General features: G+C 37.6%; 2 protein-coding genes across 3 annotated transcripts; both read right to left on the bottom strand.

Annotated features, from left to right (window-relative positions):
- Positions 1–33225: 33225 nt before the first annotated feature.
- Positions 33226–34972, bottom strand: LOC145795003 (uncharacterized). Of its 2 annotated transcripts, XR_014335071.1 has the most exons (3): positions 33865–34972; positions 33393–33777; positions 33226–33322 (listed from the first exon to the last, which is right to left on the bottom strand). XR_014335071.1 is itself a non-coding variant. In XM_082877595.1 (2 exons), the coding sequence occupies exons 1-2, from the start codon at positions 34423–34425 to the stop codon at positions 33511–33513; spliced, it is 828 nt and encodes a 275-aa protein (XP_082733721.1). In that variant the 5' UTR covers positions 34426–34972; the 3' UTR covers positions 33228–33510. The 2 variants fall into 2 exon arrangements, 1 of the variants encoding a protein (XP_082733721.1); XM_082877595.1 differs by having other exon boundaries at positions 33228–33777.
- A 1112-nt stretch (positions 34973–36084) lies between these two features.
- LOC145795677 (uncharacterized) lies at positions 36085–38412 on the bottom strand. The gene has a single exon (XM_082880532.1). It carries the CDS (start codon positions 38410–38412, stop codon positions 36085–36087), a length of 2328 nt encoding a protein of 775 aa, XP_082736658.1.
- Positions 38413–72089: the final 33677 nt, after the last annotated feature.

Genomic DNA, 72089 nt, shown 5'->3' with positions numbered 1-72089 from the left:
GTGTTTGTAGGTGAGCCAAGAGAGTTCCAAACCCAGCCTTAGTGAAGTTTGTGTGGAACAACCAAGGTTTTGAAGAGTCAGCCCTTACGTCTCACGGATGAGACTCGTCTTCACTCTTTTGCTATCTTGTTTTATTTTGTCATGTTAGCGAGGACTTTGGATACGCGTGTATATAATTTTGATTGGCTGACCTAGACTTGAATGATCCTGTATGTTAAGAACTTTGTGTTATTGCGTATCTTGATGTGAGTTATTAACATGTGCATGTATGGACTGTTGTGACGTGCCATGTAAGCACATCTCTATGGACAAAGTTTTAAATTTTTGCTTCCGTTTGGCCCCCTTTACTCTGTTGAGTTATGTCTGATTTGGTTTGAGGTCATAGGTAATCTTAGGATTACTGGCCGGTTATGTCCTTAACAAATGGGGCAGGTTCAGGTGGTGACAGAGTGGTATGAGAGCACGAGTTAATAACTCACACACTTGTCCAAATGAGCAATAAGCGTCTAGAAAAGATCTAGGATGCATTCATGTGATAAGTATGAATCAAAAAGCATCAAGAATATGCTTAAATGTTTTAATGTAAACGATTATGTGTTATAAGTTGTGATTTGCTTGCATTACAAATTATTTGAATATGTATGCTTTTTAGTATATTCATACATGTGAATCTTTTGTATAAAGCATAATGCAAGTTTAATCAGATGGTGAGAACAAGAGGTGATGAGATAGAGGAGTCCTCTACTACCAGAATGGATAGAATAGAAAGATTGATTCAGGAAATGGCAGAAACATTGAGGCAACAACAATGGCAGCAACCACATCCTCCACCTCCACCTCCGGCACCACCCGTCCCAGATAATCAGAATGATGATTGGATAATAGCTCTCACCAAAGAGTTTAAGAAAATGAAACCACCATTGTTCCATGGAGGATTAGATCCGTTGAAAGCCGAAGCATGGGTCCTCAGCATCGAAAACCTATTTGAAGTGTTCTCTTGCTCGGAGACACAAAAAGTGCTTCTACCCACCTTTATGCTAGAAGACGAAGCAAGAAGATGGTGGATGTTAATGCGTGAAAATCATAAAGATGTTGACTGGGCGAAATTCCTAGAAGTTTTCTATGATAAGTACTTCCTTCAATGTTTCCGTGACAGGAAAGTATCGGAGTTCATGGAACTTCGGCAAGACAGTATGACCGTAGCTGAGTATGAGGCCAAATTCACTAAATTGGCTAGGTTTGCACCACATGTGATTGATACTGATTATAAGAAAGCGAGGCACTTTGAAGGTGGGCTTCGAAGCGACATTTTAGAAAGGTTGAATGTCTTGAAGCTGGAAACTTATATTGGGGTGCTAGACAGGGCCATAATATCAGAAGCTAATGTAGCTAGACAAACTAAACCAACAACTAACTGGAAAGGCAACAAAAGATAAGGCTTCTTTACGAAGAAGAAATTTTTGATGAAGCAGAATACGGGCTCCTCGGGTACTTCTAATTCTTCCCGAGATACATCCCCAATGTGTAATATTTGTAGTAAAAGGCATCGTGGGGTTTGTTACCATGTGCCACGGGCCTGTTTTAAATGTGGTAAACAAGGGCATATGGCCAGAGATTGTAATTAGAATAGTGGGATGTTAGCTGCTAGCTCAACTGCATCGATCCTGAAGCCGGGAAATACTATGAGACCTACTACCACAGGAGATACCGTGAGACAAGGAAGAGTTTTTGCGCTTGTTCCGGGTGATACACGGAATGCCAACGCAGTTGTCTCAGGTACTATTTCTATATGTAATCAGGATGCTTTTGTGTTAATTGACTCTGGATCAACACACTCTTTTGTGACATGTGCATTTGCATCTAGACTAAGTAGACCTCTAGAATTATTGCCATATCTACTATGTGTGTCTGCTCCATCTAGGGAATCTGTATTGTGTGAATCTGTATATCATTTTTGTGACATGCGAATTGGGAATGCTATTTTGTATGTGGACTTGTTGCCCTTGAACTTTAGGCATTTTGATATAATTCTGGGCATGGACTGGTTAACTAAATATTGTGCCACCATTGATTGTGTGACAAAACGGGTTGTGTTTAGACCACCAGAACAGGATGAAATTGTATTTGGGGGTAACGGGGTAGTACCTCCACCTTATTTGATATCCGTAATGAAGGCATGTAAACTGATCAGGAAAGGGTGCCAGGGTTATTTGTGTTACGTGTTGTCTGAACAATCTGTAAATGTTGAATTGAATAGCATCTCTATTGCTAGAGAATTTCCAGTGTTTCCAAATGAATTACCAGGGGAATTGGTAGACAGGGAGGTAGAGTTTACAATTGAGATTATGCCAGACACCCAGCCTATTTCTAAAAATCCCTACAGAATGGCTACTGCTAAAATGAAAGAACTGAAAGAATAGTTGCAAGACCTGCTTGACAAAGGGTTTATCCGACCTAGTACTTCACTATGGGGTGCACCGGTATTATTTGTGAAAAAGAAAGATGGAACCTTACGCCTGTGTATTGACTATCAAGAACTGAACAAGGTGACAATAAAGAATAAATACCCTTTACCTCGTATTGATGACTGGTTTGACCAGTTGCAGGAATAACATGTGTTTTGCAGAATTGATCTGAGGTCTGGGTACCACCAGTTGAAAGTAAAGGCAGAGGATGTTGAGAAAACAACGTTTAGAACGAGGTATGGTCATTTTGAATTTCTTGTTATACCATTTGGAGTGCCTAATGCTCCGGCTGCGTTCATGGACTTAATGAACCGAATTTTTAAAACCAACCTTGATGAATTTGTTGTAGTTTTTATTGATGACATTTTGATATATTCCAAGAATAGACTTGAACATGAACATCATTTGCGAACTGTCCTGCAAGTACTTAGGGAAAAGAAATTATTTGCTAAACTAAAGAAATGTGAGTTTTGGTTAGATGAAGTTATCTTTTTAGGGCATGTGATCAACAAGGAGGGAATTTCAGTGGACCCACAGAAGATAGAGGCAATTGTGAATTGGCCTACACCGACTAGTGTGACAGAAGTCCGCAGCTCCATGGGGTTAGCCGAGTATTACAGGAGGTTTGTGAAAGACATTTCGAGGATAGTTGTACCTCTTACCCAACTGACACGCAAAAGGCAACTATTTGAATGGAATGGCGAAAGAGAATCTGCCTTTCATGAACTAAAGACAAGACTGACCACTGCACCAGTATTGACATTGCCCACAGGTGTGGAAAACTTTGTAATTTATAGTGATGCATTTTATAAAGGTTTGGGTTGTGTACTAATGCAGAACGGAAGGGTAATTGCCTATGCCTCTCAGCAGTTGAGACCACACGAGAAAAACTACCCAACATATGATTTAGAATTGGCCGCAGTTGTTTTTGCTTTGAAAATCTGGCGGCATTATCTGTATGGGTCAAAGTGTGAAGTCTACACGGATCACAAAAGTTTGAAATACTTCTTTACATAGAAGGAGTTCAACATGCGTTAGAGGAGATGGCTCGAACCGATAAAAGACTATGATCTTGAGATTCAGTATCACCCTGGGAAAGCTAATACAGTTGCTGATGCCTTGAGCAGAAAATCAACGGGGAGTATGGCTTGTTTGCTTACCGAACAGAAAGAGATCTTGTAAGATTTTGAGAAGTCTGAAATTGAAGTGGTAATGTGTGAACAGAGCGGATTGATAGCCGCTATTTCAGCCGAACTGACAATCATTGATAACATTAAATAGAAACAAAAAGAGGATGAATTCCTCAAGAAAGTGATTGATGAATTTGAGACAAGTCCGAAAGCAGAGTTCAACCTTGAAGGCGAAGCATTGAGATTTCGAAACCGAATGTGTGTCCCAAATGTTCCGGAACTAAAGAAAAGGGTTTTAGATGAAGCCCACAAATTAGTGTCTGCTATGCATCCGGGTAACAATAAAATGTATCGGGATCTGAAACAAAGCTATTGGTGGCCTAAAATGAAGAAAGAGATTGCAGAATATGTGTCCAAATGTCTCCAATGTCAGCAAGTTAAAGCTGAACATCAAAAACCAGGCGGTCTACTTCAACCTCTCCCTATTCCTAAATGGAAGTGGGAGCATGTGACTATGGATTTTGTTGTTGGCCTACCTCGGACTCCTCGAGGTATGGATTCTATTTGGGTTGTAGTTAATAGATTGACTAAATCTGCACATTTTCTACCAGTTAGAACTACATTTAATGCTTACAGACTGGCTATAATATATGTTGATGAGATTGTCCGTTTACACGGAGTTCCGGTATCTATTGTGTCAGATAAAGATCCGAAATTTGTATCTAGACTGTGGAAGAGTTTGCAGGAAGCTATGGGGACAGAACTGAGATTTAGTACTGCATTCTATCTGCAGACAGATGGGCAATCAGAACGGACCATACAGACGTTAGAAGATATGCTAAGGATGTGTGCCTTGGATTTTCAGGGGAGTTGGGAAGACTATTTCCCACTTGCAGAGTTTGCATACAATAACAGCTTCCACTCCAGCATTGGTATGGCACCATACTAGCCTTTTTATGGTAGAAGGTGTAGATCACCAATTTGTTGGATAGAAGTCGGGGATAGAGCGTTACATGGGCCTGAAATTGTGCAAGACACATCTGAGAAAATCAAAACCATACAGCAAAGGCTCAAAACAGCTCAGGACCGACAAAAGAATTTTGCAGATGTCCGAAGAAGACCTCTCGAGTGTGAGGTTGGTGACCATGTGTTCATTCATGTGACTCCGATGAAAGGCCAAGTCAGGTTTGGAAAAAAGGGCAAGTTGTCACCCCATTACATTGGGTCGTTTCAAATTCTGGAGAGACTTGGTCCAGTTGCTTTGCCACCAGGATTCGAACAAATCCATCATGTGCTTCATGTGTCAATGTTGAGGGGTTATCTTCGAGACCTGTTCCATGTGATTGATTATCACCGAGTAGCTCTTGACGAAAATATGGAGTACGCCGAATGGCCGGAACGAATCATTGACCGGCAAGTGAAACAATTGAGAAGCAAGTCCAACTCAATGGTGAAAGTAGAATGGAAAGAACATTATGGGACGGATGCCATGTGGGAAAAAGAGGATGAAATACGATTACGCTATCAACATTTGTTTCCCGACGAAGGTGAAATAAGTTTGGAGGACCAAACTTCCTAAAGGGGGGAAGACTATGATAACCCTATTCCATATTATGCTAATTGGTCCTTATTATGAATGCGATTATGTGTTTGATATGATTTTGTGTGCCATTTATGTGAAAATATATGGTTTTGAATTTCTATATGTTCACCGTAGGAATATCTGTTTGATTATCTGCTTTGGAATTTAAATTGAAAGCCTTATCGGCCACAGAACCCGAAATTGACTACGCCATTGTAATTAGCACAATTTTTAGAGCCTATGGTGAAGTTAAATTGAAAATTGATTTGGATCGAATTAAATAGATTAGATTGATGAAATAGTGCTCAGTTAATTAGTATTTAAATAATTTGTTTGAGTAGGAGCATATAAATGGGCCACTTTCACTCAATTCCTCTCTTTTCTTATGTTTGATTGATATTAGCTCTAAGAGAGAGAGAGAGAGAGAGAGAGGGGGGGTTAGATAGAGAGGGAGAAAGAAGGAGAATTGTGTGTTTGGCTCAAGTTTGTGAAAATTGGAAGGTTGGACTCAAGATTCAACTAGAAATTGTAAAGATTAAAGCTCCTAGGTGAGTAATCAACCCTTGATTCATGAGTTTGAGTTGTAATTTTGTGAATTGAAGATTAAATGGTGAGTTAGATAATGAATTGAGTTGATTAAGTTGAGATTGAAGTCCATATGTGCATGCATGTAGGGAATTCCCATGCAAATTACATAATCTAGCGTGTAATATGTGAATTATGAAAGATTGTGGGTTGAATCATACATGCAAGCATGTTTCTGCTGAGTTTCATGGGAATGAACACCATTTGCATCATTTGAAATAAAAATGAAGTCAAAATTGACACGCATGTTTGATTATTAAAAATGTGGAGCTTATATGAGGTTGAAAGAATGAGCCATGATTAATTTTGAAGAATTGGACCATGATTTTGGATGATTGGCTTCATGTTGTTTACATCCATGTGCTATATAATGTATGTGCATGTTTTGGACCGAAATCATGAGCTTTGGAACTTTTGAATGCCAGATTTGAGCTCAAGAACAAGTTCTGGAAAACCCAGAATTCTTGAAGCCCGCTCGAGCGGGGGAACCGCCGCTCGAGCATAAAATACGAGCTCCCAGAATATTTTGCAGACATCATGTTCGGTCGAGCGGGGAAGTTCACGCTCGAGCGGGGAGCTATGTAGACTGACCTTCAACTCGAGCGCTCGAGTTCGCGCTTGAGCATAAAAATGATATAACCAGTACTTTTGCAGACCTCATGGGTCCGCTCGAGCGGGGAAGTCCACGCTCGAGCGGGGACCCCTGTTTCTAAAATTTTGTAAATATGTTCTATGTTTTGTTTTCCATTCTCTTTCACTTCTAAGTACTCTTAGGTATGCATTGAGCATTATGAATGAATTAAAAGAATAAGAAAGAAGCTTAAGAGGGATGTATGAATTAAGAACGGATTGAATCGTTTGTGACCCATATGTGTTATGTAATGCGTAGGGTCGAGCTCTAGGGCAAATCATCCAGCCTATCACTGTGAGTAATGTCTTAATAAAGATACTTTGAAATGCGTCATTTGTCCAATTACTTATTCCTCTATAAGCTTTATGAGTTTGTTGATTGAATTGTGGACAAATGTTTGCTATAAGTGAATGGGCCTAAGGCCGTTTGCTATGAATGAATGGCCGAGAGGCCGTATGACATGGATGATAGTCCGACTCGAATGATAGTCTAACACGAATAAATGGCCCAGAGGCCGTATGACATGGATGATAGTCCGACTCGAATGATAGTCTGACATGAATGAATAGGCCAGAGGCTGTATGACATGAATGAATGGACCAGAGGCCTTATGACATGAATGAATGGGCCAAAGGCCACTCTGACATGAATGAAAGAAAGGATGGGCTGAAGGCCGTTTGACATGAATGAAAGATAAATGGGCCAAAGGCCAGTTTGACATGTATGGATTGGGCCTGAGGCCGTCCGATGTGTTTGGAACCGCAGTCACTTGATCTATATATATACTAGATAGAAATATGAATTGGGCCCAAAGCCGTCTGATCTATGTAGCTCTTGTTTTATTTTGTCATGTTGGCGAGGACTTTGGATACGCCTGTATATGGTTTTGATTGGCTGACCTTGACTTGAATGATCCTGTATGTTAAGAACTTTATGTTATTACATATCTTGATGTGAGTTATTAAGATGTGTATGTATGGATTGTTATGACGTGCCATGTAAGCACAACTCTCTGGACAAAGTTTTAAATTTTTGCTTCCGTTTGGCCCCCTTTACTTTGATGAGTTATGTCTGATTTGGTTTGAGGCCGTAGGTAATCTCAGGATTACTGGCCGGTTATGTCCTTAACCCATGGGGTCGGGTTCGGGTCGTGATAGTATAGCTCGATACAAAATAAGTTGAGAGAGAATAGATTAAGATTGTTTGGTCATATTTAACAGAGGCAGTAGTGAAGAGATGCGATGCAGTGACAGTAGGTAAAAGTGTTAGGGGACAGGGTAGACTTAGATTGACGTTGACTAGTGTGGTAAGTAGAGATATGAATATAGTTAATTTGACCAATGAAATGATCTTTGATAGAGACGCGTGGAGAAGAAAGATTCATATAACCGATCACATTTGATGGGACTTAAGGCTTGCTTTGGTTTGGTTTCGTTTGGTTACAAAGTATTGAGAATGGGTTAAAAGAGAAAATCACCAAACATGTGTTTTCTTTTTTTCTTTTTTTAAAACATTGTGTATTAAATACTTTTTATTTTATTTTTTTACCAAAAAACAATGTGTTTCTTATTTTTTGTAAATAGAAAACCAAAACTAAGAACATTATCAAATGACACCTTGCGCATGATCTATAAAAGCAAATTGTAAAAGCAAAATCACATAGCTCTAGAAAAGAAAAAAGGATTTTGATATGGTTGAAGCAAAGAATCAGTCAAATCAAAGGAAAAATATTATATACGCGCCAAAAACAAGTGTGATAGGGCATGGAATCCTTGGTAATGAAGTCCTTCTATCTTAATACACTTTCAATCATTTGATTATAATTTGAAATTCTCGAACAATTCTATTGATACAGAAGAAAGAGAATTTGGAGATAAAAGCAAACTGTAAAAGTAAAATCATATAACTCTGGAAAAGAAAAAAGGACTTTGATGTGGTTGATGCAAAAGAATCACTCAAATCAAAGGAAAAACCATTGTACACGCCAAAAAAAAAAAAAAAAAAGTGTGATAGGGCATGGAGCCCTTGGTTATGAAAACCTTCTATCTTAATACACTTTCAATTGTTGGATCAAATTTTGAAATTCTCACACAATTCTATCGATTCAGAAGAAAGACAAATCAAAGATAAAAGAATCTCTAACTCTGAGGCAGTAGTTAGAATGAGGAGAACAATAGAGGTGACATACGTTAAGCATCAACAAAAGATAAAACATTGAGAAAGATATAATAGCTTAAAAGTTAATTATTAGAGAATCAAAAGATGGTAGAGAAAATGAAAACTGAATAATCGCAGAGTTCAAGAAAAGAATTCCACTAGTTACAAACAGTAGTGTAATCATAAATTTCAATGAATATGGCCATTTAGCAAGTCATCATTATTGTTATGTCATATTTTCAATTTTACACAAGCTATCAACATTAAAGCTCACATGATACCTTACAAATTTCATATATTTTCAGTCATATTGCCAAAATAATTCAAATTAATCAATTGCAAACAAAAACAAAATATTAGGACAGTAATACTATATGGCTTCAATACAATAGTCAATAAATCTCATAATTTTTTTTTTACCATCTTTCAGTTTTTACAATTTTTATTAAGAAAATTTTGTAAAATTTATTAGTTTGTATTGTATTTCCCTTCTACAAATCTAAATAATTTCATAAATTTGATTATTAAAAAAATTTGTAAATTACAAAATCAATTTGTAAACTACAAAATTTAGTTTTTTTGTTTCCGAAGTTAATTGGGTTCAATTTGTTAAATTCCAAAACTTCGGAATAAAACTCCACATATACTCTAAACATTTTTGAAATTCCAAAATTAAAGAAATGAATTTCAAGTCACAAGAATGATATTATATTTATATATGTATATATATATATATATATATGTCCATGCACTTTACAAATCCTAATGATGCTTCAGAAATACTACTACTGGCATATACCTGAAGTCCAATGAAACACCTAAGAATATAATGATCCAGTACAGATGGGATATAAGGGTATAAGAGTTTTGTTAGGGAAAACAGATGATTTCCTACAAGTAAATCAATCGATGGAAATAAAAATTAATGCAAAAAAATTAAATAAGCAACGACACAAGAATTTTTACGTGGTTCCCTCACGAGATCGAAATCTGATTCCACTATCAGCCAAAAGTTTTTAAACGATTACAAATGAGACACGAATGGTCTCACAAACCACCCTTAGGCGAATTCCAAATAATCACAAAATAATCAAGTCGAAAAACCTCAACAAATAGATGAACAAAAGTCTTCGAAACAGAATTGTAGAAGACCCAAAATAATAAAGCAAAAATATAACTCCACCGAAGCAGTTGAAGATACACCCAAACAAAGCATCGAAGCAACCATGAACCGAAACAGAGAAATTTCGAAGCTCGAACAAATCAAAGAAGCAATAAATAGTGCCAAATTCTGGGACAAAATCACTGCCACCAAAATTAAATACACACTGCAGCACTACTGAGGATGAATGAATAATTATAGTTGCCGCTCTTTTCAAAGATAAAATAACCCAATAATGTTGTTGTCTCTTGGGCTTTTTATCAAAGTCCTAGTTGTTACCAAACAGATTATTAAATATCCATTAGACTTCCAAAAATTAGATATAATATATAGAAAATATATTATAACCAACACCAAACCAAATTAAAATTCTTTTAATAAACCAATTGGGTCCCATACTCCAAGTCAATGAGATCACTAGTTTTTAGCTCCAGTTGATCACCTTTGCCAAAGTCTTCAATTGTTTGGTCTTCAAGAAACACAACATCACGCCTTCGAATAACTTTTTTGTCGATTGGATCCCACAATCTATAACCAAATTCATCACGTCCATAGCCGAGAAAAATGCATTGTCTTGACTTGCTATCAAGCTCGGACCTCTCATCTTTTGGAATGTGAACAAATGCTCGGTAACCAAACACTCTCAAGTACTCATAAGACACATCTTTACCGGTCTAAACTCTTTCTGGAACATCACCATTCAAAGGATAGAAAGGAGACAAATTGATCACGTCAACCGCTGTCCTCATTGCCTCACCCCAAAAGGATCTTGGCAATTTAGCATGTGAAAACAGACACCTTGTTCTTTCCACAATGGTGCGGTTCATCCTCTCGACAACACTATTTTGTTGAGGAATCTTCTTAATTGTCTTTTGGTGCCGAATACCTTGGCTACAAAAATACTCATCAAATGGCCCAAAGTATTCACCACCATTGTCTATTCGGATGCACTTCAATTTCTACCATGTTTCTCTTTCAACCATGGCCTGAAAATGCTTAAACACATCTATAACTTGATCTTTAGTTTTTAGTGTAAAAGCCCAAACTTTCCTTGAATAATCACCAATGAAAGTAATAAAATAAAGTGCATCCCTATGTGTTCTAACTTTTAAAGGACCACAAACATCCGAATGAATCAACTCCAAAACATTTTCTTTTCTAGAAGCAACATTTTTATGAAAAGAAACTCTATGTTGTTTGCCCTCCAAGCAATGCACACAAGTTTTAAGATGTGTACCTTTCAAATCAGGTAGAAGCTCTTTCTTGAACAAAACTTGCAACCCCTTTTCACTTATGTGCCCAAGCCGCTTGTGCTATAATTTGGTAGAAGTATCATCCTTAATTGCATTGATAACACCTTTACGAATTTTTCATTGCATTGAATAAAGTGTGTGAGTCTTCTTGCATATAACCACTACCAAAGAACCCTTTGTGAGCTTCCATTTTACATCACCAAATTTGTTGTTGTAGCCTTCATCATCTAGCTTCCCGGTAGAGATCAAATTGAGGCGAATGTCTAGAACATGCCTCACATCTTTAAGCAACAAATTGCAGTCCAAATTTGTTTCCAAGCAAACATCACCCATGCCAACAATCTTGGACAAACCTTCATTACCCATTCAAACACACTCATAATCTCATTTGGTGTAATTAGTGAAGAAATCAACTCGAGAAGTTACATGAAAATAAGCACCGGAATCAATCACCCAATTGCTCTCTTGGCCCAGAAAATTGACATAATCATCTTCACAAACAACCATGAGATCCCCATCGGTAGTAACTGCCGTTGTGTCTTCTTGCTTCTTATCTACACTTTTGTCACGTCTTTTCTCCTTGTTCTCGAGGTTTCGTCATTCCCGCTTCATGTGCCCTTTCTCATGGCAATAATGGCACTTAATGCCTTTCTTTGAAAAAGAACCATCTCTTGATTTGTCATGGCTTTGATCACAACCATGAGGAGCCTTACTCCTCCCCCTCGTTTTGCTTCGGCCTCTCACAACAAATGCCTCCGAATGAGAAGAACCCGCTGATTTTCTTATAGTTTCTTTATTCAACAAGCTACTAGTGACTTGGCTCATTATAATCACTCCATCGGGCGTCGAATTACTAACCTTCACAACCAAAGTCTCCCAATTTTGGAAAAAAACTAAGTAGCATCAAAGCCTGCAACTCATCATCAAAAAAAAATTTCATAGAAGCACGTTGGTTAACAATACTCTTTATTTCATTCAAATGTTTCGAAATAGGGTTGTCATCTTTATATTTTAAATTAACCAACTTTCAAAACATACAGGCTTTATTTGTGGTTGATTTTCTATCATAATGACTTTCCAATTTTTTTCCAAAACTCATGTGCCGAAGTTTGAGTAGCAACATGATGAAACTTATTGCCATCAATCCATTGACGAATAGCACCAGCGACTTTTTGATTAAGCCTCTTCCATTCATCATCTTTCATATGATCAGGTTTGCTACTATCACTCTCAATAGGCCCATACAAATCTTTACAAAATAATGTCCTTCATTTTAGTTTTCCAAGTTACCCAATTGCTTCCATTGAAGCTAGACATACAACCCACATTCTCTTCCATTGATTAACACAAATATATAAACTCAAATAAACTGTAAGCTCTAATACTAACTGTTAGGGAAAATATATGATTTCCCACAAGTAAATCAATTAATGGAATTAAAAACTAATACAAAAAAATTAAATCAACAATGACACATGAATTTTTATGTGGTTCCCTCATGACACAAATAAATGAACAAAATTCTTCAAAACAGAATTGTAGTAGATCCAAAATAATAAAGCAAAAATATAACTCCACCGAAGCAATCAAAGATACACCCAAATAGAGCATCGAAGTAGCTATGAACAGAAACAGAGAAATTTCGAAGCTCGAACAAATCAAAGCAGCAATAAATAGTGCCAAAGTCTTGGACAAAATCACTGCCACCAAAGTTAAATACACACCGCAGCACTACCGAGGATGAATGAATAATTATAGTCGCCACTCCTTTCAAAGATAAAACAATCCAAAAATATTGTTGTCTCTTGGGCTTTTTATCAAAGCCCTAGCTATTACCAGATAGATTATTAAATATCCATTGGGCTTCCAAAAGTTGGATATAATATATAGAAAATATATTATAACCAACATCAAATCAAATTAAAATTCTTTTAATAAGCCAATTGGGTCCCATACTCTAATAAGGAGGTATACCCAACAAGTTTTAGAAGGATATGTAATACCTAAGGATAAATATCGGATATAATATATTGTAGGCTATGAGATGGATTATATGTATTGTGAGATCGCTTATACTATGTTTGGTTAAGATAGGATATAGAATGGGACAAGAAGAGAATGATTATTTTTTACTTTTGGATGAAAGATGAGCTATATCCGACGATGGAGGATATACAATGCCATGAGGGTGGTATTGCATATTGTAGACACCCCATTTTTGCCCGTCCTCAAGACTTGGACGTCATCGTTTGAACACTCGATGATCATCCATGTTCATTCGTTTTGAGTTCCCGGAGGCCTCGGCCGAGCACCCTGCCTCAAGATCTCTTAACTTGTTTGTTTTGTGCTTGGTTGGACCAAACACTTGTTGGTTTTTGCTTTAGAGGGTAGAGAGTGGCTTGTCTGCCATTCCCCAAAGCCACCGGCCCTGGTTGCTTGCCACCGGCCATGGACGGTCGGTCGGCACCATTGATGGACGGTCGGTCGCACCGTTGACGGTCGGTCGCACCGTTTGATGGTCGGTCAGTTGTGGTCGGTCGATCGGTCGGCACCATTGATGGTCGGTCGGCCATCTTTGTTGGCCGATTGGCCTTCTTTTTTTTTTTGGGCTGAACCCTCGGTTTTAGCTTCTTGAGGAAGCTTGAACCTTTTGAACCTTTGTTTTAGCTTCTTGAGGAAGCTTGAACCTTTTGCTCTAGCTTCTCCAAGAAGCTTGCCCCTTTTGCTTAAGCTTCTTTGAGAAGCTTTGACCTTTTCTTGAGGCTTCTCCAAGAAGCCTTGGCTCTCTTCCTCTATAAAAATGAACCCTCCTCTCCATTTGCAAGGGTTAGAAAAAATTTGGCTGGAGCATTGCATACTCCCCTCCATGACTCTCCATTCCAAGCTCAAAACACCCTTTTTCTTGGCCATTTACACTACACCCCTAAGCCTAACACCTCCACCATCCATTCTAGCACCTTGGAACTCATTTTCAGAGGTTGAAGGCTCACTTCCTTGGTCCAGAAGTTGCTGTATTGCTGTGCTACAAGGGTAAGTCTCCATTTCCCCCATTTCTGCACTATTTTGCTCTATACCTTAGCTCCATTTGCAAGCATTTTTGAGCTTTGACATGAACTGAAAAGTATCTTATTTTGAGCCCCTCTTGAACTTTGTTTAAGGACACTTTTTTGTTTGAGGTCATCTACCTCCTTGTATGCTCCATTTTCTCTTTTAAGGCTTATTTTGCATTATATCTTGCAAGCATTTTTGGACTTCGACATAAACTAGAAAAAGTCTTGTTTTGATCTTCTAAACATGTTTTTTTAAGGGCTCTTTTCTGTCTGGAGTCATCTTCCCCCTTGCATGCTTCATTTCCTCATGCTTTGAGCCATGCATTTGAGCATTTGCGATGGCCTTAGTTTGGCCTCTTAGCCACTGAAATCCAGTGGATTTTCAGTAGCTTAGATGTGTTTTTGAGCCTCAAAATCGGAGAGGGGTGACCCTCTCACCCCTTGATTTGTTTACTAGCTTTGTTGGCCTTCCAAAGGAGCTCCATTTTGCATGATGTGAAGTCATGTTTCAGGCCTCATTTTGTGAGTTTTAAGGTCTGCCTAAGCTCTGTCAAGAGCCCATTTTGCCATATTTTATGTCTACGATGCATGTGTAGAGCAATCCCATTCAAGGCCTTTCAAAGGAACCTTTCTTTCCATGTTTCCTAGACTCATTTCAGGGCCTTTTTGGTGGGTTTTAGGGCTGTCATAACTCATTTCCAGAGGTGGTTTTGCCCTTTTGCTTGTCTATCATATAGGTGTAGAATACCCCCTTGCATGGCTTTCCAAAGGAGGCCCTCATTTTTGCATGCATTGACTGAGTTTCAATGGGTATTTGGGCATATTTTGGCATGAAATGCTTCTATTTTTGGCTGGTTTAATGAGCTTTCATATGCTTCATATAATTGTAGAACAACTCATGGTTCACTAGCTTTCTTTGCATGCTTTGCGGGCCCTTGATTTTAGCACTTTTTGGCCATGTCATAAACTGATATTGTGCTTATTTTGGACTGCCCTAGCTTTGTTTTTGGGTCTCATGATTGAATGATGTTTGTTTTGCATGGTTGTAGTTTAATACCCATGCTTAACTTTGAGATTTGAGGTCCATTGCATGCATGTGCTGAGGTGTGTTCATGTTTTGAGACCATTTTACATCACATTTCAGAGCCTATATGAATGCCATATTGCCATGTTTTGTACTCCTTAAGTGTGCTTGAGAGTTGTGCATGAATGCCTTGTTTTCGGACCATTGAATGAGCTCCATTTTCTTGCATGTTGAGCCACCATTTTAGGCCATTTCCCCACTGTTTCAGACCTGCCTATGGTCTGTTTGGGGTTGGTTTTGCCTTTGGTGCATTGCTTTGGGTACCTCTAGTGTAACGCACTTCACTAGTTTCGGTACCCGGGCCCCCTAGCTTGCATTGTGTGACATATTGGCATGTTTCGGGACCATATTGCATGTTTTTTCAGAGCTGTAATCCATGCTATTCTATGCCATATTGCATCCCTTGCCATGCTTTGGTAGAGTGGTATGTTATGCCTTAGGGTCGGTCCTTTGTATCCATGCAAGTTTGCATGTGTTTCGGTTGTCTCATTTCCATCCTAATGGCCACTGATGTGAGCATGGCTGAGGTCCACTCATGTTTGTGTAAGTCCATCGTGCATTGTGTATGCCATTTCATAGCATTGCGTATGCTAGGTTGCATGTTAGAGCATTGTGTATGCCATGCTACATCGAGCATTGTGTATGCCATTTCATAGCATTGCGTATGCTAGGTTGTATGTTAGTCGCATTGTGTATGCCATCTCATTTGCATTGTGTTTGGGATAGGAGTTAGCCCAAGCACGGGAAACGAGGGACGTTTCATACTCCGAGTGACGAAACGTGTCTCAATTCCCGGTCACCTACACTCCGGATTACCCGTGATGGAGTTTAGGCCTGGTTGTGTTTCCATGTGCATTCATTTTACATTGAGCCATGCAATTCGACTCCTTGGCCATCATGCATCGAGATGCGTGATTGGTGGCACGAGGATCGAGGTGTGCATACATATGTGAAAATACTTTGCCATGTCCCTTTCTTGCTCTCTGTTACAGCAAATCAGAAATCAGCAGCCTTCTAGAGCTTCGCACAGCATTCCAGAATTAATTGCAAATAGAGGCGAATCGGGGCATCACAATAGATTTCCGCCCAAGGCAACTCGAGCATGCATCTTTCATCATTCGGAATAGAGCTGAGGCGGTCCATGAATTTGCATACTAGTTTATTTGCTTTCCTAGTTAATTTGTTAATTAATTAGGGTTTTGTAATATTTAATTGTTCTTTTGGACTGTAATTATTTATTCGGACTGTATTATTTATTCGGACCCTCCGAGCGAGGGCACAATTGTAATAAGTGTGCGTGCGTGTGATGTATGTCTTCCAACCCCACGTCTTTCTCCCTTTTATTTACCAGCTTATGATGGTTAGATTAGGGCATGTTTCAATTAGCATACAGTATGATAGCATGTTTTCATTCATTGCATGCACCGGGCTCGGCGCATCATACTAACTGCATTTGTATTTCAATTCCGAGTTGAATACTTGTTAGCTGTAGCATTTCACATGCCATTCTTAGAATAGCCGAGCCTACTATAGTTGCATTTTGCATGTGTTGCATTAGGCATTTCTGTATAGTTAGGATCATGCAGGATTTCTAACATAGCTTTTGTTTTGGCTTGGAGTACTCGGTAAGTTTTATGCTTTAGCATCCTTGCATGCGTGTGAGTGACTGCCATGATAGCATGCTTACCATGAGGCTACGTGCTTATGTGATATAACTGCCTGAATACCTGTGGGTGAAGGTTGGATTATCTGAATTGGAATAATGCATTGACTGTGAGTTTTAAGCCCACTAGATAGTGGCAAAACCATCTTTTCTAAGCCCACCTGAGGGTGGCAAAATCTGCATTTTAAGCCTACTTGCGAGTAGCAAACCGCTTTAAAAAAAAAACATGAAATGTTTTATTCCAATTCAGGCGATCCAGTCTATACTTGTATGCTGTGCGCATCACATAGTAAATCTAGGCTAATAACTGGAATTAGAGCGCATAATGTTTTCCAAACTCGATATCATGGTTAGTAGAGGCCGATCTTTGATCATGCGAGCGGGGGTGCTCACGAAGTGACCTTCCCCAATCGTACCCAAGTTCCCAAGCCGAGGCAACTTTGGTGATGACAGACACGTGGCCTTAGGAAAACGAGTCTGGGTTTCCTAAATTCCCCAAAATAAAATATTTAGGTGGCGACTCTGTATCTGGCAAAGCAGTCCATGTTTGGCACTTCTTTCAAAAAATCTGTTTTAAAAAACGATTTGCCGGATTTGGACTCTTTGACGATTCATCGGTCTTGTATTGTACTCTGCGAGATTAGATACAAGACCGTGACAATTGAGTCCGAACTATAGTGAGGCCCAAGGGCGCGTCTACACATATCCCTCCCTTTTGCATCATATACTATCCGGACTCCCTATATCCAAAGCAAGCAAACATGAGATATAGGAAGACAGAAAAAAAATATGTGGAACCTACTTCATATTATATCCGGTCCCACACCCATATATGTCCTTTATATTCGGTAAACAAACAAGGCCTTTGGGAATAGAAATCAACACCTAATAACCTATCTTGCAAAGGGAGGATTTTGTTCAAATACTTTGAAAGTTGGTGAATAAAACATAAATTTTCATTGATCTAAAATAGGAAAATAGCTCCTATCCATTTATACTTTTTCGTACTCTAGTTTTTGGGTCTCATCCCGAATGCACAAAGATGATTTGAATCATTCATCTAGTAGGCTCAGCAGTAAAGATGAGTTGCGCAAAAAATTAATTTCATTGGATATCACTAGACAAATAAATAAATTACATTTTATTTTTTAAAATAGATGACAATTATGAATTTAAATTTGAATAATCTATTTTATAAAATAAAATGCAATTTGTTATTCATCGATATCAAATGAATTTTTTTTTTCCTTTCAACAGACCGTCTTTACCATAAGATTTATGACATAAACATTTCGGATCATTATTACAGGCCTTGAGTACGGTCCACAAATTGAAGTATGAAAGAGTATAAAAGATAACGGTATTGATAGGAGCCATTCTCCCAAAATAGTGAGGCTTACAACTTTGGGGGGAGATAATATGGGTTCATCATGTAGGGTTTTTCAAATTAATCAAGTAAAAAATTAAATTCATCGAATAATTGTAACTACAGGATCAAATTACATTTATTATTAAAAAAATAAATGACAAATATAATTTTAAGAATATACCATTTATTATTTTGAAAACAAATGTGATTTAGTACTGTTGTCTAATCAATCTAATCTTATACATAAATAATCAAGTTAGAGAACTATACAAAATGAATAATTTAAATGATAAAAGTAGATAATGTGGTGGGCCATCAAGCTCAACATGATAGACTAGTCGGTTAGCCCAATGGGAGAATGCCGTTTCAAAAATGAATAAAGTTTTTGTCCAATCCATTTATTTGAAGTCTGTTGCTCGCCTTTTTTCGCGCTTTTGCGCCCCCTTTCGGAAGCGTGAAAAGAAATCCCTACAGCTCGGACTCCCGCGGTTCTGAATCTAATCTCACAAGTGCAATGTGAAACTGATAATCACCAAAGAGTCCAAATCTAGCAAATCGTTTGGAAAATTGATTTTGAATCAAAAGTGCCAAAATTGGATTGCTTTGCCAGATACTGAGTCGCCACCTAAATATTTTATTTTTGGGAAAATTTAGGAAACCCATGACTCGTGCCAAAGGCCACGTGTCCGTCATCACCAAAGTTGTCTCGGCTCGACAGCTTAGGTACGAGAGGGGAAGGTCATGAGTTGAGCACTCCCGCTCGCCCGATCGAAGATCGGCCTCTACTAATCATTATATCATATTTTATAAACATTATGTGCTCTTGTTTCGGTTATTAAACTAGCTTACTATGTGATGCGCACAAGCAAGTATAGACTAATTTGCTCAATTTGAAACAATTCAACTCATGTTTGTTTGCAAAAATAGTTTGAAGTTGCCACCTCAAGTGGAATTAAAGTTTGCGGATTTGCCACCAAACATAGTGGGCTTAAAACATGATTTGCCACTCAACAAAGTGGGCTTAAAACATACATTCGTTGAATCGTTTAAATTCAAACAACAAGCCTTCATCCACAGGCACTCAAGCAGTTAAGCATTTAAGCACATAGTCTTATGGCAAGCAGGCTAATCATGGTAACATTCACATTTATGCAAGTATGCTAAAGTGTAAAAACTCACCTAGTACTCCGAGCTAAGAAGCTATGAGTTAGAAAATAATGCAAGATTCCTAACTATGTTGAATGTCTAATGCAACACATGCAACATGCAATTAATAGGCTCGGCTACTAATATGGCATATGAATTGATTTGAACAACATGCGATTAAACACGTATTCAAAGAGTTATTGAAATTGCAATGCAATTTGAATGATGCGCCGAGCCTTGGTGCATGCAAGACAAGATGAATGTGTGCAAGCATAAGATGTGCTAATTTGAAATATGTCCCTAATCTAACCATCAAAAGAGATTAAATAAAAGGGAAAAAGATGTGGGGTTGGAAGACACACACACACACACACACACACACACTTATTACAACATTACGCCCTCGCAAAGGAGGGTCCAAATAAATAAGAGCTAACTAGCTAACTAGGCTAATTAAGCTAACTAATTGTTACAAAACTCGCATTAATTAACTATTCTAGTTAACTAATTACAAAACGAAGTCGAATAACTAGTTAAACTAACCAATTATTTACAACTCTTAATTAGCTAAAACTAATTAATTACAACATGTATTTAAGCTAGATATTTAAACATTAAAGAAGCCTGAAATGCAAGGGAGGCTTATGCACGTGCTCGATTTCCACCCGAAAGGTCACTGTTTTGCTGCTAAACGCCTCTGTTTGCACATAAGCACTTATAGTTTCTCCTTCTCCAGATCAACTCTATTTTGTTTTAGGAGCATACTGTTGAATTTGCATTGGTGGCTAATAGGGGGCCTGGTCGGCCACTATTGATGATCTGTCGACCAACAATGGTGGCCGGTCGGCTACTGATGGTGGCTGGTCGGCTACTGGTGGTGGCCGTCGGTCACCACTGGCTTAAACTCCCTTGCTGTAACAGAGAGCAAACAGAGCAAAATAGTGTACTTTTTGAAGGTTTGTTTGTACTATTACCCTCCTTATCATCAAACAAGTTCAAAGGAGTGACACTCTTGGCTCTCAAACCATCAACCACGCAATTTCATTGCATGATGGCCAAAGAACCAAGTTTGTACAAGTTTAATGAATGCAAAAGAAGACTCAAATGACCATCACCCTATCATACATGATCAAAGGCAATGGAGACCTAGGAATGTGGCACATTTCATCACTTTTGAGTATGAAATGTCCCATTTTCCTTGTGTTCAAATTAACGTCCGATTTGAACACGTGTAATGCAACACAAAGAATGCTTATCTTGCCTCTTTTACTTGCCGATTTTGTTTACACATTTTAATTGGAAAATCATTCATTAATCCATTAAGTCCATTGATGAGTGTCCCCTAATGGAAAGAGGGCTCAAACCACAAGTTGCTTTGGGCATGAAAGAGGCACTACATTGTTGGTAATGAAACCCCTAAGGGATTAAACCATTGGGTGCAGCACCTCCATTTCACACTTAGGCAAACAAGTGGTCTGAAACCACTTTCAAAGAAAAACAAAAAAAAGTGAAGAATTGAGGGGATTACAAAGATTGTATTGCTGAAATTAGGTGAGAAAAAACACTAAAACATGCAATCAACTCAAACCAATGATAGTTAAAGCCTAAAAACACCAAGCTAGTGAAAGGATTTACACTAAAACGATGCAAAACAAGACTCAAATGAACTAACCAACCCAAAACAGAGCTAAAACAGGTTATTTCAGAGATTAAAATATGCTGGACTTGAGTTAAGTTGAGCTAGAAAAACATGCTAACATGTGAAGCTAACTAAGCATGCAAACATGACACAAGGAGGAGAGGCTAACCCCACCAAATTTGAACTTCAAAATAAGTTTTTTTGTCACTGAAAAACCTCTGAAATTCAATGGTTAAAAGGCCCAAAAAAGTTGGTTTGAAAGTGATAAACAAAGGTACAAAAGCTTGACAAACTAAGAAGTAAGAAGGGTGAACCACCCCCGAACTGAAAATGGCCTCAAACCACCACCTTTTGGCCACAAAAATAGAGCTTTTTAAAGTTCAAAACCAGGCCAAAAATAGTCCAAAAGATAGTAGAAAGAGATAGGAAAACAAGTGTACAAAACAAGTTTAAAGGACAAGTGTTATACCTCTTGAAGCCAAGACACAATTTGGCCAACAATCCAAGCTAAAACCACCTTCAAGAGCTTAAAACAAGTCCCAAGGAACCTCAACTCAAAGGTGAAAGGATTTGGTTTAGGATGTGAATGCAACAGTGTAGAGAATCTAAGCAAGTATGCACAAAATTGTAAGAGAGAGAGAGAGAGATTTTTTGTTCCAAAATTTCTAACCCTCAAAAGTGGGGGAGGAACCCCTATATATATAGAAAAACAAGCCTTGAGCTTAGAAACATCTTACCATACAAGTGTAGGGAGATGCAGCTCAGTGTGCTAACAGTTGTCACAACTATCAACAAATATCTGGAAAAAGACACTAGTGGCCGACCAGCCACACCAATGGCCGACAACCATGAGCCATGGCCGACAGGTCACCAGAAGGTCCAAACACCAAGTTTTGGTCCAAAACAAGGCATAGAAAAGACAAGGTTTAAAAGCTCAAAGACAGGGCATTCTGCCGAGGACTTCGGGCACTCAAAGCGAACACATGCAATCATAATCATCATATGCACAAGTGATGACATCCAATTCTTGAGGACGGTCAAAAATGGGGTGTTTACAAAGTCGTTCGTATAATTTGCTTTCTTGTGTACTTGTCGCGATATTTAAACCTTTTTATCTCATCATAAAAATTATCTATGTAGAAATTTTTATGGAGCTGACTAAAAAAATCTATTAGGAATATGGGTCCACCAATAAGTCTTCTTAACTTTTTGGTACATCAAAAAGTCTCGTTCACTTTTAATTGGTACTACAAAATTTTATTTTTTATTTTTTTAACGGCATCTCATAAGAAGTGTGACTAATTGTTAGTTGTTAGTGATAGTTTGAAATATTCATCATAGAAAAACGCCACAAATTTTTATTTTTTAGCAACAGATTTAGAAAATCGTCACTAATTGTTAGTTTTTAGCGACAGATTCATAAAATCGGTAGAATTTTTTAATCTATACAAACACTTTTGTTTTTTTAACTAATCTATACAAACAATTATCAGACTTAATGGTACACATAATGAACCTTAACTTAAATTAGTCAAATAAAAAGTGTAAGTACTACCTCTATTTCGACATTTTCTGGCTAAAAGATCTCGTCATTCTTCAGTCGGAGTTTTTTCATCAAACAAATAAGTACATATGATTTTAAATCATATTTATTAAATTCATGTAGTTATGAACTAATTTTCCAAATCTTTGTAATATGTAAAATTATGATTTGAATACATAATATTTTGAGGAAATTACACCAGTAATCCATATAATTGACCCCTTATATTATTTTAGTTCCTACACTTTCAATTGGCTCAATTTTGATCCTTACTTTTAGATTTTGTTTCAATTTGGTCCAATTGAGAATATGGTTAGTGTTTTTTAAGAAAAAATATTACTAAATTAATTGAGGTTAACTAACTGAATTGAGTTTATAATTTTCCCCTTAAAAATATAACACATGACATTTATGTGCATATTTTTCATAAAAATTTGAAAAAATAGAATTGTAATCAATTTGACCAAATTCAGGCAAAATCATAAATTCATTGTCAAAATCGAGCTAATTGAAATTATAATGACTAAAATGACACAAAAACTAAAGTATAGGGATTACAGTCATAATTTATCCTAATTTTTTTTAACGAAATTATTTGTAGTCGTATTTTCTAAAACACGAATTGAAAAAAAAAAATAACAGTAAATTATTAACAATTTTTTCTTTCGAACACAATTTCATCAAAATCATGTTTTAAAAAGGAGGATTTATTAGTAAATTTTTTTTTTTTGAAATACATGTATTGCAATAGCATATTGTTGTATTCCAATAAATCCTATTATTTGGACAGTTGATCCACCAAATCCTAATTCTCATATTTAATGTATTTTACAGACAATTTTACTATTACAAATATTTTTTGAAGGCTTGGCAATTTAGTAATGTGAACATTCATATTTTACAGTGTGAATGTTAACATTGACAATGTGAATGTTCACATCACGGAACATTCACACTGTTAATGTGAATATTATTGTTAGGGGTATTTTGGTAACTATATCACTCATAATTTGAACATAAAAATAAAAAATAAATAAATAAATTGGATTATGTGGAATATAAGTAGTTGAAGAGGGATTTATCACCCCTTTTAAAAACAGAATTTTAAAATTACTGTGTTTTTAATACTAGACTTCAAGAAAGGACCTGCATGTAATAAGGCCTCATTTTGGAACAAGCTATTTTAGTAAATTTTTAGTTTTTGGGTTAAAATATGAGGTAAAAAAATTATTATGTTTGGAATATTTTTTGATTTTTTACAAAAAAAAATATGCAAACAGTAAAGAGAAAATGGAATCTTTGACTTTTTTGTATAGATTGTTGGATTTTTAGTTTTTTTTAGTGATTTTTTGACTTTTAGACTAAAATAGTGAGTTGCCAAACGAGACCTAAATATGTTTAGAAGTGGGGATGTTAGAGAAATATGTTTAAAGGTGTAGACGCCCCCGAACGTCCTGGGAGGGAACCCCGTTCTATTCATTTGGGTTCACTACAATTCAGGACTCAATGTCACGGTCCTGTATCTAATCTCGCAGAGTGCAATGCAAGACCGATGAATCATCAAAGAGTTCAAATCCCGCAAATCGTTTTTGAAAACCTGATTTTTAGAAAGAAGTGTCAAACATGGACTGCTTTGGCAGATACAGAGTCGCCACGTAAATAATTATTTTGGGGGAATTTAGGAAACCCTGACTCGTTGCCTAAGGCCACGTGTCCATCATCACCAAAGTTGCCTCGGCTCGGGAACTTGGGTACGATTGGGGAAGGTCAGCTATGAGTACCCCCGCTCGCCCGATCAAAGATCGGCCACTACTAGGCATGATATCTTGTTTTTGAAAACACGTGTTCTTATTCCGGTTATTAGCCTAGATTTACTATGTCATGCACACAGCAAAACAAGTATAGACTAGATCGCCTAATTTGGGATAATGCATCGCATATCCGTTTGTTTTGAAAATGGATTGAAATTTGCTACTCACAAGTAGGCCAAAACAAGGGTTTCGACAAATTATTCCAATTCAAGCAACCTAACCTTCACCCACAGGCATTCAGGCAGTTAATCAACTAAGCAGATAGCCTCATGGTAAGCATGCTGTCATGGCAACACTCACACACATGCAAGGATGCTAAAGCGTAAATGCTTACCTAGTACTCCAAGCCAAAACAGAAACTAGTTAGTAATCAAATACATGATCCTAGTTCATGTTAAGATGGCTAATGCAACACATGTAAAATGCAACTAGAAATAAGCTCGGCTATTCTAAGATGTCATGTGAAATGCAACTTGATACATGTATTCAAATTGGAATTGAAATACAATGCAGTTAGCATGATGCGCTGAGCCCGGTGCATGCATGACATATGAATGAATCCAAACATGCATAGCATAAGGATGCTAATTGAAATATGCCCTAATACTAACCATCGTAAGCGGTTAAATAAAAGGGAGAAAGAAGTAGGGGTTGGAAGACATGCATCACACACACGCATGCTTATTACACAATTCGCCATCTCTCGAAGGGACCAAAAGAATAATACAAATTTAACTAACTAACAAGCTAATTAAATAGTTACAGTCCACTTAACTAGTTTAGCAAATTAACTAAGCTAATAAAGCGGTAAAACAGCCTCGGGAAGAGGGTCCAATGCATGCGTGCTTGGCTTCGCTCGGAAATCCACCACCATGCACAAGCTACCTCTGTTTTCACTGTTTTATGCCTTTGAAAATTGTACAAGTCCCAAGGATGCTTCAGCATCACTTCCTGATCACTATGGAATATCACCGGCCAAGCAGAATAGTCACCGGCCATGGGAAAGTGGTAATCGACCAGTTGTAAGGCTCTCGACCATCCATTATTGGTTGATCGGCACTGAAAATGGTCGGTCAACCATATCTTCCTGCAGAACCCTGTTTTGACAGCAGCAGGGGACAGACAAGGCATGGCAATGCATTTTAAAGCAAATGTTTGCACAACCAACCTCCCCATCATGTTATGAACTCAAAGGAGTTTGGTCTTTGACCCTTGGACCACCAATCACGCATTTCAATGCATGATGGTCCAAGAGGCCAAAGTGTACAATTTCAATGTCAAATGAAATGTACACAAAACACATGAAGGACCTAACCTCTATCATGCTTGATCAAGAGGCAAGGCATGCATGATATGCACAATGTTATGCATCCTAAGCATGCAAGCTAAGTATGCAACATGAACATGCAAACAACCAATGTGTACTAGGAAAACAACCTAAGCAAACAAGCATGCGAGGCATGTAACAACCATGCTAATGACAAACATGGAACAACATGTAAAGGGAACTTAGCATGGAAGCATGTAAGGCAACTTAACAAAGAAAATGCATGCCAAATGCAATGTGATTCAAGCATGCGACAACATGCAATAGGCCAAGTATGCAACAACACGCAAGGAGAGCATGCAACAACATGCGAATGATGGACTTACACCAAGATGGACAGTTCTCTAATAGGTCCAAAACAATGGCCAATATGCCAAGGAAATGGAGGCAAATGTACATACAAACATGCATGCATACATGGTCCAATACTTAAGCATAAAGAGGCAACTTTTAAGCACACTTGGAAGGAACAAACATGGACAAATGGCATACATTGTAAGCTCTGAAATCATGTTAGAAAAGGTGCCAAACCAACTAAACAAAACAAGCAAAGCATGCAACAAGGCCCAAGGCTCAATGCTAGCCAAGGGGCTCAAGCCATGACCATGTCAACCGAGCCTCGAAGGGCCAAAAGGACTCAAAACAGCCCCAAGGTAGACCAAAACAAGGCCAAAGACACACTTAGATGGCATCCCAAATGCCTACACATCATGGCATACACAATGGCACAAACATGGAGCATGAAACACAAACTCTTCAAGACGTTAAAGAAGCATCAATTGTGAGTAAACAAGCACGCCATATGGACTGAAATGACATGGTCAGTAACTCCAAGTCACTGAAATAATGCAAGTAAAGCATGCTAGAGGTTCCAATACTCAAAGCCTACAAAGCTAGGTTGCATGGTAGCTATACAAAGAAAGTCATGAATGACCCAAACAACCAAAATCAGACTTTAAGAATACCAAAACATGTATAAAAGCTTCACAAAGCTAAGCCAAAATCATGCTAGAAAGTCATGATACATCATGATGCATGTTAAGGCCAAAACATGGGATTACAAGACAAGTGCATGGAGCATACAAGGCATGTCTAAACCAACTTAAAACAGTGCTATATTATGGAAAAAAAAGCCTAATATGCATTGAAATGGAGTTAAAGCAAGCTAGGCACGCATGCTACAACACAAGCCATTTATGCAAGCATCAAAGACATCATGGAGAGGGGATGACCCTTTCCATTTAGGACACCAAAACCATCTCTCCACCACTGAAAATCCTCTAGATTTCAGTGGTAGAGAGGTCATGCAAAGCTCAAAATAATGGCCAAAAGGTATGGCCTTAAACAAGGCCTAACAAGGCCTTAGAGGGGGGAAACAACCCCAAACCTCAAAGAGACCTCAAACAAAGATCAAAATCAGGTAAAAATAGATCTTTTCTTAGTTTATAGCTAAGCTTAAAAGCGGATGCAAGATAGGTTAAAAGCCGATGCAAAAATGGGAAATAAAGGGGTAAGGTTCTTACCCTTGAAGACCTTCTTCAAAAAGGCCACTCCAGCAGCTTCCTTAGGTCAAAACCAGCTCAAAAACTTCAAGAACAACCCTTTAGCACCTCAGCAACCAAGGTATGGTGTAATACTATGTGTCTTATTGCAAAACTAAGAACAAAACACCTTTTAGCACACACAAATCAAAAGGAGAGAGAGATATAGAGATGGATAGATATAGGATTCTCTAACCCTAATCTCAGACCTCTGGAAATTTTGTGGAACCCTTGAGGAGGGAGGAAAAGCCCTCCCTTTATAGGAATTCCAATCTTGCAAAGCTTACAAAACAAGCTAAGCAAGAGGGAAATCCCTCCATACACGTGTATGGAGGGGGGGGCATTGTGGATGCCAGCTATGCTAGCTGGCACAAAATATCTGCCAAAAGTAGATGAAAAGGGGTTGACCAGCCAAAATGGTTGATTGACCAACACAAAGGGCCGACCGACCAACAAAGGTGCCAACCGGCCATAATCAATGGCCGGTGGCAATAAAAAGGGGCCGGTGGCAACATGCCAAGGCCAGTGAGGTGTGGGGATGGCCAACAAGCTATTTTCCACCCTCAGAAGCAAGAACACAAGTGTTTGGTCCATGACCAAGTACAAAACAGTCAAGTTGAGAGATCCTAAGGCAAGGCGCGTAGCTAAGACCTTTGGGAAGTCAAAACAAACACGGACATAGATAATCATCGAGTGTTAAAACGATGACGTCCAAGTCTTGAGGACGGTCAAAAATAGGGTCTCTACAAAAGGCTACATTAAAAACTCTCTTTAATTACTTATTGTTGATCCATCCTATATCAAAATTATATATTTGAATCTTGTTGTCTACTTAATAATTAAAATGTTTAAATTTATTTATCCATTTATGAAGAAAAATTTGCCATGGAGAAATATTGAGTATACAAATAATAATATTATTTATTTCTCTAACAACAACAATTATTAAGTGAGTTGGTAATGTATTGGTGATTAATAATTTCTTCAGTGTTACATTCACACAATTTTTTCTCGTCACAATTCTTCAATGAGGTGGCAAAACAGAATGCATGTAATGAGAGTTTTGAGAAAATATTAAAATGTGAGTCGACTTTTTAAATTTTACTTGTCATATCATTTGGTGATAGAGGGAGAGGGGAAATTGCGTAAATGAATCATTTGAATAATAATTTTGGTCATTTTGATTAAATGCTAGCTTGAGTGAAGCTGCCATGAAAGGTGTTACAAGCACAATTATAACATAAGTCATTATTCATCATATTGATTCATATGTAATGTAAATTTTGACTTTTGATACTGCTATTCACTAATATATGTGTTGTATTGTCTTATTTCAACCGATATATGACTATATCAGTAGCTTCGTTTGTTTAGAAAGAAACTGATCATAGAAAATAAAAATGATAGAAAGTGAAGTGAAAGAAAGGAAAAGAAAAAGGAAATAAAAATTTATTTTCTTGCATGCATTTGAATAGATGAAAACTTTTGTAAGAAAATGAAGGGAAAAAAATAAAATCACTGCATAACAAGAAGTTGTGGAGAGAAACATGGTCAAAACAAAATAAACCTTGTCAAGATTTGTGAAAAAAAATAAATTTTCATGTATGTTTTGCGAGAAATTGTTAACCTAACTTACAAGCTAATTTGAGTTGTATTGGAAACTTTAGTTTTCATTACCTTTTTTTTTTTGGTCGACAAAAAAGGGGTATATTGATATATCAATCGAATATAACAAGGTAAAGAGAGATACACCAATAACAGGCAAGGGGGGAGAGAGAGAGAGAGAGAGAATGCATCAATCCTTGCAACATACATCCCAAATATATTGGCATCTATAAACAAGCAAAGAAAACGCGACCTCTTTACAAACACAAGGCAAATAGAAGGCGATATGCCAAATTAAAACACTAAACCAACAAACGTAAAGTAGCCATAACACAAGAGAGATCAAGAGGTCAAAGAATAAGAGGTTGTAGGACTCTATTTAAACAAACATAAAAAAAAATAATTTTCTTTTTCTTTTTCTTTCACTTTCCTATATTATCTACCTAATCAAATTAAGTCTTAGAAGTGGCGTCACATCAAAGGCAAGGTATTCAATTGAATACCCTGGCTCCCTTTTATTTGTATAGAACGCCCAAATTTACAGATTTTGCATATCCAATCCACAAATCTTGAATATCATCATCTCACTACAATCTATTTTAATTCTGAATGTAATATTCTAATTAGAAAAATTACCTATATAGAAAGTAAAATGTATAAATTTAAAGTTAGGTGGGTATGAGTCAAATCCATACTGCACCTAGTCTGTTCTATTCATTTCCTGAGTATTTTTCTTAATATATAGTAATAGTATGCCATCATATACAAAGACCAAAAAAACTGCCCTCATATCAAAAACTAAAAAAAAATAAAAAATAAATAATAATAATAATAATAATAATAATACTTTTTTTATGATCGGCAAAAAAAGAAAACTTTATTGATGATGATAAAAGGTACAAGATGTACACACACAAATATCAAAACACCAACAAAGAGAAGAGGGAGCAAAACAAGATAGACAACAACCAAAACAGAACACAACATCAAAACACCCTTCTGATGCAAAAGATCAACTAGCTCAATCTATTTTGAAGACCAAATCAATCAAAACCAGAAAACAGATCATAACCACCAATCCTGCATAAAACCTCTGAGGTTTATATAGTCATCCTTGGACCATTCTTATGATTAACAAAAATTTGTTCTGCAAGCTCTGGAACATAGTGCCCAGCACACAGAAGAAGCACACCAGATTAACACTCACTCAGCAGAACCCATCTCCTTCTTTAGTCACCCCTTTATACATTTTGTTAGGGAAAATATATAGCGATCCCGATTTTACCTTCATTGTTTAATTGTAATATATGTCAACTTTTCAAAGATTTTGCATGATTATACTAGATTCATCTCATTAGTAAGATACATGTACATCAATTAGATGGTGACTAATCATTGATACCTATTTATACAATGTATAGAAGACTAATGCTAATACATTGAATGTGATCACTACAACAAAATACACATTTGGCGACCCAGAAATTGGTCGCCAAAAGTACACATTTCGTCGCCAAAAGAATCTGCGACAAATACACAATTTGTCGCCAAAGGCCTGTCACTAAAAGTATTGGCGACGAAATAAGAAATTGTCGCCGTATGTAGACATTTAGCAACAAGAAAATTTGTCGCCAAAAATCATATATTTTGTCGCTATAAAATTACAATTTGTTGCTAAAAGGTTGAAATTTGGATAGGCCCTGTAGTTTTAGCGACAAATAAATGCGTCGCCAAAAGTACTATTTAACGACAAAATTAATTTGGTCGCTAAAAATCACGTTTTTAGCGACGAATAAGTTTTGGTTGCGAAAAGTTCTTGGAATAACCACTAACTTTTAGCAACAAAAAGAATATGTTGTCGCCAAATATATTAACAGCGACCAAAATACCACCTGTCACTAAAAATTCAGTACATAAATTTTGATTTTAATAATTTTCCTGTTCAAAATAATCCAAAACACCTGTTTTCCTGTGCACAATATATACACAAATGTAATGTGAATAATAATACACCTGTGCAAGACATTCATACTAATTCAAAATTAATAGCTATGAAAAATCCCAATAAACATAATTACAATTCTCTGACAATCTAAAACATGCATGCCAAAGTACTTACAAACTACTAACATCAAACCCATAAATACATTACCAAATGCTATGTCAAAATATTTTCAAAATTACAACCAAATATTTTGATGTTAAACATCTAACCAACAAGTCAATTACTAAAATCCTATGTCAAAATATTTGCAAAAATACAACACAAAATATTTTGATGCTAAACATTTAATCCATAAATCATTTACCAAAATCCTATGTCAAAATATTTCCAAAAACACAAAATCAAATCTTCTAATGCAGCCCAAACTATTTTCCACCATTGCCAATCTGTCACATGAAAAAACAAAACAATATTAGATTGACAAAAAAAAAAAAAAAAAACAAAACAAAACAATATTAGATTGACAAAAAAAAAAAAAAAAAAAAAACAAAACAAGCTGTCCGTGCTAAGTTTCGATGGTTTCGGTGGTCATTTCACAGTTTCGACCCCCGAACGGGCCTTTTAAGTCTTGTATTTTACAATTTTCCTTCTAATTTTCTAACCGAAGATCCAATTGAGGTCCCGTTTGTTTCTACAAGTCTATTTAGGCCTTAACCAGCTGTCCGTGCTAAGTTTCGATGGTTTCGGTGGTCATTTCACAATTTCGGCCCCCGTACGGGCCTTTTAAGTCTTGTATTTTACAATTTTCCTTCTAATTTTCCAACCGGAGATCCAATAGAGGTCCCGTTTGTTCCTACAAGTCTATTTAGGCTTGAACAAGCTGTCCGTGCCAAGTTTCGATGGTTTCGGTGGTCATTTTGCAATTTCGGCCCCCGAACGGGCCTTTTAAGTCTTGTATTTTACAATTTTCCTTCTAATTTTCTAACCGGAGATCCAATTGAGGTCCCGTTTGTTCCTTCAAGTCTATTTAGGCTTGAACAAGCTGTCCGTGCCAAGTTTCAGTGGTTTCGGTGGTCATTTCGCAATTTCGGCCCCCAACGGGCCTTTTAAGTCTTGTATTTTACAATTTTCCTTCTAATTTTCTAACCGAAGATCCAATTGAGGTCCCGTTTGTTCCTACAAGTCTATTTAGGCCTTAACCAGCTGTCTGTGCCAAGTTTCAGTGGTTTCAGTGGTCATTTCGCAATTTCGGCCCCCGAACAGGCCTTTTAAGTCTTGTATTTTACAATTTTTCTTCTAATTTTCTAACCGAAGATCCAATTGAGGTCCCGTTTGTTCCTACAAGTCTATTTAGGCCTTAACCAGCTGTCCGTGCTAAGTTTCGATGGTTTCGGTGGTCATTTCACAGTTTCGGCCCCCGAACGGGCCTTTTAAGTCTTGTATTTTACAATTTTCCTTCTAATTTTCTAACCGGAGATCCAATTGAGGTCCCGTTTGTTCCTTCAAGTCTATTTAGGCTTGAACAAGCTGTTTGTGCCAAGTTTTAGTGGTTTCGGTGGTCATTTCGCAATTTCGGCCCCCGAACGGGCTTTTTAAGTCTTGTATTTTACAATTTTCCTTCTAATTTTCTAACCGAAGATCCAATTGAGGTCCCGTTTGTTCCTACAAGTCTATTTAGGCCTTAACCAGCTGTCCGTGCCAAGTTTCAGTGGTTTCGGTGGTCATTTCGCAATTTCGGCCCCCGAACGGGCCTTTTAAGTCTTGTATTTTACAAATTTTCTTCTAATTTTCTAACCGGAGATCCAATTGAGGTCTCGTTTGTTCGTACAAGTCTATTTAGGCCTTAACCAGCTGTCCGTGCCAAGTTTCAGTGGTTTCGGTGGTCATTTCGCAATTTCGGCCCCCGAACGGGCCTTTTAAGTCTTGTATTTTACAATTTTTCTTCTAATTTTCTAACCGGAGATCCAATCGAGGTCTTGTTTGTTCAACACAACCAGACATATTAAATGAAATGCTTGTGCTAATTTGAAAAGTAAATTCTGAAAAATATACTTACAAAAGTGTTTGTCAATAAGATTCCTCTGATGAATAATTATTTTCATCAACCTGCATGCCTCTCTGATCCTTGGTCATCCTCATAAACTTCTCAATCTCTTCAAATCTTTTGTTTTGCATTTCAATCATTTTAGCTTGCTCTTGTGCTACCAGGTTTTGGGCTGCAATTTGTTCTTGCTGGATCTCAGACAAATTCTTCAATGACTCTAGTTCTTTTTGTAGGCTCGAAACCACCTCAGTATGTGCTTGTGCAGTAACAGAAGATCTGGATGATGATGGTTTTGGACCAACTCCAAAGCCTTTTAAGTATCCCGATTTCTTTCCAAGAATCTCAATTGACAGCTGCTCTTGAGTTAAAGGTATTGCCCCAGGCTCTAAAGACTCATCATGTCGCTTTTTCAAAGCTTCCTATCAATTTGTAAACAACTTCAACAAATACCATCGTTTACATAAATATGTAACTCTATTAATTGGCATACTTACATGTAATTGACCACATATCGGGGCTACCCAATCCGACTTTCTCTTGCTCCAATGGGAATCTTTGTAGAAGTCTACAAAGTCAGTCTTCTCGGTACCCTAATTCCATTTAAAAGTAAGCATACATAATTAATTTCAATCATTATGTTAGATATAATAAATGCATCACCTGTTTATACATTGCAGCTTGAAATGACTTGGAGCCCATTGTATGATTATATGGTAACCTCGCTCGACTATCCCTTGCTTTTTTAGCCAAGTTCTGCAAAATTAATTGATTAGTAAAATTAAATTGAAATTACAACATGATTCTTCAAATTAGGAAATTTTACCTGATAATCTTCATCAAGCCATACATGATTGATCATGTATACCCAAGCCTCAGAATCGACCCCTTTGTATGGTTTACTATAAGGGTCAACACCAGCGTCTACCAACTTCGAGTAATGAGTCTTCATCTTGTTACGCCAACTTCTGTAAAGAGTTTTACACTTTTTATTGACTCCTTTCCGAACCTCTTCATCCTCATCATAATCAACAATCTCAAATTTATCCTACAAATATAATGAATGCTTTGATTAATATCAAAATGCAAGTAATGGTGATAATCTAATTATTTGAAAAGTAGCAAATACATGTACCCGAACTGCTTGAATGATTGGGGCTTTATGAATCTCATCAATCTTGTCCCACTTTTTTATACCAATGATTGGTGCAGCCATCCTTATCTGTAAGCCAAGTTCATTTGCAAATGGAGTGGCATAAGGTCCTACTGGCACCTTCGCATCTGCAGGGATCCAAACAGGAAGTTTTTTACCACCATTGTTAGCTATGAGACGTGCTATGCTCTTCCCTCGAGTCTGACCCCTGACTTGTCTAGAGCGAGTACGCAAACTAGTGGTAGATGGCACATCATGGGTAGTAGTTGCATTTGTAGATGGTGCAACCTGGGTAGTTGCATTTGTAGATGGTGCAACCTGGGTAGTAGTTGCATTTGTAGATGGTGCAACCTGGGTAGTAGTTGCATTTGTCGGTGGTGTAGGCTGGATACTTAGAGCATTTGTAGATGGTACACTCTGAATAGATGGGGTTAAAATAAGTGGTGCATGCTGAGTAGGGGCAGCAATTCTAGCTGCAGCTTGTTGGGAAGGTAGAGGAACTTTGGATGATGCTGCATGTCGAACTTTACCAGGGCCTGCCATCTAGCACAACAACTCAACAATTACATGTGTGAAGCATATGTAAAATAAGCAATTACATTAATATCAATGGCTATATAATAGAATCAATGTCAGAACATAAGTAATAACTAAACAATAACATAACATAAGAAACAAAAAAAATAAATTAGACAAAGAGAGACAGATAGCCATCAAACTCAAACTCAAAGGCACTTAAACAACAGTGTCATCAAAACATATTACAATCACACAACAATTAAAGTTCTATGTCAAAATCTATATTACAATCAAAATGATTATGTAGCTCATCTTCTCGAATAGTCAATGCTCATAGTAATCATCTTCATTATCGCACCCCTCTTCCTCATCAACACCATCGTTGTGTGCTCGATTAACTGATTGTAAAACCACCTCACTTGGGATAATTTGAGGATCAATGTCATTCCTATGAAGTGAGATTGTCACGGGGTCTTCAACGCTCACTGGGACAGCATCAGTTGTTTCATTTTGTTGCAATACATTTTCAGGTTCAAAGCCATCTTGTTCTGGTACATCCCATATTCCTCGATGTTGTAGTCTTTCTACGACTTTCCAATGTCCGCCTAACTTTGTATCATCAACGTAAAAAACTTGTTTCACATGACTTGGTAAGACAAATGGATCATCTTTATACCATCGACTTCTAACATCAATACTTGTGCAATGTGTATCGGTATGTAATGTTCTATTGCTACCGGTATTGAACCATTCGCATTGGAATAAAACAACTCGATGTCCAAGTATGTAATGCATCTCCCACACTCTATTCAAGTACCCATAAAAGTTAATTGTTTGTCTCTCATGCTCCCCTTCCGCAACTAACCCACTATTTTGGCATTTATGAGTACTATCACGATCCTTACTATGAAATCGAACACCATTGGAAATGCAAGCTGAATACAAGTTAACATTCACACTAGGACCATTTGCTAATGACCACAAATCATCAGTTGCTTCTGGTAATCCTTGAGCTCGTAATTGGTTCATCTACATAACGACATCAATTTCAATCATTATGTTAGTATTCATATAAGTGTAGCTGAATAAAGTTTGGGATTATATCTTACATGTTCTTTGAACCACTTGGGGAATTCCTTTTTCTGTCTATTTGTGATGTCACGTACACCTTCATTTTCTAAAAGATTCTTGTGTTGCCTACTTACAAACATATGATTCATAAGTAACATATTATATTGAAAACATAATTCTACAAAAAAAAAAACAAGATTAAGAACGTACTCTAGATAATGGTCAAGCTCGAGGCTATTATTCAAGACAAACCAATGAGCCATTTCACGTTCTTTTTGAGACACGTTAGAAACCCTTGTTATTAGCCCAAAAGGACGAACATTTTGCGCGAAGACCTCTAACCCTGACTCATGCACACTAACATCGACATTCCGTTCCTCTCGATTAAATACAGTTTCAATCCCACCCACATACATTGAGCAAAATGTGAGACACTCCTTGACAACATAAGCTTCTGTGATCGAACCTTCTGGACGAGCTCGATTTGCAACATATCCTTTTAAAGTTCCAAGCAGCCTATGAAACAAACAATAGAATAATCTTATTACACACACACTCACATTTTTATAAATACATATGCAGGTTGTGCTACAATTTAAGTATTCTAGTGTTTTAATAAGTTAGTAAGTACCTTTCAATGGGGTACATCCACCGATATTGCACAGGTCCACCAAGAATGGCTTCACGCGGCAAATGAATCGCCAAATGGACCATCACATCAAAAAACGCTGGTGGGAAAATTTTTTCTAACTTGCATAGTATGAATATTATGCGATCTTCTAATATTTCCAAATTCTTCATCTTCAATGTCTTTGAGCAAAGCTCTTGGAAGAAATTTCCCAACTCAAATAATGCAACACAAATATCATTGTGAAGATATCCACGCATTCCAATGGGAAGAAGTCGCTGTATGAGGACATGACAATCATGACTTTTTAGGCCTGTTAACTTATCACCTTTTGTGTTCACACACCTTGAGATGTTTGCTGCATAACCATCAGGATACTTAATTGACTTTAAAAACTCACAAAAACCATATCTTTCATCTGAGGACAAAGTGTACAATGCTGGGGGCTTTTCAAAAGATCCATCGGTACGCCTTTTTAAGTGCAACTCCTTCCTTATTTTCATATCTTCCAAATCCATGCGTGCTTTTTCTGTGTCTTTGTTCTTCCCATCTATACTCAGTAATGTTCCAAGCAAACTATCACATATATTCTTCTCTATGTGCATAACATCGAGGTTGTGTCGGAGTTTAAGTGTTTTCCAATATGGCAACTCAAAGAAGATGCTTTTTTTTGTCCAATTCAATATTGGATTTTCCCTTTTTCTTTTCTTATTGGTTGGATGCTTTCCAAATGGTTTGAATGTCCCTGAATCCAATTGTTCTAAGATTTGTTCCCCTGATAACTGTAAAGGTCTTGACAGGAACTCAGTCTTACCATTATAAAGTCGACTCCTTCGCCAAGGGTGGTCATCAGGCAGGTAACGACGAGCGCCTGTGTACCCTATCTTACCTCTCAACCGTTGTGAGGAAGCATTTTTGTTACAGGTGGGACAAGCCAAATACCCTTTCGTACTCCATCCCGACAAGTTTCCATATGCAGGAAAGTCATTAATTGTCCACATAACAGCTGCATGCATTTGAAAACTTAATTCAGTTGAGGCATCATAAGTAAGCACACCATCTTCCCACAAGTCCTTCAACTCATCAATTAATGGTCGCAGGTAAACATCGATATCTCTCCCTGGTGCTTGTGGTCCAGGGATAAGCAATGACAGCATACTAAATGCTTGTTTCATACATTTCCAAGGAGGCAAGTTGTAAGGCATAACAATCACAGGCCACATACTGTACGAGTTGCTCATGTTTCCAAAAGGATTGAAACCATCAGTGGCCAACCCTAACCTCACATTTCGACTCTCTTGGGAAAACAAAGGATGTTGCCTATCAAAATCCTTCCATGCCTCACCATCAGCCGGGTGTCTCAATATCCCATCATCTACTCGTTTCTCTTTATGCCATCTCATATCTATTGCTGTTTTTCTCGACATATATAATCTCTGCAACCTTGATGTCAACGGGAAGTATCTTAAGGTCTTGTGAGGAACTTTTTTACCTTTTCCATAATTCGACTTGTATCTAGACTCTTGACAAATCGGACAATTCTCTAAATTTGCATTCTCTTTCCAGAAAAGTGCACAATCATACTTGCATGCATGAATCGACACATATCCTAAGCCTAAGGCACGCAAGAATTTTTTGGCTTCATAAAGGGTCCATGGAATCACTTGATCACTTACCGGTAGAAGGTCCTTTAATATCCCCAACAACATGTTGAAAGACTTATTGCTCCACTTGTTCAACACCTTCACATGAAGCATCTTAACAACAAATGATAAAAGAGAAAACTTACGACACCCAGGGTACAACTCTCTTTGAGCATCATTCAACAATTTGCTAAAGTTGGGCACGCCCTCTTTTTCAACATTGTTAGCCACATCATCGTCATTGTCATTGTCATTGTCACCTTCCTCCTCATCCTCTTCATTTTCATCATCATTTATGGTAGTCCCCATGTAAACATCTTCTAACAAATTTAGGAATTCATCTTGATCTTCGCCTGTCTCTGCTTCCATTCTATCCCCAACACTTCCAAAGTCATTGTGGTTGTCATTATTCAATGCATGAGATTGATTCATGGGAACAGATTCCCCGTGATGCACCCAAGTCTTATAAGAAGGAGACATCCCTTTCACAACTAAATGATACTCCACAATTTTACAAGTATGTCGTTCACAATTCAAACAGTCCATACATGGGCAACGAATCTTATCATTTGGCTCTACATTCATCATTGCAAATTGAACAAAAGCCTTCACCCCATCTCGATACTGGGAACTCATCCTATCCCTAAGTAGCATCCAACTCTTATCCATATTTGGTCACCTACAAAGCCATGGTTATGTGAAATTCCTTTGAATTAGAGAATTACATGTCAAATAGTTCCTTGAGTCATATAAGTGTTTGTCATATCATGAATGCTCAAAACATTAGGTAAACATTGAGAAACAATAAAAAAATAATATTTTCTCTCAAAAAAGCCAAACCTTGTAATACATTTTTTTAATTTAACATTTAATTTAAAGATGCTGCATGTACACATGATGACATTGTATAGTATAAGAAACTATAAGTCAAATTATATGGTGATCTTCCAACATCCTATTGGCCTTGATGGTTGTTTTCCAATGATATTTGAACATATATGTTTTTCGTAATATTATTAGCAAGACTTTAAATAGACGTAGCATTGCTCTTAAACTATTCTTACCTAATAAACTATAAACAGAAACTATACAAAACAGTTTAAATTGATTCTAAAAATAATAAATAACTATAAACAACTCATATAAACCATACAAAACAGTCCCATAATGTGGCATGAACCACATATAAACTGAAGGGTAATTTACAGTTTGCCCTTTTATTTTTTATTTTTTTAATCAACAACAAATAACCCTTTATTGATGATGGATAACCTTACAGAAAGGAAGAAAACATCAACAAAAAGAGAGGGATGATGCAAGCAATACAGCAACTACAAACCAAAATAGAGGCATGCAACCTAATCCAAATACAAACAAAACAAAAAGAGCCATGGAACCAGTGCTAGCATAGGCCAAAAACAGCAACAGACACACATCAGATTAGCAGATTAGCATCAGGTTATCACCCAACAGATACAGACCAGCCACACAGCAGCAGAGAACCAGATTAACAAAAAATCAGATTATCACCCAACAGATACAGATTAGCAGATAATCAAATTATCACCCAGTAGTCCCAGAAACAACCCTCATTTTATATGATGTGGCAGGAAACATGCATTTTCTATCTAATTTTGAACAAAAGTTAGTTTTAGGAGTAAATTAAAAAAAAACTTGAAACATGAATGATCAAAATAAAAAAAATAAAAAAAATGACTAAAAATAAAGGGAAAAAGTGCAATTTATCCTAAAAACAAAAAGATAACTGATTATTTCTCTTTTCTTTTTAGGCCTGTTTGGGACTTATATTTTGGGTAAATAGTCAATAGAAAAAAATAGTTAATAAAACAAAATGTCATGTCCTATACATTAATCAACAACTTTTTCTTTTACAATTATCTATTCACCTACAAAAAAAAAAAAAAAAAATCCACAAATCATCCAAAACATAATTCTTTTTCATTTCATAAAAAAATAAAAAAATCAACTAAAATATTAAAGTTGCTAAATGACGTATCTAGTCCCATTTTTTTTGACAACTAGACTTATTAAATTTAATAAGGTTATATAGTTTCAAGATCATAGGTGTAGAAACTAAAATGACTAACTTGATAAATAAATTTAAAATGCCCTAAAATATAGTCAAAGCTTACTTGATGTAGTAATTGCCCCCAACGAATGATTGCAGCTTTTTTATCTCTTCGCATTAGCCAATAACCTATAACATTTGAATTGTAAATCAAAGTTTAAATTAAAATCGCACTGTACATGAAATTAACGGAGAGTGGACATGAAATGAATGTTATATGATGAAATTATTAAAAGGGTCACCGATACACAAAATATCTATAATTTTTTGGGCAATGAATAGTTGTAACTTGTAAGAATATTCAACACAAAACTGTGGTCCACCCTCATGACACACCACTTGAATAAAAATACAAAAAAAATGCAAGTTCCCTGGTTCATTCACATACCCAACAAAACAAAACAAGAGTCATATTTTGCATACTCCATCTAAACCAATGGCAAAGGTGATCTCAGCCAATGCTCTTCAATATCCCATTAACATATGCTTCTTAATGCCATGTCATGTTGTGTGCTCACAATCGATGGATATAAAAAATGGATCTAAAAAATGGGCTTATATATCATTTTTCCCTAAAGAATACTTAAGTTTGATTGATGAGTATTGCTATTCTAAGTCCAAGTTAGACCGAACCATGTGGCAATCAATTAGAATATTTATGACACCATTCTCTCTCGTATGTTCTCTAATTATTAGTTAATCGCCTCTCTTACATATCATTGAGTATAGAAAGTGGGTCTAAAAAATAGATTTGTATATTATTTTTCTTAATTTATTTACATAAGGAGTTGATTTAAAATGCCCTTCCAAATATAAGTAAAGCTCAAATAGCGAAATTACTTGTACAACCCAAGCTGTACCACAAAATTATCCATTAGTTGAAATATATAAACTAAATTCATTTTGAATGTGATGAACACTGTAATAAAATTTTAAATTTACATAAATTCAAAGTCTAAGAAATTTTTTCAAATAATTGTTTTGAGTATAAAATATTTCTGATTTATTATTTTAGTAAAGGGAAAAAAAAATTATACATTTTTTATCAGCACTATTACATCCACACAATTTGTTCTACCTATATGTACACAATTGAAACTCTTACGGGTCAGAGTCTCAATTGTCTGCATTCAGGCAAAACAAATTTTGTGAATGAATCATTAATCATTGTTTATATACCAATTCAACAACTGCCTACTGTAATAAACATATATTCATGTTAAGTAATTGCATAAATAAATAAATTTGAGGATTCCAAAATTTGTTATAAATATAATCAACCGACCAGAATCTCAGATACATTGAGGTAATAACGTAATAAACAAAACTCTGTTGACAAGTGATTCAAATAATGTGCTGATCAAAAAATAATAATAAAAAAGTGATTTAAATAATGTACATGTTTATATATATATATATATATTAGCAGAAAACAAATAAATGAAGATCAATTTGTGTGCCTTAATCATATTACACACCTAGAATCTGCAAGGTTCAACTAGAGTGAGTGATATCAAATATGCATTGCAGAGCACATGTATGTAGTCAAGCAGAACATGGGAATAGACCAAAATTCCCAGTTCCACAATTAAAGTTAAACACCTAGAATCTGCAAGGTTCAACTAGATTTTGTTTCTTACAAAAATCAGTCCAAAAATTCCAAACATACAAAAATCAGTCCCGAAAATTAGTTTCTTACAAAATCAGTTCAAAGATTTTGTTTCTTACAAAAATCAGTCCCGAAAATTAGTTTCAAAATCAGTCCAAAAATTAGAATAGATCAATCCCAAAAATCACAATATCAGTCCGAAACTCACAATATTAGTCCGAAACTCTCACAGTGTGAGTGAGTGAGAGTGAGAGGGAGAGGGAGAATGAGAGGGAGAGGGAAAGAGACGAAGAAGAGGGAGAGAAAAATACCTGTTTGGGCCGCTTCTGTTTGTGCCGCTGCAGATTCGGAACTAAGAAGATGAAGAAATCTCCTTTTAGGTCACTTTTGTTTATTCACTTAAAAGTCATTTAAAAAAAAAAAAAAAAAAAAAAAGACAGATTCGAAACTCTCACAGTGTGAGTGAGTGAGAGTGAGAGGGAGAGGGAGAGGGAGAGGGAGAGGGAGAATGAGAGGGAGAGGGAAAGAGAGACGAAGAAGAGGGAGAGAAAAATACCTGTTGTGCTGCCTCTGTTTTGTGCCGCTGCAGATCCTGAATGAGAAGATCAACAAGTCTCTTTTAGGTTAGTTTTGTTTATTCACTTATTATTAAAAAAAAAAAAAAAAAAAAAAAAAGACAGATTAAAAACGACGTCGTTTTGATATAAATTTATTAGCGACGAAAATAATTTCGTTGCCATAAATAGCACTCAACTTTCAGCGACTAGTTTAATTCTGTCGCCAAAAAGTCGAAAATTGGCGACAAACAGTTTCGTCGCCATATATTAATTGCGTCGCCAAAACTTTTTTCGCGCTCCCGCGCGAAAAATTAAATTGGCGCCAACCATTTTTCGCGACGAATTTAAATATTTGTTGCTAATGGTGTATTTTTTGGCGACCAACACGTATATTGTCGCCAAAAAAATACAATCGGCAACCAAATTCAATTTTGTTGCTAAAAAACGTCGCAGAAAATGCTTTTTGTTGTAGTGGATGGATTTATTATGAATGAATCTTAGAGATGCATTATGTTTCTATTATGAATATGTAAGATACATTAATCTATCTAATGAATTCATTAATATAGAAGATGCATTATGTATCATGAATGTATGAGATACATTAATCAATTTAATGAAGTTCATTGAATGAATAACTTGAGAGTTTCTCTCTATAGACTACATCTTGTCTCTATAAATACATCTAGTTCTAGTGATCTTCTACCCTAGTTCCTTTGTATTGAGTGTGGAGCATCCCTTGATCTTCATTTTAATCTGAAAGTTTGGCGATTTGGAGCACTTTGGTGTTTTGGCCTTCATCTTATCCATTTGAGGTAGGGATTTCTTTGTTCTTTTTCAATACTCCGTCTATAGATAGACATGTGGTAATTTTGTATTGCATGAAAATCATATCCGTGTTGGATTTGTTTTAAAATCATGAGGGGAACCTAGGGTTGGTTATTTGAGAATGGTTTTGTTATCATTGACTGTGGTTTGGACTAATTAGAGAATAAAATTAGCATGTTATTGTTGAAAGAAGAGAAAGCCCTAAAATTATATTTTGATTTGGTAAAATAAAAAGGGTTTATGGTTGAACAATGTTGGTAAATTTCTATTGTTAATATGAGTTGTGTAGAAGGTGTTATCAGTTAAAGGATTAATTATGTTATTGGAGTTATTTTGAAATGAACGTAATGAATCAAGTTGGGTTATAGCTTATTATCCATGGAAATGATTTTGTAAAATGAAGAGAATGTAATTGGTTTTGTAAAAAGGAAAAAAGTGTTTTTGGAATAAGTGATGGAACATGTTGACTTGAAAAATTATGAAAGTTGATCTTGAAAATGGTAAATGAAATGTTAACTCTATGTGAGTCTCAGAAAATAAATTTGAGAATTGAACTATTGTATCATGAGTGTTGAATACACACATTTGGGGGTTTTATCTTTACCTATCATACTAGTGTCGTTGTTGGGTTTAAGGATTGCTTGAGAGTTGAGTCTCTTTTATTAGGTGTACTGAATACATGCATCTAGAGGTTTTGTCCTTGGTCATCGGTGGAGGATGACATTGGTGTGTTGAATTGTGATGTATGCGTTACACTTGTGTTGGTTAAACATTATTGAATAGTTTATGTGTATGTATTACACTTGTTATTGATGCTTTGTTGTATTGAGGAATTTGTATATGATAATTGTTTATATACATTGTGTTGTGTGGGAGGAGATAGGGGATGTACTCCACGGTTTAGGGGAAGATAGGGGATGGACCTCTAAACCGGAAACTGTTTGATATTGATACAGCACTAAAATGTGTATCATTTGTGAAGTATAGAAGTGTTTTTGGTTGATATTGATACAACACTAAAATGTGTATCATTTGTGAAGTATGGAAGTGTTTTTATCTGAGATTGATACAGTACTAAAATGTGTATCTATTATGAGGTATGAAATGTTTAAAATGAGTTATTATCTCGCTTATCGCTTGGCGTATCCTTAGCTTACTGTGCACATAGCCGGTAGAGCAGAGTTGTAATTGTTATCGTCAGTGTATCTAAGTATGTTATGGGTTGCGATGGTTACAGTTTTGAAAGGCCGAGCTGCCTCATTTGTGGATTATATACATGTTGATGATTTGTTATTTCCCTTTTATTTAAGGCATGCATGTATTGATATAAATGTATTGGGAACAAACCAAAATGCCATTTTAAGATTTTGGAAAGTGTGAAGGAAAATGGGGTATTTGTGAACATGTTTTCAAAAAAAGGTCATTTTGTTGTAAGTACGGAAAATGGGGGAAGAGTAATGGGCTTGGTGAAATTGTTTTCTAGAACTGTTATTGTCATGAAAGTTTGTGGAAATGGGTAATGAAAAGGAAATAAAGATGAACCGCTTATAGCGTCTAATGAAATGGCTGTTTTCGAGAAAAGTTCATACTTATGTATATTTTGTATAAACTGCCACATTACTATTCTAGTATGAGAATGAACATTCATGATCATAGCTATCTGTAAGTTGTTATTGTTGGAGATCATGTTGAGATCCCTACTGGACTATATGTTCATCCCACGTTGTTGAATCTTTTTCAGGTGATAGCCAGGATGTTCTACAAGGTTTTGGATCTTCTTATTTGTTGGCCACGGGGCCTCTTTTGTGTTGGCGGAATGCCATTTATGTAAAAAGGGTTATACCCTTCTTCTTGACTTTAATGATGTAAGCCCAAGGGCAATTTATTTAGTGTACTCATGTTGTATTTACTTGCATACAAATGAGAGCAATGTTATTCACTTCTACAAGTTGAATATACGAGTTTATTTCCGCATGTTATCTCTGAAATGGAATTAAGTAAATGAAATTGGTAATATTTCGAGTAATAAAAAGTGGGGCGTGACAACTTGGTATCAGAGCGAGCCGGGTTTGAATACTTTGGGCTCGTGGGAAGTAGTTTTTACTACAGTGGGTTTGCTTCAGGTTGTGAGGATGTTGCATATAGTTAACATGAATGTTAGGACTTGTATGTTGCATTTATATGAGCATGGGATTAAGTTTTCTGGATAGTACTCGTAGCCGGTGAACTTGCTTTGAGGTCCTCTTGGAAACACGCCTGATCAACGTGGTTTCTGATAGGAATTCCTTGAGAGTTCCGGGATGAGTGACTATCTTTATAGACTTGATTCGATTATGTGTTTAAATGTTTAAATGTTTATATGCAATAGAAATGTATGTTTAGGGTGGTAAGTGTATGCCTCGGGGAAGGCTGTTGTGTTGTGCAGTAAGTGTGGTTTTGTTTTTGGACTTTATAGGATGTCTACACGAGGGAGCATGAGATTTGTATCTCGGGTTAGAGGAAATGGTACCGGTGTGCTGATTAGTGTTTTGGGCTTTACTAGTTAATGAGTTTGTTGTGATCCCATCAATTATGTATCTGGGTGGTGTTCGTATTATGACTTGTTATCGGTTGGTGACTATGTGTGGGTGAAATGAGTTAGTGGTGTTATTGGTTATTGGGTATGGTTTGTGAGTGGGAAGAGAATTTCTTGAGTGGATGCTGACGGCAATCTTTGAAAGGAAAATCAGTTTGTGTCCTCGGATAACGAGGGTAGCATTGGTTAAAATTGTCATTTGTATTAGGGATTGGGTGATTGAGGTTAACCATGTCAGTCTTGAGTTTGAGGAGAAGGGCAGGCTTGCTATGTAGGCTTGGGGGTGAAGACTCCCTTAAAAGCAATGTTGGTGTGGTTCGATTTTAGGAAATCCGGTGAGATTCCAAAATTTGGGGGTTTGTGTAGGGAACTCCGTGTTTGGGGTAAATGGTTTTGAGTGGCACATCAATGTGTCGTTTACTAAGTGTGGCGGTTTATTGAGTTGATTAGTCAACTTGTTGGCATCGGGTTTATGTTGGCATTGGTCACCTTGAGGATAGTCGTGATTGTTGTAGACATTGCATGTGGATTAGGAAAAACTGAAACTAATCACATTAGTTAAGTCGTTGATTTTGACTGTTGAATTAATACAGAAAATACGTGTATTGATTGTGTGTTGTATATGCCAAGTGTTTAATACATTGTGTATGCATTTTGTTTGGGAGGAGATAGGGGATGTACTCCACGGTTTAGGGGAAGATAGGGGATGGACCTCTAAACCGGATTTTGTTTGGGAGGAGATAGGGGATGGACTCCATTAGCACCACTATATGTGTGCTTATTGATTTTTGGAAGTGTTTTTTTTACATGTTGTTGATACAACAAATTTGTGTATCAATTGAAGTATGGAAATGTTTATATATGAGTTGTAGTCTCATTTAATAGCTTGGTTAGGAAATGGGCCATGTTTATGATTTTAAATTGATTAAGTAAAGGAAGGTAGGATGAAATTCCAAAATCATGAATTTCTTATGCCTTATGTGTTGATAGCAAGGTTGTTATTTCTATTAACTATTATTATAGAAATGTTATGTTTTATATTGGTTGTGGCATCACCGTGTGAGTGGTGGGTGTTATGTTGGAAATAGATTGGAACATAAATTCTTCCTAGTGTTTTGGCCTTCTAAGGGCGCTGTTAAAAAGGAAAATGTTGAGGATTTGATTTAATTTGAATGTTATGAGAATTTCCAAACGAGTAGTTTTTGGCAAATAAACTGAAGATGTTTATGTATTATGGGTTTATGAAAAATGTTTACAAAACTTTTGAGTTTCGCATGGAAAATGCAAAATTTATTTTTGAATGTCAACGTTGAAAATTTGATTATCTTTGAGAAATGTCTCATGAACAAAAGAATGATTTTTCTTATATTTATACAAAAGATTTGCTTTGATTGTCTTATGTGAAGTTATGAATGTTGAGTAGTGACATAGCTTGGAGCGCTAGTCGGGTGTTTTGGTGATTTGTTTCGGGAAGGGTTTGGTTTTGTTGAGGCTTTTGTGCCTAAGTGTTGCCTTTTGAAACGTGTTTCCTTGGTAAGCCCTTTCTTTTGTGAGAGTTAACCAAAGGTTTGTGGTGAGAATAGTTTCTTTTCTAAGTGCTCGGGTGTTGAGTGCTATGTGATTAGTTGGCCTTGTGTTTCTGCTGTACTCTTAATTTCGAGGACGAAATTCTTTAAGGGGGGGAGGTTATAGCGATCCCGATTTTACCTTCATTGTTTAATTGTAATATATGTCAACTTTTCAAAGATTTTGCATGATTATACTAGATTCATCTCATTAGTAAGATACATGTACATCAATTAGATGGTGACTAATCATTGATACCTATTTATACAATGTATAGAAGACTAATGCTAATACATTGAATGTGATGGATTTATTATGAATGAATCTTAGAGATGCATTATGTTTCTATTATGAATATGTAAGATACATTAATCTATCTAATGAATTCATTAATATAGAAGATGCATTATGTATCATGAATGTATGAGATACATTAATCAATTTAATGAAGTTCATTGAATGAATAACTTGAGAGTTTCTCTCTATAGACTACATCTTCTCTCTATAAATACATCTAGTTCTAGTGATCTTCTACCCTAGTTCCTTTGTATTGAGTGTGGAGCATCCCTTGATCTTCATTTTAATCTGAAAGTTTGGCGATTTGGAGCACTTTGGTTTTTGGCCTTCATCTTCTCCATTTGAGGTAGGGATTTCTTTGTTCTTTTTCAATACTCCGTCTATAGATAGACATGTGGTAATTTTGTATTGCATGAAAATCATATCCGTGTTGGATTTGTTTTAAAATCATGAGGGGAACCTAGGGTTGGTTATTTGAGAATGGTTTTGTTATCATTGACTGTGGTTTGGACTAATTAGAGAATAAAATTAGCATGTTATTGTTGAAAGAAGAGAAAGCCCTAAAATTATATTTTGATTTGGTAAAATAAAAAGGGTTTATGGTTGAACAATGTTGGTAAATTTCTATTGTTAATATGAGTTGTGTAGAAGGTGTTATCAGTTAAAGGATTAATTATGGTATTGGAGTTATTTTGAAATGAACGTAATGAATCAAGTTGGGTTATAGCTTATTATCCATGGAAATGATTTTGTAAAATGAAGAGAATGTAATTGGTTTTGTAAAAAGGAAAAAAGTGTTTTTGGAATAAGTGATGGAACATGTTGACTTGAAAAATTATGAAAGTTGATCTTGAAAATGGTAAATGAAATGTTAACTCTATGTGAGTCTCAGAAAATAAATTTGAGAATTAAACTATTGTATCATGAGTGTTGAATACACACATTTGGGGCTTTTATCTTTACCTATCATACTAGTGTCGTTGTTGGGTTTAAGGATTGCTTGAGAGTTGAGTCTCTTTTATTAGGTGTACTGAATACATGCATCTAGAGGTTTTGTCCTTGGTCATCGGTGGAGGATGACATTGGTGTGTTGAATTGTGATGTATGCGTTACACTTGTGTTGGTTAAACATTATTGAATAGTTTATGTGTATGTATTACACTTGTTATTGATGCTTTGTTGTATTGAGGAATTTGTATATGATAATTGTTTATATACATTGTGTTGTGTGGGAGGAGATAGGGGATGTACTCCACGGTTTAGGGGAAGATAGGGGATGGACCTCTAAACCGGAAACTGTTTGATATTGATACAGCACTAAAATGTGTATCATTTGTGAAGTATAGAAGTGTTTTTGGTTGATATTGATACAACACTAAAATGTGTATCATTTGTGAAGTATGGAAGTGTTTTTATCTGAGATTGATACAGTACTAAAATGTGTATCTATTATGAGGTATGAAATGTTTAAAATGAGTTATTATCTCGCTTATCGCTTGGCGTATCCTTAGCTTACTGTGCACATAGCCGGTAGAGCAGAGTTGTAATTGTTATCGTCAGTGTATCTAAGTATGTTATGGGTTGCGATGGTTACAGTTTTGAAAGGCCGAGCTGCCTCATTTGTGGATTATATACATGTTGATGATTTGTTATTTCCCTTTTATTTAAGGCATGCATGTATTGATATAAATGTATTGGGAACAAACCAAAATGCCATTTTAAGATTTTGGAAAGTGTGAAGGAAAATGGGGTATTTGTGAACATGTTTTCAAAAAAAGGTCATTTTGTTGTAAGTACGGAAAATGGGGGAAGAGTAATGGGCTTGGTGAAATTGTTTTCTAGAACTGTTATTGTCATGAAAGTTTGTGGAAATGGGTAATGAAAAGGAAATAAAGATGAACCGCTTATAGCGTCTAATGAAATGGCTGTTTTCGAGAAAAGTTCATACTTATGTATATTTTGTATAAACTGCCACATTACTATTCTAGTATGAGAATGAACATTCATGATCATAGCTATCTGTAAGTTGTTATTGTTGGAGATCATGTTGAGATCCCTACTGGACTATATGTTCATCCCACGTTGTTGAATCTTTTTCAGGTGATAGCCAGGATGTTCTACAAGGTTTTGGATCTTCTTATTTGTTGGCCACGGGGCCTCTTTTGTGTTGGCGGAATGCCATTTATGTAAAAAGGGTTATACCCTTCTTCTTGACTTTAATGATGTAAGCCCAAGGGCAATTTATTTAGTGTACTCATGTTGTATTTACTTGCATACGAATGAGAGCAATGTTATTCACTTCTACAAGTTGAATATACGAGTTTATTTCCGCATGTTATCTCTGAAATGGAATTAAGTAAATGAAATTGGTAATATTTCGAGTAATAAAAAGTGGGGCGTGACAACTTGGTATCAGAGCGATCCGGGTTTGAATACTTTGGGCTCGTGGGAAGTAGTTTTTACTACAGTGGGTTTGCTTCAGGTTGTGAGGATGTTGCATATAGTTAACATGAATGTTAGGACTTGTATGTTGCATTTATATGAGCATGGGATTAAGTTTTCTGGATAGTACTCGTAGCCGGTGAACTTGCTTTGAGGTCCTCTTGGAAACACGCCTGATCAACGTGGTTTCTGATAGGAATTCCTTGAGAGTTCCGGGATGAGTGACTATCTTTATAGACTTGATTCGATTATGTGTTTAAATGTTTAAATGTTTATATGCAATAGAAATGTATGTTTAGGGTGGTAAGTGTATGCCTCGGGGAAGGCTGTTGTGTTGTGCAGTAAGTGTGGTTTTGTTTTTGGACTTTATAGGATGTCTACACGAGGGAGCATGAGATTTGTATCTCGGGTTAGAGGAAATGGTACCGGTGTGCTGATTAGTGTTTTGGGCTTTACTAGTTAATGAGTTTGTTGTGATCCCATCAATTATGTATCTGGGTGGTGTTCGTATTATGACTTGTTATCGGTTGGTGACTATGTGTGGGTGAAATGAGTTAGTGGTGTTATTGGTTATTGGGTATGGTTTGTGAGTGGGAAGAGAATTTCTTGAGTGGATGCTGACGGCAATCTTTGAAAGGAAAATCAGTTTGTGTCCTCGGATAACGAGGGTAGCATTGGTTAAAATTGTCATTTGTATTAGGGATTGGGTGATTGAGGTTAACCATGTCAGTCTTGAGTTTGAGGAGAAGGGCAGGCTTGCTATGTAGGCTTGGGGGTGAAGACTCCCTTAAAAGCAATGTTGGTGTGGTTCGATTTTAGGAAATCCGGTGAGATTCCAAAATTTGGGGGTTTGTGTAGGGAACTCCGTGTTTGGGGTAAATGGTTTTGAGTGGCACATCAATGTGTCGTTTACTAAGTGTGGCGGTTTATTGAGTTGATTAGTCAACTTGTTGGCATCGGGTTTATGTTGGCATTGGTCACCTTGAGGATAGTCGTGATTGTTGTAGACATTGCATGTGGATTAGGAAAAACTGAAACTAATCACATTAGTTAAGTCGTTGATTTTGACTGTTGAATTAATATAGAAAATACGTGTATTGATTGTGTGTTGTATATGCCAAGTGTTTAATACATTGTGTATGCATTTTGTTTGGGAGGAGACAGGGGATGTACTCCACGGTTTAGGGGAAGATAGGGGATGGACCTCTAAACCGGATTTTGTTTGGGAGGAGATAGGGGATGGACTCCATTAGCACCACTATATGTGTGCTTATTGATTTTTGGAAGTGTTTTTTTTACATGTTGTTGATACAACAAATTTGTGTATCAATTGAAGTATGGAAATGTTTATATATGAGTTGTAGTCTCATTTAATAGCTCGGTTAGGCAATGGGCCATGTTTATGATTTTAAATTGATTAAGTAAAGGAAGGTAGGATGAAATTCCAAAATCATGAATTTCTTATACCTTATGTGTTGATAGCAAGGTTGTTATTTCTATTAACTATTATTATAGAAATGTTATGTTTTATATTGGTTGTGGCATCACCGTGTGAGTGGTGGGTGTTATGTTGGAAATAGATTGGAACATAAATTCTTCCTAGTGTTTTGGCCTTCTAAGGGCGCTGTTAAAAAGGAAAATGTTGAGGATTTGATTTAATTTGAATGTTATGAGAATTTCCAAACGAGTAGTTTTTGGCAAATAAACTGGAGATGTTTATGTATTATGGGTTTATGAAAAATGTTTACAAAACTTTTGAGTTTCGCATGGAAAATGCAAAATTTATTTTTGAATGTCAACGTTGAAAATTTGATTATCTTTGAGAAATGTCTCATGAACAAAAGAATGATTTTTCTTATATTTATACAAAAGATTTGCTTTGATTGTCTTATGTGAAGTTATGAATGTTGAGTAGTGACATAGCTTGGAGCGCTAGTCGGGTGTTTTGGTGATTTGTTTCGGGAAGGGTTTGGTTTTGTTGAGGCTTTTGTGCCTAAGTGTTGCCTTTTGAAACGTGTTTCCTTGGTAAGCCCTTTCTTTTGTGAGAGTTAACCAAAGGTTTGTGGTGAGAATAGTTTCTTTTCTAAGTGCTCGGGTGTTGAGTGCTATGTGATTAGTTGGCCTTGTGTTTCTGCTGTACTCTTAATTTCGAGGACGAAATTCTTTAAGGGGGGGAGGTTATAGCGATCTCGATTTTACCTTCATTGTTTAATTGTAATATATGTCAACTTTTCAAAGATTTTGCATGATTATACTAGATTCATCTCATTAGTAAGATACATATACATCAATTAGATGGTGACTAATCATTGATACCTATTTATACAATGTATAGAAGACTAATGCTAATACATTGAATGTGATGGATTTATTATGAATGAATCTTAGAGATGCATTATGTTTCTATTATGAATATGTAAGATACATTAATCTATCTAATGAATTCATTAATATAGAAGATGCATTATGTATCATGAATGTATGAGATACATTAATCAATTTAATGAAGTTCATTGAATGAATAACTTGAGAGTTTCTCTCTATAGACTACATCTTCTCTCTATAAATACATCTAGTTCTAGTGATCTTCTACCCTAGTTCCTTTGTATTGAGTGTGGAGCATCCCTTGATCTTCATTTTAATCTGAAAGTTTGGCGATTTGGAGCACTTTGGTTTTTGGCCTTCATCTTCTCCATTTGGGGTAGGGATTTCTTTGTTCTTTTTCAATACTCCGTCTATAGATAGACATGTGGTAATTTTGTATTGCATGAAAATCATATCCGTGTTGGATTTGTTTTAAAATCATGAGGGGAACCTAGGGTTGGTTATTTGAGAATGGTTTTGTTATCATTGACTGTGGTTTGGACTAATTAGAGAATAAAATTAGCATGTTATTGTTGAAAGAAGAGAAAGCCCTAAAATTATATTTTGATTTGGTAAAATAAAAAGGGTTTATGGTTGAACAATGTTGGTAAATTTCTATTGTTAATATGAGTTGTGTAGAAGGTGTTATCAGTTAAAGGATTAATTATGGTATTGGAGTTATTTTGAAATGAACGTAATGAATCAAGTTGGGTTATAGCTTATTATCCATGGAAATGATTTTGTAAAATGAAGAGAATGTAATTGGTTTTGTAAAAAGGAAAAAAGTGTTTTTGGAATAAGTGATGGAACATGTTGACTTGAAAAATTATGAAAGTTGATCTTGAAAATGGTAAATGAAATGTTAACTCTATGTGAGTCTCAGAAAATAAATTTGAGAATTAAACTATTGTATCATGAGTGTTGAATACACACATTTGGGGCTTTTATCTTTACCTATCATACTAGTGTCGTTGTTGGGTTTAAGGATTGCTTGAGAGTTGAGTCTCTTTTATTAGGTGTACTGAATACATGCATCTAGAGGTTTTGTCCTTGGTCATCGGTGGAGGATGACATTGGTGTGTTGAATTGTGATGTATGCGTTACACTTGTGTTGGTTAAACATTATTGAATAGTTTATGTGTATGTATTACACTTGTTATTGATGCTTTGTTGTATTGAGGAATTTGTATATGATAATTGTTTATATACATTGTGTTGTGTGGGAGGAGATAGGGGATGTACTCCACGGTTTAGGGGAAGATAGGGGATGGACCTCTAAACCGGAAACTGTTTGATATTGATACAGCACTAAAATGTGTATCATTTGTGAAGTATAGAAGTGTTTTTGGTTGATATTGATACAACACTAAAATGTGTATCATTTGTGAAGTATGGAAGTGTTTTTATCTGAGATTGATACAGTACTAAAATGTGTATCTATTATGAGGTATGAAATGTTTAAAATGAGTTATTATCTCGCTTATCGCTTGGCGTATCCTTAGCTTACTGTGCATATAGCCGGTAGAGCAGAGTTGTAATTGTTATCGTCAGTGTATCTAAGTATGTTATGGGTTGCGATGGTTACAGTTTTGAAAGGCCGAGCTGCCTCATTTGTGGATTATATACATGTTGATGATTTGTTATTTCCCTTTTATTTAAGGCATGCATGTATTGATATAAATGTATTGGGAACAAACCAAAATGCCATTTTAAGATTTTGGAAAGTGTGAAGGAAAATGGGGTATTTGTGAACATGTTTTCAAAAAAAAGGTCATTTTGTTGTAAGTACGGAAAATGGGGGAAGAGTAATGGGCTTGGTGAAATTGTTTTCTAGAACTGTTATTGTCATGAAAGTTTGTGGAAATGGGTAATGAAAAGGAAATAAAGATGAACCGCTTATAGCGTCTAATGAAATGGCTGTTTTCGAGAAAAGTTCATACTTATGTATATTTTGTATAAACTGCCACATTACTATTCTAGTATGAGAATGAACATTCATGATCATAGCTATCTGTAAGTTGTTATTGTTGGAGATCATGTTGAGATCCCTACTGGACTATATGTTCATCCCACGTTGTTGAATCTTTTTCAGGTGATAGCCAGGATGTTCTACAAGGTTTTGGATCTTCTTATTTGTTGGCCACGAGGCCTCTTTTGTGTTGGCGGAATGCCATTTATGTAAAAAGGGTTATACCCTTCTTCTTGACTTTAATGATGTAAGCCCAAGGGCAATTTATTTAGTGTACTCATGTTGTATTTACTTGCATACGAATGAGAGCAATGTTATTCACTTCTACAAGTTGAATATACGAGTTTATTTCCGCATGTTATCTCTGAAATGGAATTAAGTAAATGAAATTGGTAATATTTCGAGTAATAAAAAGTGGGGCGTGACAAAATCTATGATTCCCCACAAGTAAATCAATCAATGGGAATAAAAACTAATGCGGAAAAATTAAATCAAAAGCAACACAAGAATTTTTACGTGGTTCCCTCAATATGAGGTACGTCCACGGGATCGAAATCCGATTCCACTATCAACCAAAAGATTCCCAACGATTACAAACGACACACGAATTGTCTCACAAACCACCCTTAGGTGAATTCCAAATAATCACAAATAAACAAAGAGGAAAGACCTCACCAAATAGATGAATCAAAATCTTCAAAACCAGAGTTGAAGAAGACCCAAAATAACGAACCAAAACAACTTCAAATCAATCCAACCGAAGATGCACTGGGACAATGTTCAAAATAGCCAAACCTTGAAATCAATCAAATCTTCGAATTAACAGAGAACAAAGCCACACACAAACCAAACCACATTGAAGATTGAATTAATTTGTAGCCGTTGTTGCTGCGCCTTACACAGGAACAAACAGAGACAATCTATATTATTAAATTTTGAGCTTTTGTATTAAAACCCTAATTGTAACCAAATTGAATTAGGTCTCTTAAAATTAGATATAATATATATAAAATATATCATATCCAAACCAAACCAAATTAGAATTCTTTTAACAAATCAATTGGGTCTCAAACTCCAATAAGGAGATATATCCCAACAATTCTCCCCTTATTGACTTAGGTGGAGATATCAACCATACCTGCCAAAGTTCGACACTTCAAATGTTTGTCCCCCGACAAAATCTTAGTCAACATATCTGAAATATTATCATCTGTGTGAACCTTTTCGAGTTTTAACAATTTCGACTCTAACACATCACGAATCCAATGGTATCTCACATCAATGTGTTTCGATCTCGAATGAAAAGTAGAATTTTTGTTCAAGTGAATAGCACTTTGACTATCACAATAAAGCACATACTTTTCTCGCTTCAAACCCAACTCTTGCAAAAATTTCTTCAACCATAACTCTTCTTTGCAAGCTTCTGTAATGGCAATAAATTCAGCTTCGGTAGTTGAGAGAGCAACACATTTTTGTAATTTAGATTGCCATGCCACGGCTCCCCCAGCAAAAGTCATCAAATACCGCGAAGTAGATTTCCTAGAATCAACATCATCGGCCATGTCAGAATCTGTGAACCCATCAAGCATCAGCTTACCATCCCCAAAACACAAACATGCCTTCGAAATCCCTCGAAGAGATCTTAGAATCCATTTTACCGCTACCCCATGTTCTTTACCCTGATTAGAAAGAAAACTGTCACACCCCAAACTCGACCCTAAAAGTTTGGGCACGACCTAATCGAAACCGGACACTTAACCTGATATACATAACATATGGGGCCTGAACGGAAGCGTTGAAGATTGTAGAATAACATAAAATCATATCCATTGAGCTATCACTATTATGCCAGGATCGCAAACATCATAACAGGAAGATAGAATACAGAAACATGTATCGGAATGTCGGTTATATACATATATATATATATATATATACAATATATATACAAATCCAGCCCCCAGATTGGGCGTATAACAAAACATTAGAGACTTCTTAATTTTAAACAGGCAATTAGAATACAAGCCAAAACTTGACAAAAGTCCACAAAAAGAAGGAACGGCTCCAACTAAGTGCCTGGGCACATTGAGGATGACAAAAGATAGACGAGCCTCAGAAGTTAAGACTGGCTCCTGGGTTGATTACCTACAGAAACAGACAAGATGCAGAGTGAGCGAAGCTCAGTGAATAATAGTATTTAAACGGTTCAATGCATAACTCAAATTATAATACATAACAACGCGTATGTAACTCTAGAGTTCATATGGTCAATCTGATGCCGTATTTCTTTCAGAATGGCCTCGGGCTCAGATATAAAAGAGCGGCCATCGGCCCAGAAATAACAGAACGGCCATTGGCCCAGAGTGATCCAGATGTACACAAATTCCTTTAACGTTTACATTCACATCAATTCCTAACCAATACACATGTTCATGTAGTGACTTACGGAAGACAGAACATTAATAGCAATAAGCATTAACGGTGAATAAATATACGTTGATTGCACTATTACTCACAGTGTTGTGGCAGAGCGTTAGTTCCTCCCGGAGTGTGCCCTGTCCACATACATAATTCACAAGTTAGTTCTTTTTCCTTATTAAACCATTTCTGGACTCGTTTTACTTCGAATGAATTCATCGACATCAAAACAATATCAACTACAGATTCTGACAATATTAGAGGGTTCAGCACATAAAACGGAGCAACCCGTGTTTTTCAGCCTGGGCCGCACGTGCGGCTGTGAGCCTCGCACGTGCAGCAAGGGCTCCCGCACATGTGGCAGTGATGCCCCGCACGTGCTTTTAAAGTAGTAGCCAAAGTCCAAATTTTGCCATTTTCCCGCACGTGCGGCCATGACTCCCGCACGTGCGACGATTCCTGTGTGAGAGCAGTCCGAAATTCAAGCAAGGTTCAATTTTTTGTAAGAATTTACAAAGCTCAAAATAATCTCTTAAATTGCGAAAACTTGGTTCAAAAATCATATAAATAGAGCTACCATTATATATCACTCTAAGTACAATTGAATCCTTAACCCTTAAAACTCATGAACTTGAATCAATCCAATCTCCCAACTCCCTCATACAAACACACACACACACACCTACAACCATTTATTCATATAAGTGAGCTCAAGCTTGATAACTGAATAGGTAAAATGTAACTTCTCATAAATGAGTCAATATAACTCCCAAATCAACCAAACACAAGAAACATCAACACAAGGAACTATTAAACACAATAATAGGGGGAATTCCTGCTCAACTCCAAGGGAGGGGCCAATTTGAAGGAATTAGACATACCTTGAACTTAGTCTCTCAAGTTTTCAACCTTGATGATCTTCTCCCCTACTTCTCCAACCCTCTCTACTCTAATTTCCTCCCAAGTGATATTTTGAAATGGAACTCTTTCATCAAATATGTAAGGCATAAGCATATATATATATCTAAAGGTGGAGATAAGGACAAAAATCAATCGTTTAATCACCCCAAATTGAAATTTTACAAAAAATCTCATTATGGCTTAAAAATCATGTAGATTTCAAATGTCAAATTAATTTCGGATTATCAGGCTTCAAGGACCCTCAAATTTTTATTCAAACATTGTAAGGGTGACAGATAATTTTCTTATTAAATAGATAGCAATCCATATTTCCAAGATTCACTTAATTAAACGAAAGTTTCACATAGAATTTCACAAGGAGCATTCAAAAGCACATAGTAAGGGCTGAGAATATATTAGAATCACATACGAGGGTCCGGTTATTACAAAAATGACTCACCACGCCAACGGCATGAGCAATATCCGGCTTTGTACAAACCATGGCGTACATCAAAGAACCAACTGCTGAAGCATAAGGAATTTTCCTCATCTCTTCCTTGTCTTTCTCACTTGTAGGACATTGATTCGAACTAAGCTTAAAGTGACCCGCAAGTGGACAACCAACTGGCTTTGCTTTATCCATGTTGAACCTCTCAAGAACTTTCTCAATGTGGCTTTCTTAAGACAACCAAATCAGCCTCTCTTTGCGATCACGAACAATTTTCATAGCAAGTATTTGCTTTGCTGGCCCCAAATCTTTCATAGCAAAAGACTTGCTCAACTCCAATTTCAACCTGTTTATCATGGTAGAATCTTGACCCACAATTAACATGTCATCAACATAAAGCAAAAGAATAATAAATTTGCCATATGGGAAATTTTTCACAAACACACAATGTCCGAAGTGGTTTTAAAAAAACCATTATTCATCATGAAAGAGTCAAATTTTTTGTACCATTGCCGCAGGGCTTGCTTGAGGCCATACAAACTTTTCTTCAATTTGCAAACAAATTTCTCTTTCTCTTTCTCCACGAAACCTTCTAGTTGCTCCATGTAAATTTCTTCTTCAAGATCACCGTGAAGAAATGCGATCTTTACATCAAGTTGTTCAACTTCAAGGTTTGTACTTGCAACCATGCCAAGTGCAACCCGAATAGAAGACATCTTCACAACCGGCGAGAAAATTTCATCAAAGTCAATACCTTTCTTTTGCCCAAAGCCTTTCACAACAAGACGTGCTTTGTACCTCAGATTCTTGCCATCATTCTTCAATTTGAAAACCCACTTATTTTTTAGAAGTTTCCTCCCCTTAGGCAACTTCACTAAATCATAAGTCTGGCTTTCAAGCAAGGAATTCATCTCCTCGTCCATGGCCTTTTTTCAATCACCTTTTTTGCATGCTTAATTGCTTCTTGGTAGCTCTCAGGCTCCCCATGATCGGAAATCAACACAAATTCATTAGGAGGATACTTTCTTGAAGGTTGTCGGTCCCTTGTAGATTTCCTCAACTCAAGTTGTGGTGGCGGTTCTTGAATTGGATGCTCTTCCTCAATTTCTGGCTCAACTTCATTAGGTTTAGCATTATCCTCTACATCTTCAATCGGTGGCTGCACATCTCCCCCATTTTCATCATCAACTGAAGATGAAGGAAACGGATCCATGTCAATGAGATCACTAGATTTTGGCTCCTGTTGATCACCTGTGCCAAAATCTTCAATTGTTTGGTCTTCAAGAAACACAACATCATGATTTCGAATGACTTTCTTATCGACTGGATCCCACAATCTATACCCGAATTCATCACACCCATAGCCAAGAAAAATACATTGTCTTGACTTACTATCAAGCTTGGACCTCTCATCCTTTGGAATGTGAACAAAAGCTCGGCAATCAAACACTCTCAAGTGCTCATAAGACACATCTTTGTCAATCCAAACTCTTTCAGGAACATCACCATTCAAAGGATAGCAAGGAGACAAATTGATCACGTCAATCGCTGTACTCATTGCCTCACCCCCAAAAGGATCTTGGCAATTTAGATTGTGAAAGCAAACACCTTGTTCTTTCCACAATGGTGCGGTTCATCCTCTCGGCAATGTCATTTTGTTGAGGAGTCTTCTTAACTGTCTTTTGGTGCCGAATACCTTGGCTGCGACAGTACTCATCAAATGGCCTAATGTATTCACCACCATTGTCTGATCGCATGCACTTCAATTTCTGCCCTATTTCTCTTTCAACCATGGCCTGAAAATGCTTAAATACTTCTAGAACTTGATCTTTAGCTTTTAAGAGAAAAGCCCAAACTTTCCTTGAATAACCATCAATGAAAGTAACAAAATAAAGTGCACCACTATGTGTTCTAACTTTCAAAAGACTACAAACATCCGAATGAATCAACTCCAAACATTTTCTTTTCTAGAAGCAACATTTTTATGAAAAGAAACTCTATGTTGTTTACCTGCCAAACAATGAACATAAGTTTTAAGATGTGTACCTTTCAAACCGGGTAGAAGCTCTTTCCTGAACAAAACTTGTAGCCCCTTTTCACTCATATGTCCAAGCCGCTTGTGCTACAATTCGGTAGAAGTATCATCTTCAAGTGCACTGACAACACTTTTACAAATTTTTCCTTGCATCGAATAAAGTGTATGAGTCTTTTTGCACTTAGCCACCACCAAAGAACCCTTTGTGAGCTTCCATATTCCATCACCAAATTTGTTGTTGAAGCCTTCATCATCTAGCTTACCAGTAGAGATCAAATTGAGGCGAATGTTGGGAACATGCCTCACATCTTTAAGCAACAACTTGCAGCCCAAATTTGTTTCCAAACAAATATCACCCATGCCAATAATCTTGGACAAACCTTCATTACCCATTCGAACAGAACCATAATCTCCTTTGGTGTAAGTAGTGAAGAAATCAACTCGAGAAGTCACATGAAAAGAGGCACCAGAATCAATCACCAAATTGCTCTCTTGGCCCACAAAATTGATACAATCATCTTCACAAACGACCATGAGATCATCGGTAGTAACTGTCGTTGTGTCTTCTTGCTTCTTATTCACACTTTTGTCATGCCTTTTGTAGACGTGCCCTCGGGCTTTGCTTCTACAGTTCGGACTCAAATGTCACGGTTCTGAATCTAATCCCGCAAAGTGCAATGCAAGACCGATAAATCACCAAAGAGTCCAAATCCGGCAAATCGTTTTGGAAAATAGATTTTTAAGAACGAAGTGCCAAGCATGGACTACTTTGCCTGATACAGAGTCGCCACCTAAATATTTTATTTTGGGGGAATTTAGAAAACCCTGACTCGTTGCCTAAGGCCACGTGTCTGTCATCACCAAAGTTACCTCGGCTTGGGAACTTGGGTACGAATGGGGAAGGTCATCTATGAGCACCCCTGCTCGCCCGATCAAAGATCGGCCTGTACTAAATATGATATCTTGTTTTTGAAAACACATGTGTTCTTATTCCGGTTTATTAGCCTAGAATTACTATGTGATGCGCACAACACACAAGTATAGACTGGATTGCCTAAATTGGAACAAAACATTTCATGTTTATTTGTTTGAAAATGGTTTGAAAATGCTACTCGCAAGTAGGCTAAGACGTGGATTTGCCAACCTCAGGTGGGATTAGAAAACATGATTTTGCCACCGTCAAGTGGGCTTAAAACTCGCATTTCGATGAATTGTTCCAATTCAAGCAATTCAACCTGCACCCAAAAGCATTCAGGCAGTTATATCATATAAGCAAATAGCCTCATGGCAAGCATGCTGTTATGGCAACACTCACACTCATGCAAGATGCTAAAGTATAAAAGCTTACCTAGTACTCCAAGCCAAAACAACAACTAGTTAGTAATCAATGCATGATCCTAGTTTATGTTAAGATGGCTAATGCAACACATGCAAGAATGCAACTAACATAGGCTCAGCTATTCTAAGATGGCATATAAAATGCAACAGTTGATATATGTATTCAACTTGGAATTGAAATACAATGCAGTTAGTATGATGCGCCGAGCCCGGTGCATGCAAGACAAATGAATGAATGCAAACATGCGAAGCATAAGGATGCTAATTGAAATATACCCTAAACTAACCATCAAAAGTAGGTAAGTAAAAGGGAGAAAGACGTGGGGTTGGAAGACATTCACACACTCACGTACACTTATTACAAAATTTGCCCTCTCGACGGAGGGTCCGAAAGAATAATACAAATTGACTAATTAACTAACCAACTAGATAATTAATTATTACACAACACTTAACTAATTAAACAAATTAATTAAGCTACTAAAGTGGTAGAGAGGCCTCGAAAAAAGGGACAAATGCATGCATGCTCGGCTCTGCTTGGAAATCTATCGCCATGCTCATGCTGCCTCTGTTTACACTGCTCTGTACCTCTAAAAACTGCGCAAGTCTCAAGGATGCTTCTGAATCACCTTCTAGGTGTTGTGAGAGGCCATCGGCCAAGTGGAAAGGCTATCGGCTAAGTGGAACTGGTCATCGACCAATAATGGGGCTCTCGGCCATAAATTTGTAGCCGACCGGCATTGAAGATGGCCGACCGGCCATTTCTTCCTGCAGAATGCTATTTTGCTGTAGCAGAGGACAAACAGAGCATAGCAATGCATTTTCAAAGCAATGTGTGCACAACCACCCTTCCTATCATGTCATGAACTCAAGGGAGTATGGTTCTCAACCCTCGGGCCATCAATCACGTATTTCAATGCATGATGGCCAAAGGAGCCAAGTGTGCAAATCAATATGGAATGAATGCACAAAACACATGAAGGCCTCACACTCTATCATGTTGGATCAAGAGCGTCGACGACTAAGGATTGAGGCACGTTTCATCACTTCAAGTACGAACGTTCCTCGCTCCTCGTGTTTGGTTTGACACCCCAAACCAAACAGAATGCAATGCATGCAACCAAGTATAATGCAATATGGAAATGCAAGGCGATGTAACATGAGCATGACAAATGCCATGCAATGCAACCTAACATGTAAACAACATGGTATGCAGTAAGTATGTAATACTCCTATGCATCCTAGATATGCAAACATACAATGTGATAGGCATGCAACAATGATACCAACAATAAGTATGCAACAACATGCAATGCGATAGGCATACAACAATACACAAACCGCATAATCCATGGACTTACATTGAAGATGGATAGCCTTAGCCATACCAAAACAATGGCCAATAGTGGTGAATTGATAACATGAAATGCAAAGCAAGCATGCATGCCAATTGGCCCAAGCATTAAGGCATAAGGACACGACACCCAAAGGCATTGAAAGAATGAAACATGGAGTACAATGGCATATGTTCCAGCACTAAAATGTCATGCTAAATGACTTAAAATCATGCAAACAACTCATGTGATGCATGTTGCAAGGCCTAAGCATCAAAGCTAGTGAAGTGTATTACACTAGAGGCATGCAAGACAATGCCCAAATGGCCAAACCAGCCCCAACCAGACCTTATGCAGGCCAAAACAGTAGCCCAAATGGACTGAGATGATGGCTTGAAAGGCAAGAAAATGAAGCTCATGCAATGGCTCACAAACAAGGCATGAAGGTGCAACTCTCAAACACATTGAAGGAGTGATAAACATCAGAGTATGACAAAGATATAAGCTCTAAAATATCATTTAAAATGACGCCAAGGCATGCAAACATCACAAGTATAGCATGGTAGAGGCCTCAAAACTCAAGACTAGTCAAGGCATTTGCACTATAGCTATGCAATGCATGAAGCATATGGCCAATACAACCCAAAGCAGCCCTAGAGCATGCCAAAAAATGACAAAACATGCTTGGAGCAAAGCCAAAACAAGCTAGCATGAAGGGCCAAAACATCAAGTAAGCTAGGCCAATGAGCATGTTTACACTACACCTACCAAAGCCAAGCATGAGATGACTTCACCAACTAAAATCAGAGTCAACGCATGTTAAATAATGACCAAAAACATGCTGGGATGGAGCCAATACATGCTAGAAAGATGAGCCAAAAGCTTAAGCATACAAGGCTAGTTTGCAAGGATTACACTATAAGTGTAAAAAGCATGCATGGGGTGAGCAAGACAGCCCAAAACAGAGTTATGGGAGGTCTGGAAAGTCACAAAAATGAGCCTTAACAAAGCCTTCAAGAAGTAGAAACACATGCTCTTTTGGAGGGCCATCAATACAAGCAAACAAGAGAAGAGTGGGGGGGGGACAACCCCCTCCTATTTTGAGCCTCAAAACAAGTTTTCTACCACTGAAATTCCTTTGGAATTCAGTGGTTTTAAGGCCAAAAGATGTTGTTTGAAAAGTTTGAAAGTTAGCTCACAAGGCCTTATAAGCCAAGGAGCAAAAGGGAGGACAACCCCCTAGCCAACCAAGGCACAAACCAAGACTTTTAGGACTGAAAAACAGAGGAAAAATAGAGGTTTTGTAGTTCAACACCACCCCAAAAAATAGTCGCAAAGTAGTGTGCAAAGGTGGTGAAGTAAGTGTGCAAAACAAATACAAAAGAGGAGAGGTGCTTACCCTTGTAGCACAGCAGCAAAAGGGGTCCAAACTCTAACCTAAAACCAGCTTTTGGAGCTCAAAATGATCCTCAAAGAACCTCAGCCCAATGGTTGTTGAGTTTGATCAAGGATGCCTAGGCAAAGGTGAGGTATATCTTCAAGTATACCTCTTGCATGCACACAAGGTCAAGAGGGAGAGCAAGCTTGAGTGAAAAGCTAAACTTTTGCTCTGAAATTTCTAGAGAGAGAGAACTTTTCTAGAGAGAGAGGCTCCTAAAACTTGTTCAAGAAGTTCCTCCTTGCAAAATGGGAGATATATCATCATATATAGCAAAAGCAAGACTCAAGGTCGAAAATATCTTATTTGGGACAGCTGGAGCAAGTTGGAAACAATTGGAGGAGAAATATCTGCAAACAATCTGAGTTTTGGACATTTCTGGCTGACCGACCATCTTTGGTGCTGACCGGCCATCATTTTTGGCCGATAAGGTTCACTTTTGGCCGACTTATAGCTGCTGAGGTCAAATTGTGGCCGATGGACCTCTATAGAGGCCGATGGAAAAAATCAGCCCTAGTCCCTAACTTGAAGCAAGTCTAATTCCTTCATCTGGACTCCTTTTCTGGTCATTCTTGAGCCTAAACTGTAGCCCTGGAAGTCTTCTTTCCAAATTTGGTAGCCTTACCTCAAAATTCCGTGTGCGCTAAGAGATATCTCTCTTTTAGTGAAGGTTACTCAGTTTTGATCCAACCGAAATGATGCCCAACTTCAACCAATCATATCTCCCCCATCCGGACACGGTTTTAGGAGATCTTTAAGTGAAAAATGAAGCCCCAGAAGTCGTATTTCCAAAGATGGTGGCCTCATAGCTTAAATCCAAATATGCAAAAGGATAGGCCCGATTTAGCGAGGGTTACCCGACTCTCTCTTAATGGTTCACGCCCATCTTTTTCCCCAACTTGGTTTCTTCCCTCTTCTCCTCTTTTCTTCAAATACAAACCCCTAAACAAGGTGTTTTAAAATATTTTTCAAAGATTTCATCTCTCTTTCATTCATTTCCACTTTTGTCCTTGTTCGGTTTACCGAAAAGCGCACCATTTAACAAAATGCGAGCTTCAGAGCATCGTAGAAACTTTATTTCCAAAATATTTTGAAAGAGAGGGTTTTAAGGTCTAAAAACCATTCAAAATAGCTTTGGTCCAAAAGGGGTGTGAGGTTGGGATTTGACTCTCCTCTTGCCGAAGAAATCGAACTTTTGCTCTGCACATCTTTCACCATCAAATAAGCCATTAGTAGAGCCTAAGTCTTTAGGTCAGTCAAAAATGGGGTGTCTACACCTTTTCTCTTTGTTCTTGAGCTTTCGGCATTCCCGCTTTATGTGCCCTTTCTCATGGCAATAATAGCACTCAATGTGTTTCTTTGAAAAAAAACCATCTTTTGATTTGTCACGACTTTGATCACGACCACGAGGAGTCTTACTCCTCCCCCTTGTTTTTCTTTGGCCTCTCACAACGAATGCTTCCGAATGAGAGGAACCCGCTAATTTTCTTCTAGTTTCTTCATTCAATAAGCTACTAGTCACTTGGCCCATTGTGACAACTCCATCGGGTGCTGAATTACTAACTGTCACAACCAAAGTCTCCCAACTTTCGGGCAAAGAACTAAGTAGCATCAAAGCCTGCAACTCACCATCAAAAATAATTTTCATAGAAGCAAGTTGGTTAACAATACTTTTTATTTCATTCAGATGTTCCAGAATATGGATGCCCTCCTTATATTTTAAATTAACCAACTTATGAAACAGAAAGGCTTTATTTGTGGCTGATTTCCTATCATAAAGGCCTTCTAATTTTTTCCATAAATCATGTGCTAAAGTTTCAGTAGCAACATGATGAAACACACTGTCATCAATCCATTGACGAATAACACCAACGGCTTTTCGATTAAGCCTCTTCCATTCATCATCTTTCATACCTTCGGGTTTGCCACTATCAACCTCAATAGGCCCATACAAATCTTTACAAAATAATAGGTCCTCCATTTTAGTTTTCCAAGTTACCCAATTGCTTCCATTGAAGCTAGACATATGACTCACATTACCCTCCATTGATTTACACAAATAAATAATCCCAAATAAACCGTAAGCTCTGATACCAGTTGTTAGGGAAAAATATATGATTCCCCACAAGTAAATTAATCAATGGGAATAAAAACTAATGCGGAAAAATTAAATCAAAAGCAACACAAGAATTTTTACGTGGTTCCCTCAATGTGAGGTACGTCCACGGGATCGAAATTCGATTCCACTATCAACCAAAAAGATTCCAAACGATTACAAACGAGACACGAATGGTCTCACAAACCACCCTTAGGTGAATTCCAAATAATCACAAATAAACAAAGAGGAAAGACCTCACCAAATAGATGAATCAAAATCTTCAGAACCAGAGTTGAAGAAGACCCAATATAACAAACCAAAACAACTTCAAATCAATCCAACCAAAGATGCACTGGGACAATGTTCAAAATAGCCAAACCTTGAAATCAATCAAATCTTCTAATTAACAGAGAACAAAGCCACACACAAACCAAACCACATTGAAGATTGAATTAATTTGTAGTCGCTGCTGCTACGCCTTACACCGGGACAAACAAAGATAATCTATATTATTAAATTTTGGGCTTTTGTATTAAAACCCTAATTGTAACCAAATTGAATTAGGTCTCTTAAAATTAGATATAATATATATAAAATATATCATATCCAAACCAAACCAAATTAGAATTCTTTTAACAAATCAATTGGGTCTCAAACTCCAATAAGGAGATATATCCCAACACATTTCCCAAACAGACGAAACAGAAAAGGGCAACAGTAGGAAGAAACAGGACAACAACAGAGTTCTATACTCAGCCAACACCGTTACTGCAGAACTTTACTTGTTGTAGGTTATAAAGTCAGTGACACAAGGAATGATGATTATAATGCCAGGGGAGGGGAGGCTAGCTGTAAGAGCTCGTCTGTGGTGGCTGAAACTGACAGTGGCATGGGGAATGTAATTTATGGGGGCGCACACGTGGGTAGAGAGGTAGCACTGGTGATGAGCTTTATAAATGGTCAAAATGGAAGGACCAGTCCAATTGAAGATGATAGTACTACCTCAAGCTTCATGAAAAGTCTAACTGGATCTAAATTAATAAGGCCTGGGTTCAATATTGAGGTTGTCCTAAGTAAAGCCCATGAATTGAGGAGTATGGAAACCCAAACCCACAGAGCACTTGAAATAAGCAAAATGGGAGCCCATTCCATCTTGGAAGATTCTATTCGACATTGTAGTGAAGAAAAAGCACAAATCCGAAATGGCAGAGAGTTAAGTAGTGAGATCATGGGTACTTCTACAGAATCAACTTTGAAGAGAATTGCCAATAATGGGGAGAAAGCACAAGAACCCCCCCAACAAACATCACAAGAAGAAAAGAAGTCTCCATAGAGAGAGAGTAAATTTGAAGAAAGGAGTTGTGCTTAGGTCGGCGGTGGCAACCATCTCACTCTTGAAATACATTTTTTTCAGTAAATATAGCTTATGTTGAGTCAGACCACTAAATTTGAGAAAAACTACCTTCGAGCTTACTCAAAACTAGGTATGACATGTATGACTCGTTGAAAACAATGATAGAGCTCTATATATATTTAATTTTTAATTCTCTTTTGTTTGTGATATGATAAATTAAATTAAAAGATTTTGAAGATTAAATAATAAATATAGAAGAGTTTGTTTTCATTCATGACCGACTTCATTTGATAGGACTTAAGGTTTTGTGGGGGGCCGAGAAGAGGGAGTCGTAGAGATTTCGGATAGTCGAATCTTGGAGAGTCGATATTCGAAGCACTCGACAATTGGCTCGCAAGCTCAAATCAATAACCGATTAGGCAAGGGGCCGAGTAAAGGTCGGTCTATTATAAAATGTGTCGAATATGAGTTGGAAATGGACCTAATCTCGAGGCCCATGGAAGAAAAGATATAAATAGAAGAACATCAGCCAGAAAGAGGTATGTGAGAATTGTTGTGCTTAACTTAGAATACAAGCATTCTTGAGTGTGGATTCTGACTTGTCCGTCAGAGTGCTAATTCTGGCACCCCCGACCGGAGTGTTTATTCCTTTTCAGGTGACCAGAAGAGAATCACGAGCGTTCTCTAGGATCAAAAGAGTATTTCCAAACCAATTCTCCACAACTGGCGCCGTTTGTAGGAATACTCAAGCACATCCATGGAGAGCGTGACGGAAGATCCTCCGACAGTCACTGTCGACCCTATACCGCAAGATGAAACCACTCCAACAAACATGCTTGGAACAGAGACTATCGCCGCCAGACGTGCCATGAATTTCGCCTCACCCTCGACTTCGGAGCACGAAGCAATGTAAGCGATCCTGCAGCAAGCAAAGCAAAATGAAAAAAGATTGGATAACATGATCGCAGAGAATGAACATCTCCGTCAGGATTTGGCCTTGGAGGTGGCGAAGTCCAAACAATCTGCATACCAAGGCCCGGGACGACCCGTGAGAGCAGCTGGTCGACGTTCTCGAGCCCGACAACAAGATACTAATAGCAACTCCGACTCATTATCCTTGGAGCCCAAGAAGAAGGGATGATCTGAAATTTCCAATTCTTCTGAAGAGAGTCCTCGTACAAGGCGTAAGCGAAGAAGAAACAGATCGAATGACGATCAACACGATCCTTTTGTACTATGGATTGCAAAGGCGGTGCTACCTAAGAAATTCAAAGCACCGTCATTCATCTTGTACGACGGTAAATTGGTACAAGATGGCCGGCTACAACGGTATGTTCGAAAAGGCAACCCAACCAAAGCAATAGCCTTGACACAGGATTCACATGCGATCCGCGTGATCCACATGATCTACAGCCTACCAATGTCATCAGCGGTGCACGCGATTCAGTCGAAGTCTAACCCTCAAGAGCAACTCACTCCAGCTAAACGGCCTCATGAAGTCGAGGTTATCACTTTTGATGATTCGGATTTGGCCGGAGTAACAGTGCCCCACATTGATCCCTTGGTAATTGAGTTACGCGTAAACTGATTCACAGATGAGCGCGTACTCATTGATCCGGGGAGCATATCAGAGATTATGTACTACAAGACATTCACCAAACTCAACTTCTCCGAATCGGATCTCTCTCCGGCCCCTTATCCACTATTCAGCTTCAATGCCAATCCAGAGTACCTGTTGTGGAAAATCAGACTTCCCGTTCGAGCAGGCTCCCAAACAGTGGATGTGGCATTCTTGGTCGTCAAGTTGTCATCACCGTATAATCTCATCATGGGGCGATCCTGGTTGCATACTATGTGAGTCGTGCCCAGTACCTATCATCAGTTGCTCCGCTTCTCTACAGAACGTGGTATTGAGCAAATCCGTGGCTCTTAGAAATCAGCACAAGCATGTTATCTCCTCGCTGAGAAAATGCCAAAGGAACTATAGGTGAATTCCACTGAGTTGCCGGATCGAGAAAGCCTCGACGATGTCTGGCGGCACCCAAATGAAAAGGCAACCGAAGACTTGGAACGAGTTCAAATCGATGGAAGCCCAGACAAGTTCTTCATGGTCGGCGCCTCTTTGAATCAGGCCGACAGACAGCAGCTAATGTCTTTCGTGCTCAACAACCTCGATGTCTTTGCCTGGACTCCGTACAAGATGCCAGGTATAGATCCATCAGTTTCACAGCACCATTTGAATGTCGATCCTAAGTGCAAGCCGATCATTCAGAAAAGTCGACGGTCAGCCGCAGAGCACACTACCGCCGTTGTTGAGGAGGTTGACAGGCTGCTTGACGCCGGAGCAGTTAGGGAGGTGACCTACCCTACATGGCTCTCTAATACAGTGGTGGTGAAAAAGAAAAATAGGACTTGGCGAGTGTGCGTCGACTTCACGGACCTAAACAAAGCCTGCCCAAAGGATTGTTTTCCTCTTCCCAGGATAGACCAGCTTGTAGATGCTACGGCGCGCCATCAGCGTATGAGCTTCCTTGATGCCTATAGAGGTTATCATCAAATCGCTATGTATCCAGAGGATCAAGAGAAAACTGCATTCCTCACCCCAAGAGGAACCTATTGCTATAAGGTATTGCCTTTTGGGTTGAAGAATGCAGGGGCAACCTACTAGAGACTGGTCACCACCATGTTCAAGGAAAAACTCGGCAAAACTATGGAAGTGTACAATGACGATATGGGGGTTAAGTCCAAAGAAGAGTAGAATCATATAGCTGATCTGGAAAAGACATTCGGCATCCTATGCAAATATGGAATGAAGTTGAATGCTTCCAAATGTGCGTTTGGTATCGGCTCTGGAAAATCCTTGGGCTATATTGTCAACCACAGAGGAATCGAAGCCAACCCAAGGCAAATCACAACAATCCTAGAGCTTGGCTCCCCTCGTTCAGTAAAGGAGGTTCAAAAGTTGATGGGGATGGCTGCCGCACTCAACAGGCTTATTAGCCAATCCACAGATCACTGCCGACAATTCTTTCATACACTACGGCAGGGCAAGGCCGTTCAATGGTCCGCCAAGTGCGAAGCCGCTTTCAACGGCCTGAAGACCTACCTCCGCTCAGTACCACTCCTAACAGCACCCTCTGCTGGCGACCCGCTCATTTTGTACCTGGCAGTTTCTGACCAAGCAGTCAGCGCCGTATTGATAAAGGAAGAGATAGGGGAGCAGCGGCCAGTGTATTATGTGAGCAAGGTAATGGTTGACGCCGAAACATGCTACCTTTCGCTGGAAAAGCTCATCTTAGCCCTAGTTATGGCGGCAAGGAAGCTCATGCATTACTTCTAGGGGCATAGCATTGGGGTGCTAACAGATTATCCCCTCCGATCAGTACTATGCAGTGTGGAAGCATCTGGATGTGTTTCAAAGTGGGCTCTAGAACTTGGCCAGTACGATATTCAATTTCTACCCAGAACCTCAATCAAGGGACAGGTGCTTGCCGACGTTATCGCCGAATTCACAGGGGGCCTTGCCGACTTCAAATCTGATGTCACCGACTTCAAGTCAGATGAAATTCGACCGAAGCCGAACTGGAGGATTTATGTTGGGGACATCTAGTAGTTATATTGTGATGGATCATCCAATCAGCGGGATAGTGGAGTTGGAGTTGTAATCATGACCCCCGACGGCACAATAATTGAGCAGGCCGTCAAGCTCGGCTTCGAAGCAACAAATAATGAAGCCGAATACAAAGACCTTTTAGCCGGTTTACGGAATGCGCATGTTCTGGGTGCTCGGCGTCTGCTTGTGTTTTGCGACTCAAAACTGGTGATCAATCAGCTAAAGGGGGAGTACGCGGCAAGAAACGACCGTATGGCGGCCTACATGAAAATGGCCAATTCCCTGTTGGCAAAATTTGGCCATCATGAGTTGATCCAGATAACACGTGATCAGAACACCCATGCAGATGCCTTGGCTTGCCTAGCCTCCGTAATCAACTCAAAGATTAAACGGACCATTGAAGTAGGATTCATCCCAGAGCCAAGCATTGGCCCTTCGGAGGAAGTTCAAATCAACGTTATAGAATCTGCACCAAGTTGGATGGATCCCGTTGTTGCATTCCTATCTTCTGAACAACTCCCAGAGGACAAGAAAGAAGCACACAAGCTGTGAAACAAAGCCATGCGATACTACTTGGACCCGCAAGGAAGGCTTTATAAAAAGTCACTCTCTAGCTCATATTTGGAATGTGTGCACCCGGATAAAGTCGGGGAGCTTCTAACTAAAATACACGAAGGCAGTTGTGAAGCCCAATCTGGCGGACGCTCTTTGGCCCATCGAGCTATAACGCAGGGGTATTATTGGCCGACAATGAGAGCGGACGCCGAATGTCATACAAAAAAGTGTGAACAATGCCAGAAATTCTCCCCGTTAAACCATCTACCTACTGAAGAGTTGAACTCAATCACCAGCCCTTGGTCGTTCGCCCAGTGGGGGCTTGATGTCGTAGGACCATTGCCGAGACCCCCAGGGAACAAGTGATACCTGATCGTCGTAACAGATTACTTCACGAAATGGGTCGAAGCGGAGGCATTGACACACATCCGAGATGCTGACGTTAAGCGCTTTGTGAACATCATAACACGATTCGGCATTCCCAGACCTCTTATCTTAGACAACGGCACCCGATTTGAT

The sequence above is a fragment of the Camellia sinensis genome, chromosome 7, assembly GCF_055761805.1.
Source record: "Camellia sinensis isolate YWXY chromosome 7, ASM5576180v1, whole genome shotgun sequence".
NCBI lineage: Eukaryota > Viridiplantae > Streptophyta > Magnoliopsida > Ericales > Theaceae > Camellia > Camellia sinensis.
The sequence above is the reverse complement of the archived record's forward strand: the minus strand, read 5'-3'. Positions and strand labels throughout refer to the sequence as shown.

Bases quoted from the DNA above. Each gene is read 5' to 3' on its own strand.
- LOC145795003 (XM_082877595.1), bottom strand. From the start codon at position 34,425: ATGGCAGGCCCTGGTAAAGTTCGACATGCAGCATCATCCAAAGTTCCT. The intron at 33,778-33,864 runs GTACATGTATTT...TTATATTTGTAG, and splicing joins CAATCATTCAAGCAGTTCGG to GATAAATTTGAGATTGTTGA.
- LOC145795677 (XM_082880532.1), bottom strand. From the start codon at position 38,412: ATGGATAAGAGTTGGATGCTACTTAGGGATAGGATGAGTTCCCAGTAT.